At 38.6% G+C, this 68,180-nt stretch overlaps 8 protein-coding genes and 1 pseudogene across 8 annotated transcripts in view; 8 read left to right on the top strand and 1 right to left on the bottom strand.

Annotated features, from left to right (window-relative positions):
- The first annotated feature begins 3,805 nt into the window (after window positions 1-3,805).
- Window positions 3,806-5,325, top strand: LOC146638056 (signal-regulatory protein beta-2-like). Its single transcript, XM_085359965.1, has 6 exons — window positions 3,806-3,848; window positions 3,982-4,302; window positions 4,380-4,730; window positions 4,827-4,955; window positions 5,046-5,089; window positions 5,194-5,325. Exons 1-6 carry the CDS (start codon window positions 3,806-3,808, stop codon window positions 5,323-5,325), a joined length of 1,020 nt encoding a protein of 339 aa, XP_085216091.1.
- A 7,059-nt stretch (window positions 5,326-12,384) lies between these two features.
- On the top strand, window positions 12,385-15,254 carry LOC146638055 (uncharacterized; annotated as a pseudogene).
- A 1,688-nt stretch (window positions 15,255-16,942) lies between these two features.
- LOC146638054 (uncharacterized) lies at window positions 16,943-19,571 on the bottom strand (the record flags this gene model as incomplete). Its single annotated transcript, XM_085374397.1, has 3 exons — window positions 16,943-17,010; window positions 18,606-18,791; window positions 19,205-19,571. Coding segments are annotated over 3 exons (621 nt in total), but the record flags the coding sequence as incomplete, so codon positions are not given.
- A 7,750-nt stretch (window positions 19,572-27,321) lies between these two features.
- On the top strand, window positions 27,322-29,292 carry LOC146638053 (uncharacterized). Its single transcript, XM_085374386.1, has 6 exons — window positions 27,322-27,364; window positions 27,550-27,867; window positions 27,946-28,302; window positions 28,398-28,511; window positions 28,748-28,801; window positions 29,180-29,292. Exons 1-6 carry the CDS (start codon window positions 27,322-27,324, stop codon window positions 29,290-29,292), a joined length of 999 nt encoding a protein of 332 aa, XP_085230512.1.
- A 4,446-nt stretch (window positions 29,293-33,738) lies between these two features.
- Window positions 33,739-35,497, top strand: LOC146638052 (immunoglobulin superfamily member 3-like). Its single transcript, XM_085374374.1, has 6 exons — window positions 33,739-33,781; window positions 33,948-34,277; window positions 34,358-34,714; window positions 34,804-34,920; window positions 35,240-35,289; window positions 35,381-35,497. The coding sequence occupies exons 1-6, from the start codon at window positions 33,739-33,741 to the stop codon at window positions 35,495-35,497; spliced, it is 1,014 nt and encodes a 337-aa protein (XP_085230500.1).
- Window positions 35,498-40,604: 5,107 nt separating this feature from the next.
- Window positions 40,605-46,906, top strand: LOC146638051 (uncharacterized). The gene is made up of 5 exons (XM_085374362.1): window positions 40,605-40,647; window positions 40,788-41,117; window positions 41,201-41,557; window positions 41,666-41,776; window positions 46,839-46,906. The coding sequence occupies exons 1-5, from the start codon at window positions 40,605-40,607 to the stop codon at window positions 46,904-46,906; spliced, it is 909 nt and encodes a 302-aa protein (XP_085230488.1).
- A 9,176-nt stretch (window positions 46,907-56,082) lies between these two features.
- On the top strand, window positions 56,083-57,825 carry LOC146638050 (uncharacterized). The gene is made up of 6 exons (XM_085359911.1): window positions 56,083-56,125; window positions 56,219-56,542; window positions 56,729-57,067; window positions 57,168-57,287; window positions 57,560-57,603; window positions 57,712-57,825. The coding sequence occupies exons 1-6, from the start codon at window positions 56,083-56,085 to the stop codon at window positions 57,823-57,825; spliced, it is 984 nt and encodes a 327-aa protein (XP_085216037.1).
- A 4,904-nt stretch (window positions 57,826-62,729) lies between these two features.
- Window positions 62,730-64,314, top strand: LOC146638049 (uncharacterized). The gene is made up of 6 exons (XM_085359859.1): window positions 62,730-62,772; window positions 62,932-63,255; window positions 63,330-63,686; window positions 63,789-63,902; window positions 64,061-64,110; window positions 64,198-64,314. Exons 1-6 carry the CDS (start codon window positions 62,730-62,732, stop codon window positions 64,312-64,314), a joined length of 1,005 nt encoding a protein of 334 aa, XP_085215985.1.
- A 3,799-nt stretch (window positions 64,315-68,113) lies between these two features.
- LOC146638048 (signal-regulatory protein beta-2-like) overlaps window positions 68,114-68,180 on the top strand; it is a 1,683-nt gene continuing 1,616 nt past the window's right edge. Inside the window, exon 1 of the mRNA XM_085359898.1 lies at window positions 68,114-68,156. Coding sequence (XP_085216024.1) covers window positions 68,114-68,156 — 43 coding nt within the window. The remainder of the gene's footprint in view (window positions 68,157-68,180) is intronic.

The following is a 68,180-nucleotide window of genomic DNA, read 5'->3' as shown; positions in this document are numbered from 1 at the left end:
GAAAATAAATAAAGTCAAAGACTCAGCGGTCCTGTTGCTCTATTTTCACCTGTAAAGCAGGACTGCGGTAGGCGGAGGTTTACCCTGGTGCAGGTGTGCCGCGGTCAGTGGAAGAATCCGCGAGTTTCTCTGTGAGTTTCCCATTACGTCGTAGCTACTCGGTGCTTGTTTGGAAGTTTAGGGTTTTTTTCGCTGTAAAAAGAAGTTTTCTTCCCACGCACAGCGGACACTAATGTTTTTGTCACTTTTTATGGAATCAAACTCAAAGTAAGGTCAGTACTTCCACGCTTTAAACGCTGCACGCTCATACTCTCTCCCACAATCGATATGTGATCCATTGTTGATCTGCACACAGCTGTTGTCACTAACGGCGCACTCGCTTACGTCACTGTCGTGAGACATTCTCGCAAAAAATCATGGTTTTAGTAAAACAGTAACGCAGCGTTCCTACGGGAAAGTAATCTAATTACCGTTTTTGCAATAGTAATCCCTTACTTTACTCGTTACTTGAAAAAAGTAATCAGATTACAGTAACGCGTTACTGCCCATCTCTGGTCACCACTCTCCACTGGACAGTTCTACCCCTTCCTGGGATGCAGGTACTTGTTGGTTCTGGGGCATGTGGTTATTTTGACTTCTGCTCAGCAATCTATACTCTATAGAGCAAAAAGCTAATTAACTATGTAATGCCTCCAGTAATGCCACCCATTACCCCACCTTTGCAAATACAATACTTACTGATAAACAATAAAATACTATTTTGATGAATGAATTTTAAATTGTGTCTTTAGACATTTTGTTACTAGCAGTCTGTCTCAAAAACACATAATTTGTTTCCATTTCTTTAGATTAATCAGCATCTATCCATCCATCCATCTGTCTTCTTTCGCTTATCCGGGGCCGGGTCGCAGGGGCAGCAGCATCTCCCCAGCCACCTTCCCCAGCTTGTCCGGGGGGACACCAAGGCATTTTCAGGCCAGCCGAGAGATATAATCTCTCCAGCGTGTCCTGGGTCTGCCCTGGGGCCTCTCCCGATGGGACATGCCTGGAACAACTCACCCAGGAGGTGCCCAGCAGGCATCCTTGTCAAATGCCAGAACCACCTCAACCTTGTGAATCTGGATGACTTCATAAAATTGTATTATTAATAGTAATATTAAGATTGATGTGAATAATATTTATTTTAATAATATTTAATTAATCTGATCACCTCCTTATCCCGACAAACTGCTCTGAGTTTTCATTGTACGGAGGAGAAGATCACCCAGTAGAGTTCACCTATTTGAAAACACAGCCTGACTACTTAGTTTATTTCAGAAGCACTTTAGAACTGAACCTTACTGGTTACTGACATGGTGGTTTTATAGTCCTGTCTGACCAGAATCCTGTGATTCCGGTCGGACAGGGGGTTCACCCACCGTGCGTGTGCAGTGATTCCTCCAGGATCCTGACTGAATGTTACTGGAAGCGGATTACGTAAGTGACTGCCGAATATTCCAGACAAGTGGTCTGGAATAGAGCAGAGAGGGGACACTTTTCATAGGTTTTAACACTCAGTTTCACCTCTGTATTTGTTATAATTTTGCGCTTCTCTGTGGCTTGCTGACTTACCAGCAAAACCACAGACAAGAGTAGCCCACAGACCAGTTGTACCATATGCTCTGTAGACTGGCTCCATCTGACAACAGAACTCACTGCAGGACAACAAATATCGTGCCTCTGCTTGGTCAAAAAGCCACGTTCATCTTACTAAAGCTACCTAACAGATTACAAATGAGAGGAAAGTTGAACCTCATGAATGAACTAACATTTATTTCCTCAATTATCATTTAAATATGGTGGCAACTTTGTTTATGGCATTTGCAGTTATTTATGAAGATCTTTGAAATGTCCACTGTTGTTTTGTGATAACATTCATATTTTATTATAAATGAAGAAGCTGCCGTACATTTAAGTGAAGCTACTCTGTGGCTCCACTTGCTCGGTGTACTGTTCTCTCTTAAACTCTTCTTAAAGACTTCGACTCTGGTCCTACATACATTTAATAATTTGCAAACCTGAGATTGGTCATGTTTGCATCTGGAAATAAATATTTGTCTGTTCTGTATTGTCATTTTAGTGTCATTTTTCTGATGTAAAGATGGCTGAGGCTTTTTTTGAGTCTTGAGTCATTTTAATTTTATTTATAAATGCTTCATAAGGCAAAAAATTCTTATCACTTTGGTGAGGTCACATAAAATACTAACAACTGAATTAAACATGAATTACAATATGAAACATGTATTTATAAACCCTCTATTAACACACTTACAAACATATATATATAAAACAATTACCCTCTCGCTCCTGTGGGCGGTCTTGCCCTTTGACTCCTCTAACAGAGGCCTGGGAGCTTGAGGGTCCTGCGCAGTATCTTTGCTGTTCCTACGACTGCGCTCTTCTAGACAGAGATTTCGGACGGTGTTCGTAGGATCTACTGGAGCCACTTGCCTAGCTTGGGGGATCACTGCACCAAGTGCTCAGATTACCACTGTTACCTTTACCCTCCACATCTTCTGGAGTTCTCCTCCCAACTCTCGGTACTACTCATGTTCCTTTTTCCTGATGTTGCTGTCATTCGGTGCAGCTACAGCTATCGCTACGGCCGTCTTCCTCTGCTTGTCCACCACTCCTGTTCCAGTTGGTTAGCCATCAACAGCTTGTCTGTCTTTAATTGGAAGTCCCACAGAATCCTAGCTTGGTCATTATCAGGGGCATGTCCCATTTTGACCTCTGGACTTCCAGACTGTATTGTTCTTGCATATTATGCCAGCCATTTTATTATGGCTTGGTTTTTGTTAAACAACCAACGCCTGGTCTGTGTAAAAGACCAGGGCTTTCATTACAAGAAATAAATAAATTCCAGCCTAGTTTCAGTTAGGATTTGGACTTGGCTGCTATTTGTCAATTATTCTGTTTATAAACTGTAAGGACAAAATTTCACGTTACAGCTAAATGATAGAAGGTTTCAAGGTTAGTGGCCTTTAAATCTTTACACACCTAGGATTGAAGCCAAGGGTAATTGGGTATGAATGAAAATTACGAGTGGTGGTGGTTCTACACTGAAAGATGCCCATTCTCTGTTTTAGGATAAGTTGCTTCTTGTGGCTTCCTTTTAAATTGGGGAGGAGTGGAGCAGCACACATACAAATGGATTACTACAGTGTCAGGAGTGATGCTGAGAGCAGAACTGTATATTCTGTGCTTTATGAATGTGTGGTTAAAAGTGTGTTGGTCAGTAAGCTGAGAAAAGTGGTATATCATTTCAAATACATTAATAACAAACAACAACAACAAAAAATTGACGTTGTGAATACAGAGTAAAAATATGTGAATAATCCTGGATTGTTTCTCATGAAATTTGCTACAAAAATGGCCAAATATTCTGTTTTTTGAAGACTATAAATCTCCATTGTTCAGCCTGCTCTTTAGCTCTACAGGTGGTAAAATGTCGTGTCCCCCTGGCCAATATTCAATCTACAAATTTTCCCTGAAATGTACAGTGTGACACATTATAGCTATTTCAAGATCGAAGAACACAAATAGTTACCATGTTGGCAGTGTTAAAAACCAGAGTCCAACACAATAGAAGATGAAAGAGAGGTGATATGTTTTACAAAGCACAGAGGTAGATGTAACAGGAAATGTACTTTTGAATCTATTCTGTGTTAGCCAATCAGGTGCATTTTACTGACCTAAAACGATCATTCCACCTCCTTCACTCATTGAAATACCAGTACGGTCCCCAACAAAAAGCAGAGCCAAGATGATCGTCTTTTGGGTTACATTGTTTTTTTTTCACCAAGGATGTAAGTGCATTTTTATTTTGTCTAAAAATGTTCTTAGTTAAGGATTTTCATGTCAAATAGACATATACAGAATAAAAGAGTTTTACATTGGAAAGTTACAACGTCAAACAAAATGTTATTTCTCTTATTTCAGATTCTCTGGTTCCAGTTAAAACTGTTCAGCTTGGTGAACCAGCAACCTTGACATGCACTATTCCCAAAGAGCTCAGCGTTAGGGGACTCAAATGGTACAAGCAGAGCGTCGGGGATACTCTTAAATTAATAGTTACTCTGATTCAGTCTAAAGCTGATTTTAGTCCTGGATTTTTGAGCTCAAGATTTCGGATAAATAATGATGCAAATTTTAGCAGCCTGACCATTTTGGAGACAGTTCAAGAGGATGAGGGTCACTATCATTGTACAAACACAGAATGGATTGGAACTACATGGGGTGGAATATATTTGTTAGTTACAGGTAATAAGCCAATCTACTTTTAAAAATGTTCACATTTTTCTGTGCATGTTTTGGAGAATGTGATTTGTATTACACAGGAAAAGCTCAGAGGACATCAAACTATGCAGTCAGTCAGTTACTGATAGAATCAAATCCAGGAGACACAATGACGCTCCAGTGTTCAGTCTTCTCTGACTCTGACAACAAGACATGTCCAGGAGATCTCAATATTCTCTGGGTCAGAGAGGGATCAGATAAATCTCTTCCAAACATCATCTACACTGACAAAAACAGAAGTAATATATGTGAGAAAAGATCTGACCATCAGAAGACATGTGTTTATCGCTTCTCTAAGAACGTCAGCTCCTCTGATGCTGGGACTTACTACTGTGCTGTGGCCACATGCAGGGAGATATTATTTGGAAGTGGAACTACTGTGTTTGTTCAAGGTAATGTTATCATTACTCTATTAATTAGAAAAAATGTCACAAATGGCACTTTGGCATTCATCTCATCTTTTCCTTTTCTTTTTAATATGATTGCAGAAAGCAGTGTGTGGTCACAGACAGCTAGTAGAGTTGTTTTCTTGCTCTGCGCTGTCGTGGTTATAAGTCTGATTGTTATTGCTGTCCTCATTTACACAATCAAGATAAACAACAGTGATCATCCCAAAGGTAATTGAAGTTAATCATAATTCTCTTTTTAATTAAAAGCATATAAATCTTGAGTTTTATCCATTGTTATCCGTATTTTCCACAATCAAGCTGCTGACCTGCAGAAAATCTTTAGTGATGAGAAAAAACAGCAGGTAAAGCAATTAAAGCTGAGAATATTCTTAAAAAATATAACATGTTTCTTATTTAAGTTTCTTTTTAATGTTTCTAATATTTTTTATGCACTGCATTTTCCCAGAATGAGGACACATGGATGTTTTCTGCTGTTGTCTTTACCACGATAGAAGTTGACAGAAGTATAACAAAGAGTGCAAACGCAGTGACGAGGCAGCAGATCTATATGGCTGCCAAGAATCTTGGGCTGGATTAGGTCTATATATGATGCCTTGGTATGAAATAATCTTCTTTATGTTTGCTTAGAGCTAATTGTTTCTTTTTATAATGTGGCTTTGTGTACATATTATTATCAGCATGTTTAAATGCACTTTGATTGATCGCAACTTAATAATTAAAATGTACATGTTTGTATGCATGTAAAGATCCGCCCTGAACAGCAGCGTTCCTGGTTTAGTCTGGAGTGTATGAGGTTCAGATAGTTAGGGTGCATACCAAATAAGCACATACCCATTAAAATAAAAACAAACAGACATCTGTGAAAGCAAGGGATTATCATTCTTGGTAATTATGTAGTAAATATGCAAATTAAATCTGTACCAACTGCATTTTTTAAATTTCATTTTTATGATGTATGATGATAAAATCTTGGAGAAATAAGTAAAGGGTGAATACGTATAAGAAAAGTACTGTAGCTGAAACTAAAGACTAACAGGAAGGTGCTGATGTATTCAAACAGGGAAACCACACATGAGAGAAGTTTACAGATTTCAAGCTAAGAAAAAAGGTGATTGTGATCAGTGCATAGTGTTGATTTGTGTCTCAGAAGAAAGAAATGTAGAACAATGAGGGTAAAAAGGAAAGCATCATAGTACATCATTGTCTTTATCATTTTGCAGTCTAGTTGTAATGAATTGTCCTAAAATCCTATTCTCAATGTTACTGTGTTTGTCAACATTATTAAATAAAACACCTTCTATCAAATCTTGTTATTGTTCAACTTCGCTTTGCAGCTTTGTAAACATTTTTCATCACTAAAATTCCTTTAGCATTTGAAAGTAAAAGATAGGAGTTAATGAGGTTTTATAATATTTTTCTTACAGTGATTTCTATCTGTCCATTCTCTTTCTCTTATCCATATTAAGGGTACTGGGGGGCTGAAGCCTATCGCAGCTATCACAGAGCAAGAGGTGTGGTACACTCTGGAGAGGTCGCCACACTGACTCAGGGCTAACTAACTGCTGTATTCATTATTTGTGTACATTTCATGAGTAATGCTCTCCTTAATATTAAAATGGACAGATGAAGGACAGATCATTACATTTTCCTGCTCACTATAAGAGTCTCATCCAACAGCAGCGTACATACAATCTTGTGGTCATTTTCTCGTTTTCCTTTTTTTTAAAACTCTCATTGCATAGCAATCCCCGGTGATTACATCATGACCTGTAATGACTTACATTTCACAATCTTTACATTTGCATTTCTTACATTCAGGGACAGTCCTAGCATGTTTGGTACCCTGGGCGAACACTCCCTCTCCCTCTGTCAATTTTCCATCAGTAATTTTGCACTCTAGTATCACCCAACCCCACAACATGGACTAATAGACTAATAGACATATACCTTGTATAAGGTTTTTTTCTGGGATTTCACACAACCCAGGAAAAATAATTAATACAAAATGGGCTTGGAGTGACAATATTATGAATGAAATGTGCACTACTTGGAAGCAGCCCGCCCCCTCCCCTTTCGACAGGTTGTGTGTGAGACTTCAGCACAGCAGCAGGCGCACCGAGGGCCCCTCACGCTCACTTTTTGCATAGATGTGTGTGATAGAATTTAGAAAACACATGTGTGCAAATTGTAAGTCTATATCATCATTTCTTAAGTTTTTGTGTTTGTTTTAGGGCAGTCAGTGTTAACGCGTTAACGGCGTCATCACGATTAATGCGATTAAAATTTTTAACAGAATCAACCTATCCGGAGCGCAGAACGGACAAACTTCAGACAAACTGCCCGAAATGCGTTGAGAGAGAGATTTCAGCGATTTTACGACATTCTGCTCTCCAGATGGAGTAATTGCTGCTTCAGCCAGAGAATCTCCCGCCGTCCCGCCCCTCTCCTCCCTGTGTGGCAAGCAGCAGGCGCACCTTGCAAATAAAGGGCACCTTTACTCCCTGCAAATAGGCAATAGAAAACCAATCAGTGCCCATGCAATACCCAAAATGCGCTGGCATGATGTCGGGGCTGTATGGATAACCACGCAAGCCTCTAACCCAGTATTCCCGCTCGCAGTGCATGACACAAACCTGAGTAGATGCGTGCTCTGACTTAAGGAGACTCTTAAAGCAGCAGTATGCCCCTCAAAATGCCTGCTCTAGTCATGACAATGACAACTCTAGAAACAGACCTTTTGTAGACAGGTCTGCAGTTTGTCTGGTCTGCTGAGGAAAAGCCAGTCAACCTCTCCCCCTGAAAAGAGAAATTGGAACTAGAATTCGCCATTTCAGTGTTTTAAAACTGTATGTCAAGAGCAAGGAAGCTGAGACACAGAGGGACCCTGCACTTCACAACACAGTGGCTTCAATTACAAGGTCACCACATACTACATTGCAACCTGCTTCTTAGTCAAAATGAACATCATGAAGAATTTTAGAAGGTTTGAAACCAGTGAATAACAATATGAACTCACCATTGAGGATTTAACAGAGGTCATAGGTCAGGTGACTAGAGTTATTTCCCCATTGGTCTTTATACAGCTAGATTTTTTTTAAATTAAAAGAGTAATTCTTCATTCTTAAGTAACCAGATAACCAGATCCCTCCTGGTTAGTAAAGAATGCAGGTTTTTGTCCACTGGTTTCAGTTTTAAGACCAATGAGCTACGTCCATATTGCCGTCCATGACATAAATTTTCAGAACATGATTTCAAGGAATAGCCTAGTAAGAACATTAAGAGTAAGAATATTATCATTAAAAGATTTTGGAGGAAATAAAGAAGACTTTGCAAACAATATGAGCTACATTGCAAAAGTGGAAAAAAAGTGGGAAAATCAGAGGAAAAAACAAATAACATGTTAACTTTAGATTTACTCAGAACAGACTTCACTCAGCCGCAGCTGTATTTTTTATATCACCTTCATATTTTTAGAAAAAATTGTTCTTTTGTCTACACTACACTACTTTTTACTCCAATTTACATTTTCTCTGTCATATTTGCATATTTGTCTCAGTTGAATCAGAAACCTTTAATTGCTTCTAGGTTCTTGTGATACTGTGCTATAAGCCAAGCGTAAAGCACCACAAACACCTCCCTGACTTTGAATACCATGCTAACCATTTGCAATTCTGAAAGCAATACCAACTAGATTTTTAAGTCTTGCTATAAAATGAGTAACAATTGGGTGGACATTGGGATTGGCTTTCCCAGCTAGTAGCTTGTAATGCAGCCTTCAGTAATAGTAATAAACCACACAGCAGTAGTGCATCGAAGACACTGAAGTGGCACATAACCAGGTAGCTACCACAACTAATACAAGGTAGTTGCAGTAGGTTAACGTTAGTTTTTAAAAAATAACTTACTTCCAGATGTTTCTTTAGGTTGGAGGTGGAGTCTTTTGATGCTGAGAGCAGCTTGGTTGTTGGCAAACAGAGTTTGCATTGTACAGTCAGACTTCACCCATCCCTTTCTTATTTAAAAGTGGTGTCGGAATGTCCAAGTAAGAAATACATTCCTGCCCGTGCACTGCTGGCTCTGTTGTGCTGGCTCCAGGTCCACTGTGTAACTGACACCACCAACATTAGAGCCTCTTAGGCTACGTTCACACTGCAGGTCTTAATACTCAATTCCGATTTTTTGATCAAATCCGAATTTGTCTGCTCGTTCACACTACAAATAAAATGCGACAGCAACGCGCTCTAGTGTGAACGCTCAAAGCGGCCCGCATGCGCAAAAGAAGATGTCACACACAACGCGCTCTGTTTAGACCCAGAGCAACAGTATTGTTTGACTGATGGCCTTAATATAAAGACTTCGGACTTTACGTTTCCCAATTTTTGCTTTAAATTATTTTGTTATTTAAATAATAATGTAAATAGCCTAATAATGATCCTTATTGCTGTGTAAGAGGAGCGGTGCTTCAAAGGATAGCTGCAGGTTTCTGTCAGAATCTGCAGATTATACAGTACAAATAAAATGTTCACGTTTCTCCAACGTTGTCTTCCCAACAGTTTCACTGGATGGCCAGGAAGCGTTCACGATGTCTTCTCGGACGCTTCTCCGGCGCTGATAATTGGCGTCTGTCTTGTGTCAGTGACGTAAAAGACGGATTTAATGCGACATGACCATCAAACAGCAGTCGCTTTCTAAAACATCGGATATGTATCGGATTCAGCACCACATACAAAGTGACCCAGATCGGATTTGAAAATATCGGATTTGTGCCGTTCACACTGTCACACCATGATCGGTTGTGGGTCGCACAGGGTCAAAACATAGGATTTGATGTTTGGGTTTCCAGCAAAGCGTGGAATTACCAAAATCAGAGAGGGGATAGAGATGGGATAGCCTAACATATGAAACAGGAAAAGACCGCAGTGTAATCCATTTATTTTAACAAAGTGACTGTATTCTAGTTATTAACTATTTAAGCAGTAACTGTAACAGAATACAGTTACTCATATTTTGTATTTTATACAGGTAATGCCAGTACATGTATTCCGCTACTCCCCAACACATTCACCAGTGTGTGAATGTGTGCGTGAATGGGTGGATGACTGGATATGTAAAGCGCTTTGGGGTCCTTAGGGACTAGTAAGGCGCTATATAAATACAGGCCATTTACCACTGTATTAGCAAAACTACTGTTTTTGATCAATGCACAGTACCTCTTTTAAGTTTAACAGATGATTCACATTCTGTCATTTCAAGTTGTTCTTCAGCTGTTAAAAATATTAAAATTTTAGATACCACAACCTATGATTAAATTCACTCAGTCAGAGCTGCATATACAGAAACTTTAGAGACACTTAAAGTATAAAGGAAAAGCGTTATTAAGTGACCAACGCGTTTCCACTGGAGTCTTCTCATCAGGTCCTTTTCTTCTCCATGCACCTTAAAAGTAGGTGAAGTTGTGCCAGAAAATATTGTTGCTATACAGAAACTTTAGACATCCTCATTACTTCGAACTAACCAAGTATGATTCAAGCTTAAGGGGAAATAATATAAGACGAATATTATAAGATGGTGATTATCAGTTTAATCAGGTCAGACTAGTTGATACAGAAGAACCAAGACATTGGCATAAAAACAAGACAGGAAGAGAAATTAATCCACTGTTGAAAATTATAATAAATCAAATAAAAAAAGAAACATAAAAGCTTCCCCAAATATATCCCCCAAATTTAAAATCCATAGAATAACAATGAAAATCTGAACCAAAAAACATAATTGCAAAACAAAAACATAATATTTGAAGTTAGAAAAAAACAATTCAACAATATTACAAGAAATCAAAGCCACTGTTGGAATTATAAAGAATTCAAAAAAGGAATCTAAAAGTTAAATCAAAACATAAACTCCTATGATATATTTGAAAACTATACTCGAAAACTCTTGGACCACGATAAGCAAAAACTGATTTCACAGACAGACTGAAGTAGCCTGCAGAAGCTGTTCTATGTAACTAATACAAAAAATATATTTTTTATGGCAGCAAAATAAAATCAATAACTATGATAACGGAGATATGGTGATGGCAAAAATAGTGACAAGCAATCTGCGGTGATTTCTTAACAAACTGAGTTTCCCACAAGAAAGTATGTTGCTAAGAAAAAACGAAGCAGCAAGGAAATAAATGCTGATAACTTTGAAATGAGTGTGTCGCTGCATCGGCCCTGCGCTGCCCTGCAGAGGGTGTTAGGTGTGATTATCTGCTTTGAGAACAGAGTACACACACTCTGTGTTTGCTCTTCTCATTTTTATTTTTCTGGAGAAACCCAGTTCTGCACAGCTGGTTGCAGTGTCTTTGTCATTCTGCAAAATATTCATATGTTAGTGTTGCTGAAATTTTGGAGGTCAGAGTTGATGTTCTTTTCATTTTTTATTATTTATTATTTATCGCTGCATGATATGACATTATTAAAATAAAAGGTTAATTGCTTTATTGTGCCACATATTTACCAGAAACGTATGTATGGAATTTGATTGATCCACTGTTGACTTGCCAATATGATGGGAGCCAGTCATTTTTCCTTTCAAAAAAAGAAATCCATTCTCAGTATGTGTACATATAATAACTGCAATTAATGTACTGAAATTGTGACAGTATGACAGAAAATATAAAGAAAAATTAAAGAGCTAATCAAAAAAGAAGTTAACTTATGTAAAGCATGTTCAAATGAAGGTGTTTGGTCCAGATGTCAGCTGTAGAGTATGGAAATACGTAGGAGAAAGGGGAGTGAACTGTAGATTGTTTTAACTTAATCTAGTTTATTAACTAACTTCAAAAGATGAAGTGAGAGGCCTAAAACACTTTCCATTGATATGCTTGGACACAGCACTCTGTGCACAGCCAGCCTCTTTAGCTATGAACTTTTGTAGCTTACCCATCCTATGGAGGGTATCAATGATGCTCCTCTGGACAGTTGTCAAGTCTGCAGTCTTCCCCATATATTGAACCTAACTGAGACAACTGAACCAAAGTGAAGCAATTTAATGACACCTGGGAAAACCTGTGCAGGTGCTTTGAGTTTAGTAAATGAGTTGTTTGTGACACTCAATTTAAAACATTCATGCGCTGCGCTGATGTTTTCTACAGTATTCTAATTTTTTGAATTCCTGTTTTTGTGGGTTTTATAAACTGGAAGCCCAGATTATGTACAAATACACAACTAAATACTTGAAATCATTTAAGTTGTGGGCCCTGAATCTATAATTTATGAAAGTTTAACATTTTGAATAGAAGTATGGAAATAAATAAACTTTTCCATGATATTCAAATTTTTTGGAAAGGGTCTGTATATGTGTACCTTGCACTTCATGCCACAAATAGCAGTAGTGACTGAGCTTAGTCCTGTTTGAGTGCCTAAGGGTTAAGGACAAGAATAACAATCCCATAGAGGCAACAGCGCTATTGTTACAAAAACGGACAGTTGTAACAAAAGATGAAAGAGAGGTGACAAATGTGACAGGAAATGTACTTTTGAATCTATTGTGTGTTAACCAATCAGATACTGTCTGACTTAAAACAATCATCTTACCTCCTCCACTCACTGAAATACGGGTAAGGTCCCCAAGAGAAAACACTGTCACGATGATCATCTTATGGATTACATTGTTTTTTCTTCACCAAGGATGTAAGTGCTTTTTAAAAAAAAAATGTCAAAAATGTTCTTAAGTATTTACCTGTCAAATAGGTATGTATAAATTGTTGTTAAAGTAGTTTTGCACTAATAGGTTACCACATCAAACAATATTTGTTTTTTTCTTTTTTTCTCTTCAAGTTACTTTTTTTCTGCTTTCTCTTAATTCAGATACTGTAGTTCCAGTGAAAACTGTTCAGCTTGGTGAACCAGCGACTATAACATGTGCTATACCCAAAGAGCTCAGCAGTAGAGGAGTCCACTGGTACAAGCAGAGCTTTGGGAAAACTGACGTTAATAGTGACAGTATTCAAATCTACAGAACCTACTTTTGGTCCTGAATTTACTAGTTTGAAATTTGACATAGGTGATGATTTTGCCAGCCTGACCATTTTGAAAGCAGATCAAGACGATGAAGGAATCTATCACTGTGCAAACACAGAAAGGATTGGAGTTAACCCTTTAAGACCTACCATAGAACCAAGTTCGCCAGAGCTTATATTATATTTTTACATGCTGTGGAGCCATTTTTGGGAGCATTTCAAGTTGCTATACATCAATACAACCATTATAGCCCAAACTTTAATAATATGTCTGCATTAGGTGCATAGTAATTACATAAATTGCAAAAAAGTGCAATAAACTACAAAAAAATTGAAAATCGTTTTTGTTTTTTTAACATATATTTCTAGTTAGAGAAATTTAAGAGGCTTATCCCTCAAAACTGTAAATACAAAAAAGTTACACAAACTAGTTTCCCACCACAGGAAATTTATTTTGAGTGTCTTCATAGTTTTATTTTTGAAATACACCAATTTTTATATACTGCAGGAAAAACGAAAATAAATATTATAGTGCAAATTTGCAAAATAACAGCATATGCATCAAAATAAACTATTTCCAGCAGTGCAATATGAGTCTTAAGCATCCCAGAAACGACACAGAAAGTCATAAAGTCAAACATAACTTTTTAAAACACATAACAAGTAAAACACAAGCTCATAAGGCCCCGATCGTAAAAAACTACATTTCCACAAAATGACGTCACTTCCGGTTTCGGGCAGGTCATGCGGTCATGTGATAGTTCGCGCTGATGGACGTAGGAAGTGTTACAAACAGCTGATGGATCGGCGAAGCGTGTTTCTGGAATATCATGTTTTTGTTGCTGCAAGTGATTTTTATGCAGTTTTTGCAAAGCTATATGTGGAAGGAAACTGTGACCGAGGACAAGCTGATGGCATAAGATGTAAGTACAACTCCTCCAGTTTCATATGCAAAAAAAATTATTGCGCTAGCTTACTTGGTTGCAGAGCTACCGGGATTTAAAAATAGTTACGCAAAACAGAGCGTGCCTGCTCCGATCGGCTGTAAAGGGTTAAATGGAGTTTGTTTATAGAAGGAAAAAAAAGACCTACTTTTACAAAGCTTGTAATTCTTTCTATCTTTCTATCTTTTCTCTTAATTCAGATTCTCTGGTTCCAGTTAAAACTGTTCAGCTTGGTGAACCAGCAACCTTAACATGTGCTATTCCCAAAGAGCTCAGCATTAGAGGAGTCAACTGGTACAAGCAGAGTGTCGGGGATACTCTTAAATTAATAGTTGCACTGTATAAATCTACAGCTGATTTTGGTCCTGGATTTTCGAGCTTAAGATTTGGAGTATACGATGGTAAGAATTTTACCAGCTTGACCATTTTAAAGACAGTTCAAGAGGATGAGGGACTCTATCACTGTGCAAACACAGAATGGATTGGAACTACATGGAGTGGGACGTATTTGTTAGTAAAAGGTAATAGGACAACCTATTTTGACAAACTTTGGCATTTTTTTCTAAGCATGTTTTGAAGAATGTCTTTGTAATTGCACAGGAAACACTCAGAGGACATCAAACTATGCAGTCAGTCAGTTGCTGATAGAATCAAATCCAGTCCATCCAGGAGACACAATGACTCTTCAGTGTTCAGTCTTCTCTGACTCTGAGAACAAGACATGTCCAGGAGGTCTCAATATTCTCTGGTTCAGAACTGGATTAAATAATATTTATCCAAACATCATCTACACTGACACAATCTGACTCACAGGAGAGGTGTCTTTATCACTTCTCTAAGAATGTCAGCTCCTCTGATGCTGGGACTTACTACTGTGCTGTGGCCACATGTGGGGAGATATTATTTGGAAATGGAATTACACTGGATACTCGAGGTAACGTTATCATTGGTCTATCAAATGTAAAATATATGTGAACTTGCACTTTTACAAGTAACCATGAGCCTTTTTATTACACACTAATCTCATATTTTCCTTTTATCTTTTATTTTAATGTGACTGCAGAAAGCAGTGTGTGGTCACAGAAAGCCAGTAGAGCTCTTTTTTTGATCTTTGCTGTCTTGGTTGTAAGTCTGATTGTTACTGCTGTCCTCATATACACAATCAAGATAAACAACAGTGATCATTCCAAAGGTAATTTAAATTGGTTGTAGTTCTTTGTGTAATAAAAGCATATAAATCTTACATTTTTATTAACTGTTTCCTCTGTGTTTCATAATTAAGTTGCAGTCCTGCAGAAAAACTTTAGTTGTCAGAAAGGGCAACAGGTACAGTACTTAAAGCTAAAATTATTTTCATAATTTTTTTCTGTTTATTTTTTAAGTTATGATATATCTAATATTTTAATGGCTGTATTTTCCCTAAATAAGGACACATGGATTTTCTCTGCTGTTGTCTTTACCATGATGGAAGCTGAAAGAAGTAAAAGAACAGATCCAAAGGCAGCAAAACAGCGGCAGATCTACATGGCTGTCAAGGCTTTTGGGCTCGATTAGGTCTATTTACCATCCTTTGGAATGAAATAAACTTTTTTTGCTGTTAATTTGGAGCTAATAGGTTTTTATGTATTGTCTTTCCATAGGCATTATTATTAATGTCTAGATGTATTTAAATTGAAAATGTACATACTTGCATACATGTCAAGATCAGTCCTGAATACCAACATTCCTAGTTTTGCCTGGAATGTATGATACTCAGGTAATTAGGGTGCATACTACACTGGCACATACCCATTGAAGTTAAAATGTCAAAAACAGAAAGCTATGAAATCAGGGGATTATTATTGTTTGTTATTATATAGTGAATATGCAATCTACCCCGACTGTATTTTTCTGTTTCTGTTTTATGATTTACATGATGATATCACCATGAATAAGTAAAAAAGAAAGAAAAGTATTGTAACCACAATCAAAGAGTAACTGGAAATTACTGATGTATTCAAACAGGGGAAACATCAGAGAAGATTAAAGATTCCAACATCCGTAAAATAAGTGATTTTGATCATTGCACTGTCTGGTATAGACAGGATAAAGCAATAATCAACAGTGGATGTAATTTATCATTTGGCATCATTGTCTTTACTATATTTTTGGGACTTTGTTGTAACATAATGTCCTTATTCTTATGGTTATTGTATTTCTCAACATTAACACAATTAATAAATGTAATTTAAATGTAATTAATAAATAGAACACCTTCTAGTGCAAATACAGTATTGTCCAACTTCATTTGGCAGTTTTCTAAACATTTGTCATCACCAGGGCTGGATATTTTAGAATCTATGTCATTAACATTGAAATAGTCATAGTGAACAATGTAGTGGAGTTAGGACCCAAATACAGACTCAGAATGAATGAACAAAAGATGAAGGTCTGTTGCAGGAGTGCAGCAAAAACCAGACTGAGGCAACATGAATCAAACTTGGGCACAGAAATTGTTTGATCTGTGAATTAAGATAATTGTATTAACATCTCTTTTTTAATTAATTAAAAAAAGATGTTCAAAAAAGATAAATATTAACTTTCACAGTCAAGAATGTGTCATTGCTAAATACATGTGAATACCCAACCCCCATTTGACAGAAATATTCTGCTTTATTCTCTTTACTGATTTTTATGATAGTAAAAAATATTGAGATGCTTCTTTTCTCATTCTGAAATGTGAATGAATTCATCAGATACAATAATTTTGCCAAGTCAAAAAGATCGTCTAAGGAACCTCTGCAGTGTGAATCAGTGCTTCAGAGGAAAGACAAATAAGAGGACCAATAAGAGACAAATAATACAAGGATTAATACATAGCAGTACATCTTAGCACAGTACAAAGAACATCATGATTTTTCTACTAGAAAACAAATCCACTTACATGGTATACAAAGGACCCGATTTCAGCTTGACATTTAGTTTCTATGGACAAAAGTCCACTGAAATGTTTTGAATCAGAAAGACCAGCAACGGTATTCAAGATGTATTTCAAAATATTTTAAAATAAATGGATACAAGAAGAAAACATCAGAGGACCCACCGATCACTAGAGAATGCAACAATCTGCCATAAAGTGGAAGCATGAGCCAGTCTTTAAATATTGCAAACTGATGAGTGAATGCTGAATATGTGTGATGTCTAAAAGTCAAGAAGCTTAAGAAAGCATGAACTCCACCCAAAGGTGGGATAGTAAGGAAAAGCTAGGCCAGCTCTCCACCTGAGAAGAGAGGTGGAATGATGGTCTTCACTTCTGGTTTCCACAGGTAGACTAAAGGGCAGACCGAGAGGAGACGGTGAACCAGAAGCTAGACTTATCTGTGCACCTGGAGCTTGCACCTGGCCAGGGTTGAGCATGCCTGTAATTCCCTGACCTCCTTTGCCACTGGTTTGTACCCAGTTTGAGGCTTCCCTGGGGTATCAACCACTGCTCTTGAGTCAAGAGACCAAACTGTCTGCCCCACCAGTCCAGCACTATATTTGTCACTATTGTCGTTTATAGGGCGGCACCAATGCAGCCTTACTTTGAACTGAGGAACAGAATAAGCGGCTCTCATATTGTCATTTGACCTGGCTCCTGACTGCTCTCAGGAGCAGAAGATTGCTTACATTTATTAAATAAATCTAAGAAACTGTAAACCAACGTCATTGGAACAGTTTGAAATAGACTTCTTGCTTAATTCTGTCTTTGTACGCCTCAAACTCCCCAGGAACATGAGATTTCACTATATTTTTCACATCTTACCTAAAGACTTTTCAGTTCAGCATATCAAAACATTATACGATGCTAATTATAAGCAGCTGAAAAAGCTTGAAATGTGAAAAAATAAAGCTATAATGTTGTTGTATTACTCTTCTTTTAACTAAATTGTTACTATATTAAAATATTACTATATTTCTAAATGCATTTGCTATTTAGTGATTATTGCTCTTGTTTTTGGCCCTGTACAACACTTGGATTCATTAATGTTGTAAAGACAATAATTATTAACCCTTTGTTACTGAGCTCTGCTATCACCATGTTATTATCAAAAAGGGCCAGGATACAGGTAAGAAGAATTGCAGGTGAAAATAATGGGACAATCACACAGCAAAAAGCAAAACCCACCTTTAGAGAAAACAGACATTAACAGACTTGGGGATACAGTAGTACCAAGACATTAACACAGAGTCAAAACAGGAGGAGAAGTCAGTGAAACACTGTGGAAAGCTAGAAATCAAATCAATCCAGAAACATAAAACTCAATAGAAGTTCAACAAAAATGTAACTCACATACAGACACACTGAAGTAGCCTACAATCAGTTTTCCTATATGAGAAAGTAATACAAAAATACACATTTACAAATACAATACAAACACAAAATATAAATATTAATGACATGCATAAATGTTAAACTTGTACCAAGTAAGTTGGGGTGATTAATTACCAAACTGAAAGGCTAGCGCTCCCTCACAAGAAAACAAAAACAAAATTATTTTCTATTTCTGTGAGGCTGCAGCTATTATTAAATGCTAATAACTTATAAATATACTATGTCTGGTACTCAAGGACTGCTCATACATTAGAAAGGGCATTAGGTGTAATTATCTGCTTTGAGAACAGAGTACACACTGTGTACACTCTTCTGTTCTTTCTTTTTGTGGAGAAACGCAGTGCTGCAAAGTTGGTTGTCCTGTCTTTGTCATTCTGCAAAATGTTCACATACCTAAGTGTTATTTATATTTTATAGATTAGAGCTTTTGTTTTTGTCTAAATGTATCATTTGAGACCATCTCTAATATGGCATTTAAAAAAAAACTATAGTACACAGCTCGATTAATTTTAAAGTGGCACACATTTACCAAATTATTTGATTGATCCAACGTTGCCTTGTCAACAGGTTGAAACTCTGAACTCTGAACCAGTACACTCTGTGCTCATCTAAACATTGGACTGATTTTTCATTGTTGTTAGAGAAAAGAGAACAATTTAATGTTACTGAGTCTCCCAGATGAACTGATGCCTTCTGTTGACTTTGTTTCACATAGACAGATGAATGGTGAATGTGATCTGTGAATTAATAATAATAATAATGGATTGGATTTATATAGCGCTTTTCAAGGCACCCAAAGCACTTTACAATGCCACTATTCATTCACTCTCGCATTCACACACACTGGTGGAGGCAGCTACGGTTGTAGCCACAGCTGCAGACTGACAGAAGCGAGGCTGCCATATCGCGCCATCGGCCCCTCTGGCCAACACCAGTAGGTGGCAGGGTAAAGTGTCTTGCCCAAGGACACAACGACCAGGACAGAGAGCCCGGGGATCGAACCGGCGACCTTCCGATTACAGATACGCTTCCCAACCCCCTGAGCCATGGTCGCCCTCAATTAAGACACATTCACAATGTAAACTATTTTAAATTCATTAAAACTTTGAGTGTGATCTGTGAGATCGGCAGAAAAAGAAAAACATTTTACCATTCACAGCCAAGAATGTGCCACCACTGAATTTAGGAGCATAATCTGTTCCAGTGTCACAGAAATATGTTGCTTCATCCTCTTTACTGACATTTCTGATAGTTAAAAAATACTGAGATGCCCTTTTTATAACTGTGAAATGAGAATCCTTGAATTCCTCAGAAATAGTGCTTTGGCCACGGATGACTTTGGCAACATTTTGGACCATATGTCCAAGAGGCTGTTTATGCCAGTAGAAAAATTTAAATTCCATCCCAGAGACATTACACACTAAAGTGACATTGTCACCAGGTTCAACAGCAGTCAAAGAAATCGGTGGAAGAAGGTCAGCAGTCAGAATCAGGACTGAAGAAAGAAAAATTACAGTTAACAAAATGACAAATCAAAGCAATTATTGTTACAAACATTAATAAACAGCCTTAGTAAAGATGCGCAGTGCAGTACAAACAACAGTTTACTATCATGCTTTTCTCACTAGCAAAGAAATGTACTTACATGGTGTACAAAGAAGAATCAAAGCAGTCAGTTGTGCGGTCATTGTGGTGCAGCGCTCTTATCGCACACTATGAGCTCCTCTTGCCCAAATGGAAGTTTTAGTCGCAAGGTGATGAATATTTTCAGAGCAGAAGTCAGTGAAAATATAGGAAATGACCTTCCTCCTGTTTAGGAAACATGTTTTATCTTTTCATTTGGTAACAGATGTATTTCTTTCTTAGTAGCTTTTGGTAGATGTGTGAAAGCAATTATCAGTTTATTTATTCTGAATATTTAAAGTATGACTGAAATTCTTGTTGATAAGATACGATAAGATGACAGCAGTTGGAAGAAAGAACCTGCAGAATCCCTCCGTCCCACATCGTGGGTGCTGCAGCCACTGAAGGAGCTGCTCAGTGCTGTCAGAATCTCCTGCATGGGGTGGGAGATGTGGTCCAACAGCGATGACAGCTTAGCCAGCGATCTCCTGACATTCACCACCTCCACTGGATCCAGAGGGCATCCTAGAACAATCATAATCCCAGCACAAGCTCTGGGAATTTGTTTTAGCTTCATCGTGTTTGTAAATCAGACAGACCTCACTCTTATGATGCAAGCTATTTTATGTCATAAACTAAAATGTTCCAGTTTACCAGAGTTTAGAAAAGTAGGTTGATCAATTAAAATAGTAATGACCTAACTTTAAATATTATAAATATTTAGGAACATTTTTAATTTCAAATGATACAGAAAAGAGATATTTTGAGAGCTACACCACCTGTGGGTTTTAGGGAAGGCTTGTAGGCACAGTAGAAACAGAGCTTTATATGTGTCAACTGCCAATAATATACATCACTGTATTCTAACTGTACAAGTATTAGGTTGCCAAAGTGTATGACAGCTTTCTCATGTTTAACCGAATCATGTTAGAAATACAATCCGTGCTTATAGTCTGAATGTCTGATGTGAAAGTGTTTTCATCTAACATTTCAGTGATTCAAAGATACATTCAACTGCCACACTCACAAATGAAGGGTGTGGAAGGCCTCTGACCAACCTCTGAAGCGGTTTCCTCAGAACAGACCTAAGAAGCAAGAAACTTCTCAGCTTTTTCAAGTCATTATTTGTTTGTGACACCATGAAACAGTCCTCTGAGGTGACTAAGGAGAATGAAGGGTGTTATTTCAACCACCTCCCCAACTCTGTATGCTGGTTTTGTGTGTCTCTTCCTGCTTAGGTTACTTATATGCAGACTGGTGTGGGGTACTTTTCACAGTGACAGTTAAGCTCAATCCAGTCTTCTGATTTCACATCTTAATACATCTTCAAAACTAGCCTCTTTATCTTTGGCTGCATACCATGTCCTAATTCTGCTATCATTTGGATATGGTATCAAGCAAAGGTAAAGTGCTAGATGATAAAGACAGGAACTTAATGACAGACTGCAGTTCTGTTAAAGAACTGTATATATTACAATTGTACATGTGTCCGCCACGACCTTAGATGGATAAATGGGTTTTTATTACACTAAAACAGCCGATCTCTTGATTTTAAAAAGGATGAATAAAGGTTCTTGCTGGTCTCACAGCACTTTCTAAAGGCCCTCCGCATTTCTCTCAAGAGAACAATAAGCAAAGCCACATGCAACAGCAACACTGACAGACAAAGGTTGTGGTGGGCCATGTCTCCATCCTTTGACCAACCACTGAAGCTGTTTACTCACAACAGAACTCACTGTTAACTTGAACTGGATAGGAAGTGAGAGAAGAGTCAGACTTAAGCAAGCTACTTTTAGATGAATTATATAATAATCTGGACAAGCTGCCTGTCCATCGCTGTTCTAAGCCAGGCATGTTGGAAACAAACCACATCAGGGCTTCAAACCTGTAAACAATAATTTGGCAAACATTTTAAAAGTTGCCGTTGCCACAGAGGCCTGGAGGAACAATTGATTTGCACCTCCCCTCTTATACCGGCTACTATGAAAAAAAGAAAACACAAAAAAGTGTGATAACAATGGTCACATATGACTGAGAAGGTGGATCTCTACCCTTCCCTGTTTAACTCTTTAATTGCCTTTGTAAGCTTTTTTGTTATACTCATGACGATTACATATTGTCATCTCACTTTTCAAAATGTTTTAGAATAGTGGTGCAAGTCCATCTTCTTTAGATTGCATTAGAGAATGAGACAGAAAGAAAAGCCCCTCACATCTTTCTTTGAAGGCCCAACCACAGAAATGCTTAAGTTTCCATCCACAGTTGTTTGTCAGTGATGACTGTGACTTTGTGTTTGCCTCAGTGTGCAAACAATGCTCTGCAAAGAAATATAAGGAAGACATTGCAAAGGTAGATAAAAAGCTTCTCAAGAGACCTTTCGTCTTCCTTTGTTTCGTGCAAAACAAAGATCACTAGCGTTAGCTGAAACTGAAGAGCTGAAGCAGTTTAGTACCACTGTTTTGAGACAACAATTGCATCGTCAGACTAACATTTATCCTAATTAGACAATTACAGAAAGTGTTCTGGTCTGTGTTTGTTTATATACTTTTTCATCTGCTTTTTGTGTCAGAATGTAGTAAAAGCACACAGAACTGACATCTCAGTTTAAGAAAAATAAACAAATAAATCAACTTCTCAATGCTAATTGAGTTAATTGAGAATGAATTTTAACTGAGAATAAATTCTATGCCCAACTTTAAAAAAAGAATTTCATGACATACCAGTTGATATGATTGATACGATTTTTTGAAATATAAATATTTATAAATAAATAAAACATGCTAATTAGATGCAACCACATCCTACATAAGGAGCTTAAGAAGATGTCCACCACTTGCAAGGTAAGTAGCAAGGTGCTAGGTAGTGGACATCTTGCTTTGATTAAGTTTTATTGATTCCATGACTTTTTCAACCTGTTGCTGAAAACCTAAATACTGTAAATACTGTAAATACTGTAAAAACAACAACAACAACAACAACAAACTATTACAGTATAAGAAATACCTACTATTGATACTACAGTGAGGGAAAAAATCTTCTTGCATGCCGTATTCAACCCTGACATTCCTCTGCACCTCTGCAGTGGCAGTCATTGCATCCAGCAAGGGCATCTGCTCATAGGGATGGTGATCATAAAACTTCCACCTCCAAGCACTGAAGATCTCCTCTATAGGATTCAAAAATGGGGAATATGCTGGGAGGAGCTGCATCATCAAACAAGGTTATAGTGCAAACCACTCTATGACAAGGTGAGAGTGGTGGAAAGCCCCATTATCCCAGATAATGACAAAGAGCCTCAACAGCTTTCTTTCCTCAGGTGTGATTGGCCTCTCATGAAGTGCATTCAGGAATGTCATGAGGCGTTATGTGTTGTATGGGCCAATAGTGGGGATATGGAATCGGACAACCTCATTGGAGATGGCAGCACACATGGTTAGGTTGGCACCCCTCTGTCCTGGAACTGTGAAAGTAGCCCTGTACCCAATGAGGTCCCTTCCACGTCTCCTCACTTTGCAGAGATTGAAGACATGATGTGCCCCCGCAGCTTCAAGCAAAATTACAATGAAAGGGGCTCCAGTTGACTTTAACTGCATGATGTGACAAGGCATTATTACAGTATAGTGGAGTTTCCTTACCTCCACCTATTGGCATCTTGCCTTCTTCAAAACACCACAGTTCCTTTGAAATCGAACTCTGTAGAGCTGCTTCGTGGCCATAAGGTTGTGTCTTAGGATGTGGTCAGTGGTGGTCAGGAATTGTGTCAATTGAGAAAAGGTTAACAAATCTGCAAGAGGTGTCTTCTGCTCTGCTGAGATAGTGATGATGATCCCAGTTTCTTTATCCAGGTCAAAGCAATCAAGAAAAACTGTAACGATCATGAACCTGACCTCACAGCCCATTGTTCATTCAGTGGTGCTAGCTCCAGTCATTATACAAAGGTAATGTTTTTAAGACTGGTTAAAATTCTGCATTCAGCGGAGTCTGAAAAAGTCACTTGGATGTGTGACAAAGTGTTTCTATCACTGCAAACGCTACATCCAGATGAACAGAATAAACTTTCTGGGATTTTCTTACCTGAATGATTGAACATGCATCAAGACAGTAAAGTCAAATGCTGATACGTTAACATATTTTTATTCTTTTCATGGCTATTGTTTCTAATGATAATGTAGCTATAATAATCCTGCATAGACATGCCCGTATTTTGTGCAATTTGGGCAAGCAGTGACAAGGTAATGTATCACTTTTTTTCTTTCTGTACTTCACACATTATAACAAATTGGGAATTGTGATGGATTGTGAATCATTGCATCGCTGACATTCTGGTTATACAGTTCAATGAAAAGCTGTGCAAACACATATGCGCCGCTCTTAATGGGTGATGTACAGATAGAAACATCTGTGATCTGTAGATTTTGTCTTTCTTTTTTTTCTTTTTTTTTCAAATGTTTACAAAAAGCTGATTTCAGCAAAATGTTCTGAGTCAATACAAGATACACCATTTGTTAATAGTTTTCTACAACACTGGAAAAAACCAGGACATTAAACTATGCTGCTGTTCAGGAGAAGATTGTCACTCTTTGAGACTCAGTGACTCTTCAGTGTTCACTGGTCTTAACATATTATCTTTGTATGTTCTTGTTTTGCTTTTTCTGTGTGAGATTAAAATAACCAAATTGATAGTATTTTATTCTTTCATAATGATTATGGTAGTAGAAAGTTAATCCCTCACCCTCTGGATGATCTTTGTCCTTCAAGCTTGACCCTAGGAGCTTGAGGCCCCTATGCAGAATCTTAGCTGTTTGCAGGATTGTGCTCATCTGGAAAAAGAACTCAGATGTTGTTTCTGGAATCTACTGGAGCCACTCTCTCAGTTTGAGCATCACTGCATCGAGGGGTCCAGTTAACACGGAGACCACTGTTGCCTTCACTTCCACATTTCTCTAACTATTCTTGAAGCTCTTTCCTGAGGTTCATGTGGTCCTTTCTAATGTTGCCATCATTTGATATTGCTACATAGATCACTATAGCCCTTTCCTCTGCTTGCTTCCACTATTATGTCCCACTGGTTAGCTTTCACAAGTTTGTCTGTTTCTGGAAGTCCCACAGCTTGGTCATTCTGAACGCCTTTGGGGTGTATCTCATTTTCTAGGCCATGCTCTGCACAAATGGTCCTCTATACTATGCTGGCCCCTTGGTTATGGTGTTCCATGCCTGCAAGCATCTTGCACCCTGTTGTTATGTGCTGGATTATCTCATGGGAACAGCCTGCATCCGGTAAACCCGGGTCTCTAATGATCTTGATCTTGTGCTTAAAGTACTTAGATCTTTTGCCTAGAACTTGTTCCTGTGCTGCCGTGATTTGTATGAAGAGATTAGTTTCTTTGTCCAGCCATTGGTACGATCTTCTTTGTCATCTATTTTTTTCCACTTGCTGGTTGTCTTGCAGGATTCTGTCTTTCCACAACGGTTCCTTTTTCATGTGCCTCTTCTTTTGTTGGTTTCTGAAGCCTGAGGTATCACTTAGCACACGATCAGTTGTGACCAACTTTCTTATGTAGTCATGGATCTTTCTTGTATCATCTCAGATAGTGTTTCTTTCTGACAGTCATTAATCCTCAGTGTTAGGGTGCTGGATTAGGGGTGAAACCCTCCATGCATGTTAAGGAGCTTCCTTGTCTTGAGATCAGTTGCTTATTTTTTTTTTTGTCAGCTTATTGTCTCAACAAGGTTTTTGATGACTGGCAGGACTTAGGTATTGATTGGCTGGATTTTGTTCATCCCATTCAGCTGAATCTTCAGAACTCACCTTACTCTCTGCAGGAATTTGACAGTTGAGTCAGTCATAGTGGTCTCTTAGTCATTTCTGTTTAACTGTGGAATTCCAAGGTAATAATAGCTATTTTATCTGCAATGCCACCTTCTGTCTTCTAACTGCACAACTGAATTGGATTTCACTCAATGACCACAAAATTTGCTTTATTTTTCCTCCTTCCTGCAAGGGATCTCAAACACTGGATTAGAGATGGGAGACAAGAGCCACCTCAACAGGACAATGCTCTGCATCTAAGGGACAAAGGTCACTCTTTCAAGGATGCCATTGTTCACATTTTGGGCAGAGAAGATATGTCACAGTCTGGCGAGGGCAGACTGTATGAATTGATAAGGACCCAAAACGCAGACCCCAAGGAACAGGGAACAAAACTTGAATGTTAACAAAGAGTGAGCCGTTTAATGCGGCTGGTAAAAGGTACAAACAAAAGGCAAGGCAAACTGAAGCAAAATTAACACAAACCTAAACTGGGAAATCTAAACAACAATATGAAAAAACCTGGACATGAAACCTGGAGGAAAGAACATGGCGTGAACAACAGACAACCTGACAAGGAATGAACAGAAACACACAGACTAAATACACACAAGGGTGATGAGGGGAAGTGGAAACACATGGGGAAACAGCTGACACTAGTCTGACATAACGAGACAAAGGAAGTAAAGCTGACTACACTGACATAGGACACAGACCTTCAAAATATAACAGGAAACATGTGACGCAGACAAGACAATATAAACTTGACAACATAAGACACGCAGCATGAAACACATGAAGGGCCAAGGGAACGGGAAACTGAAATACAGCGGTAGAAAACACAAAGGGAAACTAGTAAACAACTTAGCTACCCTAAAGAACTCAAACATATCATCCAAATAAACTAAAACTCAAAACGCTGGGTCAGACCCAGGAACGTGACAGGATAGATAGTTGACTTCTAACAAATTCCTGCAGAATTGCTGCTTTGCGAAGTTTTTTTTTTTCATTTTTTATCATGTGTTTTCTGCAACACGGGTATCTCAACAACTGCAGTGTTGTTTGCTATATAATTTGACCCACGACTTACTCATTATCTCTTTTTGTCAAGAGGCTAAATCATCTCATGCGTGCAAGAGGCATTGGTTCAGCTTTGCTCTTCAGCTCTTCTTGAATTTTGAGGTAGCATTCTTTCTCCCCAGCGAATGATGAGTCTTAAAACTTTGTTTTCAAATGCAAAACATGATATATATCTGTACCTTGCACTACATGCCACAAATTGCAGTGCTGACTGAACTGAGTCCTATTTGAGTGTTCAAGGTTTAAGGACAAGAATAAAAATCAAATAGAGGCAACATTAAAAAAAAAAAAAATTTAAAAAAGGGGGGGGGGGGGCAGGATAGCTCAGTAGGTAGAGTGGTTGCCCCATGATCGGAAGGTCGGGGGTTCGACTGAACAGCTACCCTGAGGTACCCCTGAGCAAGGCACCGTCCCCACACGCTGCTCCCCGGGCGCTGCATTGGTGGCTGCCCACTGCTTCACTGGGTGAATGGGTTAAATGCAGAGGAGTAATTTCCCTATGGGGACTAACACACACACATTATACATTATACATTACTATACGGTGTTATTGTTTGGAAAATGGACAGTTGCAACAGAAGATGAAAGAGAGGTGATAGGTTTTGCAAAGCCCAGGATGAGGCAATTGCGACAGGAAATGTACTTTTGAATCTATTGTGTGTTAACCAATCAGATACCGTCTGACCTAAAACAACCATCTTGCCTCCTCCACTCACTGAAATACCAGTGTGGTCTCCAACAGAAGCACTGTCAAGATGATCATCTTATGGATTACATTGTTTTTAATTCACCAAGGATGTAAGTGCTTTTTTAAATTTGTCTAAAAATGTTCTTAAGAATTTACTTGTCAAACAGATGCATATAAATTGCTGTAAAAATAGTTTTGCACTTATAAGTTACCTTGCACTACATGTACCTTGCATGTAGTGCAAGTTAAATATATATCAAACAAGATTTTATTTTTCTGCTTTCTCTTAATTCAGATACTGTAGTTCCAGTGAAAACTGTTCAGCTTGGTGAACCAGCGACTATAACATGTGCTATACCCAAAGAGCTCAGCAGTAGAGGAGTCCACTGGTACAAGCAGAGCTTTGGGGAAACTCTGAAGTTAATAGTGACAGTATTCAAATCTACAGAACCTACTTTTGGTCCTGAATTTACTAGTTTGAAATTTGACATAGGTGATGATTTTGCCAGCCTGACCATTTTGAAAGCAGATCAAGACGATGAGGGAATCTATCACTGTGCAAACACAGAAAGGATTGGAGTTAAATGGAGTGGGACGTATTTGTTGGTAAAAGGTAATAAACTGACATGCTTTTACAAAGTTTGAAATTGTTTTAAAACGTGTTTTGAAAAAAAATCTTTTTTTATTACAGGAAACACTCAGAGGACATCAAACTATACAGTTAGTCAGCTGCAGATAGAATCAAACCCAGTTCGTTCAGGAGACACGATGACTCTTCAGTGTTCAGTCTTCTCTGACTCTGACAACCAGACATGTCCAGGAGGTCTCAATATTCTCTGGGTCAGAGAGGGATCAGATAATGCTCATCCAAACATCATCTACACTGACACAAATAGAAGTAATGACTGTGAGAAAAGTTCTGACCCTCAGGATAGATGTGTTTTTCAGTTCTCTAAGAACGTCAGCTCCTCTGATGCTGGGACCTACTACTGTGCTGTGGCCACATGTGGGGAGATATTATTTGGAAAGGGAATTACACTGGAACTTGGTATGATTTTCTATTTAAAAACTGGAAGTTCTGTTTACAAAATCAGCACGAGTGATAAAAATGTTTGAGAACTTTTTGTTTGTTTGTTTTTGTAGAATCAACTGAGACAGTATTCATTCAGAGCACGATATTAATAGTTTGTTTGGCTGTTTCTGTGATTGGAAACGCGTTCCTCATCTTCAACCAACAAGTATGTAAATCACATAGAGGTAAGCGTTATAAAAAGTAAAACATTTATACATTTTATATACAATATCATAAGTTCTACAGAAGAACGATGAATAGAATCTGCAATAATTGAGGTGTTTATAGTGGTTAGTAATTAATCAATCTAATATATTTTATTAGAACAATGTATTTCTATGCATGAGATTTTTAGGTTCTAAGTCAAATGACACAGTTAAGTTCATTTCACTATTTATTTATTTATTATTTTTATTCTTAGGAAATGAAGGTGCTTTATCAGATATACAAACTGAAACCTCGCACCAACTTGTAAGTAATAATAATTATTGGTGTTAAAAGATGTGACAATTGTTTTTCTATCTAACTGTCTGTGAAGGTTCTCAGTCATCCAGGTCATCGTAGTCTAAGGAGCTTGGAAAGAAAAGCGTCTGGACTTCTTTGAGTTGCTTGAAGACATTTCATCTCTCATCCCCAGTGGGGGAAAGTCCCACTGGGTTTAAATCTGGGACTCTCCACCATTTGACCCTTAGAACTGAAGAAGCTTCTCGGATGAGAGGTGAAACGTCTTCAAGCAACTCAAAGAAGTCCAGACGCTTTTCTTTCCAAGCTCCTTAGACTATCTACCTAACTCTATCTCAATTATATAATTTTATTTTTATATAACTGTTTTTAACTACGGCACAGACTGAAGAAGCTGATGATGAACTAAACTACGCTGCACTGAATTTCTCTGAAAGAAAAACAAGAGGAAAAAGGAAGAGAGAGGGTGCTGAACACAGTGTCTACTCTCAAGTTAAACGCTGATGCCAGTAACAATGTCGTGGAAGATTGCTTTTTTTTGTATTGATCACATGTTTTAACCATATAACTTTAGTAATTGTAGAATTACATTTTCACCAGTTGTATGCATGTGCACCACAAGTGGGCCTTATGCTCTATCACACATATATACACACACACAGAAAGGAGCCATTGTTAGTTCATGGGAGACGTTAAACAGATGGTGAGACTCCTGCTAATCTCTAGGTGACGGCTCGGCAAAAACATGTGTAATTCTTTACCTCTCTCTCTCCCTCTCTCTTTGAAGGGAAGGTATAGGCCTGTGAGATTGGGCAACATGTAGGAGTTGTGGAATGTCTTTGTCTGTTTGTATATAAGATGTAAGGGCGGCAGCCATCGTCAGAGACTGCTTAGGTATTTGACCAGAGTCTCTCCATATTGCAATATGTTATTAAACTCACTTTAAATCATGCTCACCAAGGTGTTTGCGGGTTTATTTAAAATGTCCACGACAATCTCCTGAAATTCTATATTTGTGACCCTTTAGTCATGTTTTTTTTTCCTCTTCATTAAATATTAACTGTTAACAGTTTATTTGCTTCATTACTGACTGGCTCTCAAAGCTAGAAATTTAGTTTTGTCGCATTTCTCAAATCCCTGATTTTAAACTGTATTCAATGATTGTCCTACTTTTTGTAATTAAAAATATATTTTTGAGGTGTCAGTTGTTGTTTTTTTCTTTGTAATTAATGCAATACAGTACAAGAATTTTTTTTTTTATATTTTTGCTTCCAAGATATTTTATTTCTAAAAGGAACAATCCAAAACACACATTTTAGTGCTTATTTTCCTATTTTTTCTGTATTTGGACAGATTCTATACAATATTTATTGTTAAATCTCATCTACATCTTTAAAATAACAATTTAGAAAGCCTTTAATGCAAAAAAAAGTCATTATGTCAGCAATAACTTTGCTTATAGAACTATGGTTGGTATTGATTTGAGAAACAATGTTACAATGCAGTTTTGTCACATCAGATGCCAGATGAGTGGACTCAAAAGGCGGATTTCACTAAACAAGTTTGAAGAGTTTATTTACTAGAAGAATACACATTTTTCCCAACACTTACATTTATTTAAATTTTCTTGAGTAGGGTTATGCAGTCACGTTCTATAGGATCTTGCTAATTACTTACTGTGTTGCAGCAGAGTCACATGTAAAAGAGTCAGGATACCTGGAGTTTGACACCCCTGCCATAGATCCAAAGAGGGGGGGAAGCTCATGGGCAAACAAACAGTAAACATGAAATGGTTACTCCATGCCTTGTTATTCAGAATGACACGATAAGGAACTGAAACAAACTGAGGTAACAAAAACACAAGAGGTGAGGGCAGAGTGGAGACACAATGGTAACTATACACAGGTGAAATAAATCTAAATAACAACGCATGGAGTAAACTAAGAACAAGGCAAAGGACAAATGGGTACCAGAATCAATACTAGCAGGGTGACAGAGACTTAACGAGTCACAGGGAACACAGGAGAGACAGTGTAAAGTAAAATTAGGATTACAAGCAAATTACAACTATAAACTACGGAGCACCGCAGGGGACATGGGAGGGAAAAAACATTAAGACGGACTTTTGCGAGATCTCGCAAAACAAACTCGGGATCTCGCAAAAGTTTTAGCCGCATTCTACGGAGGTCGGGAGGTCGAGGCACGATGTGCCGGGAAAGCGGTGTTCCTCCCGGCTGTAGTAGGTCTCGACCTCCCGTTAGCTTCGAGATGGTGGGTGTCAGATCTCCAAAAACGTCGGAGCACTTTTGCAAATATGTGATGTCTTGTAAACCGAGCAGATATCTGACGTTTACACAACTACATTCACGCCTCAAAATATCTTAAAAGTGTATTTTGTGACCCAGGAAGCCTAATATTACAACTAAGTAGCTGCCGCCATTGTTGGAATTCAACTTTTGCGAGATCTCGCAAAAGTTTTGCGAGATCCCAAGTTTGTTTTGCGAGATCTCTCAAAAGTTTTGTGAGATCCCGAGTTAGTTTTGCGAGATCTCTCAAAAGTTTTGTGAGATCCCGAGTTAGTTTTGCGAGATCTCGCAAAACAAACTTGGGATCTCGCAAAAGTTTTGCGAGATCCCAAGTTTGTTTTGCGAGATCTCTCAAAAGTTTTGTGAGATCCCGAGTTAGTTTTGCGAGATCTCGCAAAAGTCCATCTTAATTTTTTTTTCCCATGTCCCCTATGGGGCTCCGTAATAAACAGATTTTAGAAGCAAAACTAAATCTAAGAAGGCCGGAGAATATAATATAGGAACATGAACCAGGTGATATCTGCTAATTGGTCAAAGATCCAGAATCATGTCAGGGATAACACAACACAAACTTGGAAAAAATTTTCATTTATTGATATTTATTCCAGAGAATATGTGATTAATATAACTGACTTAGCTTTGTTTTGGCTAAAAAACAACTGCTTTGGGCTGGGAGGTCAATTCCTTAATCATAATCATGCAAATTCTCATGACCATTGAGGGTTTATACTTTAAGAGCTCTTTGGAGCACACAAGTTGCAAATAGTTGGTCCACTGACGGATTGGTTAGCACTGTTTCCTCTCAGCAAGATGGCTTATAGTTCAAGTCCTTGCTGAGGCCTTTCTGTGTGGTGTATCCATGATCTCTCTGTGCGTGCATGGGTTTCCTCCAAGTACTCCAACTTCCTCCCGCAATCAAAAGACATCCAAGTTAGTTGAATTGGTAATTCTAAATTGACTGTGAATATGAGGCAAACAAAGTACTTTAAGTGTATGGAATAAAATACTATATAATGTATGATTAAAATGACATCTTCTAAAGCCCTTTAAATAAAAAACATCGTAAAAATAAATGTATTGCAAAATTTAAAGTGGGTATTGAGAAGGCATCAAGTTAAAAATTGATTTTATTGACATGATCATCAAATATGTTCATAATTTTTCTCTTGCTACTTTGAGTTGAAATACTTTTGAAATGTGTTTCATTGATCTGTATTACCTGTTCTTGACTGGAATAGGGGGCATTTAGTTGATTCATATTGCCCAGAAGAAACTTTTAACCCTTTAAAGCCGGTTGGAGCGGGGACACTCCGTTTCAAAAAAACACTTCCTACGTCCATCAGCGCCATGACCTGCCCGAAACCGGAAGTGACGTCATTTTGCGGAAATGTAGTTTTTTTTTACCATCAGGGCCTTATGAGCCTATATTGGTGTTTTTAAAAGTTATCTTTGACTTTATGACTTTCTGTGTCGTTTCTGGGATGCTTAGGACTCATATTGCACAGCTGGAAATAGTTTATTTTGATGCACATGCTGTTATTTTGCAAATTTGCATTATAATATTTATTTTCATTTTTCCCGCAGTATAAAAAAATTGGTGTATTTCAAAAATAAAACTATGAAGACACTCAAAATAAATTTCCTGTGGTGGGAAACTAGTTTGTGCAACTTTTTTGTATTTACAGTTTTGAGGGATGAGTCTCTGACTTTCTCTAACTTTGTAGTTTATTGCACTTTTTTGCAATTTATGTAATTACTATGCACTTAATGCAGACATATTATTAAGATTTGGGCTATAATGGTTGTATTGATGTATATAAACTTGAAATGCTCCCAAAAATGGCTCCACAGCATGTAAAAATATAATATAAGCTCTGGCGGACTTGGTTCTATGGTGGGTCTTAAAGGGTTAATGATGCATAAAACAATGAGTTTTCAACGAGGCAGATAAAGATGCCTACATTTACAAATAAAGGCTTGATTTCATAATTATTATCTGAGGTTGTAGGTTTTCTCAATCCAGCTGATGCAAAGAAAAGCTTTCTATTTTGATTTAGTCAGTAAAATGCTGCAGTATAAGTTTAGCATCATTCTGGATTTACCTCTAGCTCCACCATGGGGTTAACACGTGTGATCGTTATTAAACTACTTCAGTAATGTTGGTTGATTCACAATGAATTTTGCTGCAAATATGGCAGTTCTGATTTTGAAGAGGTGAGGTTATCTTCTTTAGGAGGGGATATTGGTTTAGTCAGTTCTGCAGTGCTTCTCAGGAGTAAACTGTCATTGCCAGCAAAACAGCCAACCAGGAAATTTCCTCTAAAATGCAAACCATGATGAACTAATATATTTCTAAGACTATATGGCACACATGTTTAAGATTCACTAACAAAAATAATAAATATCCAGGGATAGACGAAATTGTACAAAACAATAGCTAAAAAAGGATTACTTCAACACTAGATAAAAGAGAGGTGGCCGTTTTTTACTATGCCCAGGAGGAGGTAAATGTAACAGGAAGTGTAGATTTGAATCTTTTCAGAGTTAACCAATCAGGTGCACATTACAGTCTGACTTATTGTAATCATCTCACCTCCTTTTCACTGAAATACCAAAAAAGTCCTTAACATAGATCAGTGTAAAGATGATTGTGATGTGGATTACAATGTTCTTTCTTCATCAAGGATGTAAGTACTTTTTTCTTCTTTTGTCCAAAATTATTCTTAGTGAAAAACTTGTCATGATGATTTATATTGTGACCTGCAGGAACAGAAACCAAATAAATATAATTTTGCATTAAAAATTTTCCACATCTTACAACATTTTATTTTTCTGTGTTTTCTTTTTCTTCAGATTCTCTGGTCCCAGTAAAAACCGTTCAGCTCGGTGAAGCAGCAACATTAACATGTGCTTTGCCCATTAAAGAATTCGGCAGTATAACAGTCCACTGGTACAAGCAGAGTGCTGGAGATGGTCTTAAATTAATTGTGACATTGTCAAAATCAGCACCACCTGAATATAGTCCTGAGTTTTCTAGAAAGAGATTTAATGTGGAAAATGCTAATAATGTTTGCAACCTGACCGTTCTGAAGACAGTCCAAGAGGATGAGGGAATCTATCACTGTGGAATAGCTGAGTGGATGTATCCCATTCAGTGGAGTGAGACGTATTTGTCAGTAAAAGGTAAGACTGAGCTACTTTTACAAACTTTAAAGTTTCTACTATAAGCTTTAAAGCATCTCCGTATCTTTTGTAATACACAGGAAATACTCAGATGACATCAAACTATACTGTTGTTCAGTGGCCTCCAGTATTAGACCCACTCCATCCAGGAGAATCAGTGACTCTGCAATGTTCGATCATCTCTGTCTTTGACAAAGCAACATGTTCAGAAGATCTTAGTGTCTTTTGGTTCAGAGCCGAATCAAATAAATCTCATCCAAACATCATCTATACTCATGGAAATACACATGATGAATGTGAGAATCGATCTGAGACTCAGAAGAGATGTGTTTATCGCTTCTCTAAGAACGTCAGCTCCTCTGATGCTGGGACTTACTACTGTGCTGTGGACATATGTGGGGAGATATTATTTGGAAATGGAACTGCATTGAAACTCGGTATGATTTTTCATTAACTGTTCTAAACAACAAACAAGATATTTTTATACCGATTTGAGTGCTAAAACATTTTCTTTGTGTTTTTGTAGTGCAACCGGCACAATCAGTATTCACTCAAATGCTAATATTAATAGTTTGTTTGGCTATTTCGGTCATTGGAAATGTGTTCCTCATATTCAACTCAAGAGTATGTAAACCATTTAAAGGTAAGTGTTATAAAACATTACAATTGTTTAAAAGTCATAAATGATCTCATTAGACTTTAATAATGGAAAGACCAATCATTCATGGATTTAACGTAAAAATTCATATAATAAGTTATTCTGTAAAATCATCAGGAGTCAATCACACCATTGTTAATAAACCTGCTTACAATGAGGTCCCCCCCACTGCTTAGTGTACCAACTTATTTTTTTGAATAACACATTCCTATCAGCAGGATTTTTATTAAGGATCATGCAATCTAAAATAAAAAAGTGCACTTCACTATTATATATTTGTTTTAAACATTTTATTTATCTTTAGGAAAAGAAAGTGCTGTATCAGAATCACAAACTGACAAGTTGAACCAACCAGTAAGTGATGAAAATAAATGTTATTTAATTCAAATATTGTCTACCTGGAAAGCTCAGCATCAATATTTTTCTTCTAATATTTAATTAACAGATTGAAGCCGATGACCAGCTAAACTACGCTGCACTGAATTTCTCTGAAAGGAAAACAAGAGGAAGAAGGAAGAGAGACATTACCGAGGACAGCGTCTACTCTCAAGTTAAAAGCTGAAGCTGATATCAGTGGTGAAGAGCCCGTTAAAAATTAAATTGAACCTGAAACATGATTGCAGATCCTATTATTTGTGACAGGTCTTCTTATTTTGCTGCCTTGATTAAATACTAACTGTGAGCAGTTTATTTGCCTCATCGCTGACAAGTTTGGGCTCTCAAACTAAAACAAAGTCTTGTCACATTTTTGAAATCCCTGAATTTTTTATCTGTATAAACCTGTTTCCTTGCTTTCGTTGATTAAAAACTATTTCATTTAGTATTTTGGATTCTTTTTTATGTTTAGGGCAAGATACTACAGGTAAAAGAACTGGTCAGTTTTTTAGAATTTGGGTGGTTTTGCTAATAGTATTTTAGTATTTAGTATTTATTTATTTATTGTCATTGTCAGAGAACAATGAAATTGCATTTGGGGCTTCCGTACAACCCGTAAATAAAATAATGAAGAAAATAATAAATACCCCTTAAAACCCAAGTGTAAATATTTAATAGTGTCTTCTTTTATGTTAAAGTAGAGAAATTATTTTATTATCCCGTATCTGTTTGATATGTAAGCAATCTGGGCACAGCCATTTTTTTCAGTGGTTGATTGTAAACTGTGGTAAATAATTTATACTATATATATGCAAACCTTTATGAGTTATACCTTATTAATGTTAGAGAAGCCGTTTGTGTGTTTGTGCTTCATTTACTTTATACAAATGGAACTGTAGCTAAAAAAAAACACAGATTAGAAGAATGATTAGTCTGTTGGTTTTCATCTCAGAGAACATATTAATAGACTAGAATAGGTAAATTTGACAGTTGATGGAACATTAAAATCCAGAGTAATGATAAATGTGGACAGGCATTTTTTTTTTAAAAAAAAACACACACATAAATTTGTATTTTGAACTTCAGTTGATTTTTTCTTTATTTACCTTTGATTTAACCTTACATTAAGGCTCCTCTGAAAATCACTTCAAAAATTTGTTGCAGCAAGCTTGATGCAAGCGTTTCCATGAGGTGAGTGGGAACATTTCTCCAAGTGGTGAAGATGGCCGCACAAAGGGAATCTACTGTCTGGAACTGTTGTTCATCTTTTTTTTAAACTTTCCTTGCCATCCATCCCCAAAGGTTTTCAACTGGATCAGGGCAACATGCAGGACCGGCCAAAATAGTGATGTTATTCTTCTGGAAGAAGATCCTTATCCTGCAGGCATTGTGTAATGTAGCGTTGTCCTGTTGAAAAACCCAGTCGTTACCACACAGACGAGGGCCCTCAGTCATGAGGGATGCTCTCAGCAACATCTGGACATAGCCATCGGCCGTTTGATGCCCCTGCACCTCCTGAAGCTCCATTGTTCCACAGAAGGAAAAAGCACCTGAGACCATTATTACACCCCCTCCACCGTGGGTTGTAGAAAACATCTCAGGTGGGATCTGCTTGTCATACCAGTAACATTGGAAACTATTAGAAACATCTAGTTTTTTTTCTCATTAGAGAATAAAACCTTCTTTCACCTTTCAATGTCCCATGTTTGGTGCTCTCTTGCAACTTCCAAAAGGTGAGCTTTGTGCTGTTCAAAGAGACGAGGCCTTTGAATACGTTTTTTGTTTTTGAGGCCCTTCAGTCTCAGATGCCATCTGATGGTTATGGGGCTGCAGTTAGTACCGGTAACATCCTTAATTTGGGTTCAGGATCGTCCAGTGTCTTGATGACAGCCAATGGGATCCTCCGACCCCAAAAAATCTGACCAGCACTGTCTTACTACATCCCACTTCAGCATTGATTGTGTGCTGCAAGAGACCCTGCTTATGCAGTTTAATAACCTGAACATGTTCAAAAATGAAACATTTTTTTTGCCTTTGCCATCAGAAACTCATGACAATGTGACTACCTGACAGAAAATGACAATGAATCCACATTTCTGCACAGATTTGGTCCTAAACTTTAGGTCAGCTGTAGAAGAGCCTGTTTCATTTTAAGCATTGTTCTCAATATATTGCATGCTCTAAACAAATATTTTGTCTCACTCCCATTTCTTCTTGTCGCATGTTGAAGCTCTACTTGGAACTTTGTTAAGATTTAACCTTGCAAAATACAATTTTTTGCTATTTTTCAAGTGGTCTTAAACTTTTGATAGGGATGTATAATGAGAACTGCATAGAAACTGTCAGGGTCCTGGGACTGGGCGACCCAGGATCCCTGAGCAGTTATGTATTATATTATTATTATCATTATTATATGTATTTTGGTGTTGCTGCTGCTCTTCTCCATGCTTGTAGATGTGTGTGTGTGTGTGTGTGTGTGTGCGTGTGTGTGTACGTCTGCGGGTATGCTTGGAGGATGGAGCTCAGCCACCTGCAGGCCTGAGGGGTGTGGCCCTGTGGAAGGATTGGCCACACCCGAAGCCACACACCTGCCGCTGATCAGGGCTCGTCGGGGGAGCTACTTAGGAGAGTCTTGGAGCTCCCACCGACGCGGGATCATTGCTTGGGACTCCACGTTAGTTACCCAGTTTAGGTTTTGGTCGTGTAGTGTATGCCTGCCATTGTTCAGTGTCCTGACTGCTGCCGCTATTGTTTCCCGCAGGAGGAGCGTGGAGGGCTTAAGGAGCAGCGAGCACCGGGAGTGCAGACACGGGAGCAGAGAGCACTTGGAGGACACGACACGGGAGTCTGGGGAGAAACACGGGGATTTATTGTTGTTTGATATCACCCTCTGTAAATAAACACTGTCTATACGTAGAGCACCGCGCCTGGGTCCTCCTTCCCCACTCCTTCCACGGTGTGCCATGCCACACCGTGACAGAAACAGTTTATTTAGGTGATATACTGTTCTGGATGCATTTACACTCATCATAGGCACGAATGTCATGGCAATTTGGAGCTTTTAATGATTTCTTTCAAGGTAGAATGATTAAATAGCATAAATACAAAAATACCTAGAATGATAGGGTTTATAAGTTTTAATGTATTTTTTGCATTCTCTTCTATCTACACAAAGTCAAACGTTTATAAATAGGCTTTGATATATGCATACACCTCCAATGATATTTGGTTTTATGCCCCCAGATGCTTTTGGGTACTCTGAATGGATACTGGATCACTCCTCTTGGCAGAATTGGTAGCGCAGACTAAAATTGACTGGTTTCCTTGTGACTCCTCCTCATGACTTTTCACTGTCTACAAATTTTCAATAGATTTAAGAATGGGATTAAATTAAACAAAACAACAACAACAAAGAAACACCTTTCAATCAGCGTATGTCATCAAATCAATTATAACTGATAGCACAATTTTTCAATTACTACTGGACACTACAGGTATTACACAGGTAGTCCAACTCCTCAAGAATAGCACATCACATATGATTGCTGTATCTCCCAGCACAGTCTCAAGAATATTGATGCTGGCTCGTTATTAAACTCTGGCTCTCTTCCACAGCATGTCTTTATCCTGTCTTCCTCTCTCAACCTAACCGGTTGCAGCAGATGCCCCCGCCCCTCCCTGAGCCTGGTTCTGCAGGGGGTTTCTTCCTTTTAAAAGGGAGTTTTTCCTTCCCACTGTTGCCAAAGTGCTTGCTCATAGGGGGCCATATGATTGTTGGGTTTTTCTCTGTATGTATTATTGTAGGGTCTTTACCTTACAACATAAAGTGCCTTGGGACGACTGTTGTGATTTGGCGTTGTATAAATAAAACTGAATTGAACTGAATTGAATTAAATTGATTCTAGGAGACAGGCAGTTAATCTAGGAGAGCTGGGTTATAGAAGGTCCTTATCCATCAGCAGGACTGGTATATACTCTTTTGTGCAAGGACGAACAGGATCTACCACTGGTGACCTGTGCTTCTTACATGTGAGAGCAGGTTCACCCTGAGCACATGCAAGAGATGGAAAGCGTCTGTAGAATCCATGTAAAACATTCCTGTAATATCATTTAGCATGACCAGTTTGTTGTTGGGTCACTGGTGGTCTGAGGAAGGAAATCCGTGGAAAAATTCACAGACCTCAAAGTGATAGGCACCAGTACCCTTACTGCCATTAGATGTCCTTGGATCCACTGACAGACTATGAGAATACATGGCCTCATGTTGCAAGAGTATGCAGGCAAGTCCTGGAGGATAAAGGAATTGAATGGGCCCAGTGTTCAAGTCATCTATATTCATTAGAACAACTCTGGGACATTATGTTTCAGTCCATCTGACACCAGCAGGTTGCACCTCAGACTGCTCAGGAGCTCACTGATGCCCTGATCCTGATCTGGGAGGAGATGCCTCAGGACTTTTGAGGTCTGATATGTTTTCAAAGTGCCTCTCTGAAGTTTTTGAGCAGTGTACAATTGTTGATCTTGAAATCTGCAATCTCAAAGGACATGAAATCAGTCCATGCTGTGCAGAGTTTGCTCAGACTAATAAAGGAAAACTGTCTTAGAACATAATGATTTGATTTCATAACTTAGGTCTATACCATATCTTTGTATAGGTATTTTGATATTCTTTATACAGCCAGCTGATGCAAAGAAGACATGCCATTTTGATTGAGAAAGTAAAACAGTGTATACCAGCTAAGGTCTTGGAGGTAACATTATTCTGTCTTTACCTCTAGCTCCACCATGGGGTTAACATGGGTGACATTCAATGCAAGTGCTGATTGGTTTGTTATGAAAAATGCAAAAACATATAAATAAATAAAGTTGCACATTAGTTGGGCAAAAGCCTTCGCTTCATCCTGTGCGCCAGCTTTTCTCCAAGTCAAGATGTCAAATTTCATCAGAAACTCAATATGTAATGTTTTTGTGTTATTTCTTGCACTACACACCACAAACAGAAGTGGTGACTGTTCCACTGTTTATGTCCTTCAGATGAAAAGAAAAGGAAGGAATAGAGAACGAATAACCACCAAGAGAGAAGTAAAAATTAACCAAATGGATAATTACAACAGAATATCAAAGAGAGGTGAAATGTTTTACAGAGCCCAGGAGGGAACCAGTGTGACGTGAAGGGTCCTTTTGAATCTATATGTGTTAACCAATCAGAATCATTTTACAGCCTTACCTAACATGATCATCTTGCCTCCTTCACTCACTGAAAGACCGTGTTCTCAACAACGAGCAGTGTCATGATGATGGTGCTGTGGATTACTTTGCTCTTTCTTCATCAAGGATGTAAGTGCTCTTTAATTTTCTCCACAACTATTCTATGAAGATAAATTATGTCAAATAGAAAAAAATGTGTTGAAAATAAAATGAATTATTTTGCATTTGAACATTTTCACATAATTTTTTTCTGTATTCTCTTAATTCAGATTCTTTGGTTCCAATGAAAATCGTTCAGCTTGGTGAACCAGCAACGTTAACATGTGCTTTACCCAGCAATAAAGAGCTCAGCACTTTGGAAGTCCACTGGTACAAGCAGAGTATCGGGGATGAGCTCAAACTGATTTCAACACTGTATGGAACTACACCACCTCAGTATGGTCAAGAAATATTTAGATCAAGATATGACGCATGTAATAAAAAAACATTTAGCAATCTGACCATTTTGAAGACAGTCCAAGAGGATGAAGGAATCTATCACTGTGGAATCATTGAATGGCTTAATCCTGAATGGAGTGGGACATATTTGTTAGTAAAAGGTAATAAACTGGCATACTTTCAAAAAATGTATTAGTGTGTTGGAGCATGTTTTGACGATTGTCTTTATATTTTTAATAAACAGGAAACACTCAGAGGGCATCAAACTATACTGTCGTTCAGTGGCCAGCTGTATCAGATCCAGTCAATCCAGCAGACACAACAGCTCTCCAGTGTTCAGTTTTCTCTGACTCTGACAACAACACATATGCACGGGATCGTGATATGTTCTGGTTCAGAGCTGGTTCAGACAAGTCTCATCCTAGCATCATCTACACTGGCAGAAAGAGAAGCAATGAATGTGAAAAACCATCTGACCTTCAGAATAGCTGTGTTTATCGCTTCTCTAAGAACATCAGCTCCTCTGATGAAGGGACTTACTATTGTGCTGTGGCCACATGTGGGGAGATATTATTTGGAAATGGAACCGATCTGAAAGCTGGTATGATTTTTTGTTTACTACTGGAAGTTATAGTCAAGGTATGTTGGCAGCATATGAGTGATTTTTTTTGGAAACTTTGATATATCTTTCTGGTTGTTTGTTTTGTAGTGGAAAAAACACAGTCGGCATTTATTCAACTGGCCTTAATAATAGTGTGTTTGGTCATTTCTGTCACTGGAAATGTTTTCCTCATCTGCAACCAAAGAATACAAAATAAAGGTAAGTGTTGTATGATGATTTCCAAAGCTAAGATTGCCCCGTTATTCAAGTAGCATTTCCATTGTTTAAATATGAATATGAATACATATTAAATGTTTTGTGTTATATATTTATATGTTAGGAAATACATTTTGAAATAGTTGCCACATCAAATGCATGTTACTATTTTGTATTTGTCATAATAATTGAATTCATCTTTATGAATAGAAAATGCTATATCGGAAGACCAAATTGACACCTCACACCAACCAGTAAGTAATGAAAATGCTTGTTATTCAATTAAAACTGAAAAGCTCATTATTATTATTTCACCTGGTTGTTATTATTGCATATCTTTATTACACAGGCTGAAACTGATGGCCATGTAAACTATGTTGCACTGAACTTCAGTGAAAGAAAATCGAGAAGCACAAGGAAGAGAGACTTTGCTGAGGACAGTGTCTACTCTCAAGTTAAATCCTGATTTCAAGTGTTGTGTGTTTTCTTGAAAAAACAAAAACACAGAAAATAAAAGAAAATTAGGAAAAAATATCAAAGAAAAGAAAAATCAACACATCAACTTAAAATTTTGCAAAAGAAAAAGAAAAACAAAAAAAAATCCTCAAACTACTATGTGATTTAATCAGTGGATTCACACTCCTGTTGGAGAGGAGACGTGAGTCCCGCTCATTCCATAGGTAGCTTTCTGCCTTTGTAAGAGAAATTAAGTTGAGTGCTGCTGAATTAGAAGCTTTTCTTGTAAAAACAAATTGTTTTTGTTGGAGATACTGTAGTGTGAGAAAACACTTGTGCAGACTGACAGTATAAATTCAGGAATGTGAGAGTCAGGATCAACTGTGTTGGTGAGTTTATCTGAACTGAGCCTTGCAGCCATGTTGTTTGTTACTGCAGTAGCATTGTATTGCCTGTTTGTCTTTCCTGTTAGGTGAGCTTGACTTTATATTTGCTGCTTTTTGTTTTTTTTTTTTAAGATTAGATAATGTAGTTTGTTTCTACCTTAAATAGTTGAATGGAAATTTGAATGTGAATTATAGCTTTCGTTGTTTTTATGCTAGGTCACCTAGTCCCATTTTAGTTTGCATGTTAGTGTTATATCATGCACAGCTGCACGGACCGCCTTGCAATGCATCATCTCTGCTAATAATCACAACAACAGCAATAATAACAACAATAATAATGACATGTATTATGATGAATATGACTTGCTTTGAGGGTCCGGAGTCTAGTGACTCCCAGTTTATGTTTATTAATATTCATTGATTTTGTTAGTTTATTCGTTATTTGTAATTATTTCCAGTGTTTAGGTGTTCTCTGTGCCTCCCTTGTGTTACTTGTGTTGTGTCTAGTGTTCTTGGTTCTATGTTCCCCTTTCCTGTTTTACTTCGGAGAGTCTTGTGCATCAGTGTATTCTGTTTTGCTTCCACCTGGTCTCATCTCGTCTGATTATTGTGAGCTGTGTTCCCTGCCTGCCTGCCATTTCCTCACTTCTCTGTGTGTAATATATAGTGTGCGCTTGCCTCTGTCAGATTGTCTGCGTTTTCTCCTGTTTGTCATCCCCCGTGTTTCATCCTGCATTTCCTCCTCAAGGTTTCCATGTCTTAGGTTTCCAGTTTCAGGTTTTTGGTAATGTTTTCTATGTTCCTCATGTTCTTTAATTGAGCTTTTCCCGGTTTAGCTTTTTGTTTGTTTTTTCTCAGTTCCTCCGCCACCTTTTGTTTTGTAGCTTTTTGTGCAGTCAAGAATAAAGGCTCGTTTTTGTTAAAGATCCACATTCATCTCCATTGTCTGCGTTTGGGTCCAGTTTATGTTTGCATCTGGGGATGAATATCTGTGTGTTTTATGTGTCTTTGTGCCCTGTCTGTGTCATTTCATTACATTTCAGTTTCTTTTTTAAATGCTTTATAAAACAAAAATAGTCTTTACTTTCGATGAAGTCACGCAAAATGTCTAAATAAACATAAAATATGGAATTAATATAAAAACGATAAAATCTCGACTACCACACTCTCAAACAATGAACTCATATCTTACATGTACAAATGTACTAAATATCTTGTTAATCACATAGACTTTCTAAATGGCACTATGAACATGCTAGTTGCTGGTAGGTCTTGGGCTACACAAATGGTGCTTTTTGTTAATTGTTCTGTTTATAATTATATCCATAACTTTTAAGGATATAATTTTTAGCCATAGTCAAATTGTCAGAGGTTTCCAGTTCAGAGATCATGGGAATATTTTTCTTTTTAATTTATATTTTATGTGGGCTTTCTGGCTTCAACAAGTGCTCACTGATTCCTGCTGGGAAGGTTTGTTGTTAACTGGGCTCTAGTACCTCCAAGTCTGAGAGTGTGTTTAAGAGATAGGTGACCAATCAATTCAATTCATTTGTATTTATTTAGCACCAAATTACAATAACATTCAACCTGAGGCACTTTGTTTTGTAACATGAAGACCCTACAATAATAGAGAGATAACCCCAAAAATCAATCTTCCCTTTTTGAGCAAGCACTTGGTGACAGTAGGAAGGGAAAACTCCCTTTAACAGAAGAAACCTTCAGCAGAACTAGATATACTTTCATCTAAAGACAGAATAAAGCAGATATTGTGGAAGAGAGCGATAGTTTAATAATAACTAATGATTAAATGCAAAATGTCGTTTAAATACTTACATAGTGAGTAAATAGGATAAGTGAAGTCTGTCTCTTGAATCAGGAGGCTTGTTTAACAAAAACAGGGCATGAAAGCTAAAGGCTGATTCCCATTCGACTTTTAGGTAAGTGAGCCAGCAGTCAGAGATCAAGCAAACCATAAAAGTAAAGTTTGTCAGTTTACTGTCAATCTACATCCAAGCAAAGACTCACAGCATTGACCAGCAGCTCGAAGCAATATAGCAGCTTTACTTCATGGAATCATCAAAGGTGTACTCTCAGTGGCCGGGGAACAATATATGAACAGCACCACCAAGGCCGTGTCCTTCCAGAGCAATACGAGAAGAACACAACCCACAAAGGCTAGTGGATCTAAGAGCAGACCACAACAACGAACCTGAACCAGTAACCACAGTGCCAGACTTTTAAGAAGGAAGCTTTTCCAGTATAAAGAGCTGGACTGTACCAGGCCCTGACATGATTCACACCTACTGGCTGAAGAAGCTGACTGCACTGCATGAGCGTCTGGCAGCACAAATGAACCAGCTGATGGTCAATGAGACACACCCAGAATGGCTAGCTCAGGGGTCGGCAACCTTCACACCCAAAGAGCCATTTCCATGTAAAAAAAGACAAACACTGGGAGCCGCAAATACTTTGTGACATCTGAAATGCAGATAACACTGTATATATTGTTTTGTTGTTTTTTTACCTTTATGCTTTGTATAATCAATTATAATGTGTTGGTTATGAAACCCATGAAGTGCTACAGAGAAAATTAGATTTTATTTATGTAATGAACACATTTTGATCATCTTGAACACTTAAAAAAATAATAACAAAAGAGAAACACGCTGAGTCCAAGGCGTCTTTCAAATGAATTAAAAAGCTGAACTTAAATTATCCATGTAACAGGCAAAACAATATTGTGAGGGGTCATCCGTATATCGCCTTTGGGCTTTTGGAGCCTTGACCTGAATTTAAAAAATAAATTGGAAAAAAACAATATGTCACTAAACAATGGAAAACAAATATTTGCATAAATATTTATTTTAACTGGTTAATGGGACTTCTGTTCCTGAACCTCTGCGCACAGCGTCTGCAAATTTGGGCTGTACAAAGCAACTTTCATCTTTACGCAGAACTGTAAACTGTCACCTGTGAGGCATGAGCAGTTTTTGTTTTTAACATAGTTCATGGTGGAATAGCTAGTCACATACGTATGCGGATCAATAGGACTCCAAATGTATATTTCTTCATGTTTATGTAGGTGCTGGGGATGGCATTTCATGTTTCAAACACGAGTTTGTGATTCTGAACTTATTGGCCTGCTATGGGCAACATCCCCTGTCAAGTGTTTGAATTGGGACACCCACATATCTTTGTCAGCTATGTCAGCCAGCTCGATCTCCAGATCAGGTTGACTTACACCTGCAGCCACATTTAATAGGGATGGATCGATGGTCAGAGGAGGGACAGGGAAGCATAATGTGGGTTTTTCTCTCTGAACTCACTGAATCGTTTCCCAAACAATGCTTGCATTGTGGTGATTGCAGACTGCTAATACTCAGAATTGATCAACTCATGAGCTTGTTTGCACTCCCTTACAGAGGGAAGTGAGAAAGTGTGCCTCTCTGTAAATCTCTGGCTAAAACTTTCCGTTTGGACTCAAATACTAACACTGTCATGTCCACCATGAAGTGCAGCTTTTCCAGCCACTCTGGCTGTTCCAGCTCAGAAAAGGTGAGCCCTTTGCTGCTCGTGAAAGTTTTCACCTCTCGCTGACATGCAGCGAAGCGTTTCAGCACCTCTCCTCTGGACAGCCACCAGAATCTGTTACAAAGCAGGAGATCAGAGTACATGTGCTCCACCTTAAACAGCAACGCCATTTCTGTGGTTCTGTCTTTGACAGTCTTCGCAGAGAGAGGCATCTCTCTTGTTTTTAAAGTCTGCGATTAGGTGTTCTGAAATCTTAATGAATGAATCCTTCATATATTCTCCGTCCATGGACAGCTTCCCATGCCTGACTATTTCCTGAGCTGCCACAAAATTTGCATATATAGTTGAATTTGCAGACTTCATCCACGTCTTGAATTGATTTTTACTCAGATCAGCCTTCTCCATCTGCCCAGGCATCATTAAATGTTGTATTTTCTTAAGATATTTTTCTTTTCTTACATTTCCTCATACTTGGCCTACCCGGGGTTGAAAGTCTCGATAAATGCATGGACTTTTGGCGGATATACAGGCTTCTGTGAGTGTGACACTTATTTTGAGCAATGAAAATAATAAAATATAATTTTATTTTAATATTTCAAGATCACAATAATCTTCCAAGTTAGAATTACACTTTCTAAAAAGAACTAACACTTCAGTTAAATACTTATAATGTATTTTTTCCATTCACACAGAGCTGCAGTATAAGGATGAAAGAGCCACGTGTGGCTCTGGAGCCGAGGGTTGCAGACCCCTGGGCTAGCTGAAGGCAGGGCACTCCTGATCCCCAAGGACCCACAGAAGGGACTGGTCCCATCCAACTACTGGTCAGTAACCTGCCTCAGTACCACATGGAAGCTCCTGTCAGGCATCATACCCATATGGAAAAGAAATAGTAAAAACTTATATGTGATTCACTCATGAAAGTGGCCACTTTCTCATTACTTTCATACATTGTTTTAGTAAGTATCCAAAACATACAAGTTTCATTATATAATTTTTCAAGGGATCTTATATCTGTTTTCACTCTTGTATGCTTTTCATACAAGTTTCACACAAGACAGATACAAACTTTATAAGATTTATACATATCTTTTCCATATGGGTAGGGCCTTAGAGGAACAGGCACATGGATCAGTACATGAGTGGGGCACAGAAAGGAATTGGCAGGAATACCAGAGGAGTGAAACACCAGCTACTGGTAGACAGAGCTGTCGCCCGAGACTGCAAGACCAGACTGACCAACCTGTGGACTGCCTGGATTGACTACAAGAAGCCTATGACTCAATACCCCACACCTGAATGCCTAGAACTATACAAGTTCAACAGGACCCTGAGAGCCTTCATCAGGAGCTCAATTGGGATAAGTAAGTAAAAAAGTAAGTAAAATTTTATTTATATAGCACCTATAAAGATAAAAATCCCAAAGTGCTTCACAGAAGCTTGTTATGGAAATTTTAACAATAACCTGCAACACACCCAGTGAGCTTGATTTGAAGTGAGTTTAATAAACACATTGCAATGTGGAGAGAGCATCCCGGTGAAACACCAGGACCATCTCTGAATTGTGGTCACACACACATTCACCACTGGTTACCAGTGTGTGAATGTGTGTGTGACTGGGTGGATGACTGACTGTAGTGTAAAGCGCTGTACAAATACAGACCATTTACCATTCAAGCTGCTGTCCTGCAGAACAACTTCAGCTATCAAAAAATACAACAGGTAAAGTTCTTAATGCTATAAATTTGATTGTAATTTTGAATTTTCTTTTAGTGATTTTATGTGTTTTGATATTTATAATATTTTTATTTACTCTATTATCCTAGAATATGGATACGTGGATGTTTTCTGGTGTTGTCTTTACCATGATGAAAGCTGACAGATGTACAAAAAACAACACAAAGCCAGCAAAGAGGCAGCAAATCTACATGGCTGCCAAGGCTTTTGGGCTGAATTAGGTCTACGTATCACTCCTTGGTATGTTGTTCTGTTCATGCTTTTGTCAGTGTTTAATAAAGCAGCAGTTTGGTCATGAATGGCTGTTGTTTTACTCTGTCTTTTATCTCATTTACATTATTGCACAAGCACATCAAAAACTATGTACGGGATTGAAAATGGACATTACTAAAATCACATAAGAAGTCAGGATGTCTACCAAATGGGAATTTAAATATGTTCATATATATACCAGTGGAGTGTGTTAATATGTGTAACTCTGCAACAGTGAACTGTAAATAATACTTTTATTACATCATATGTAACCATGTAGGACATTTCACCATTTTGCTGCAGTCTTGTAATAAATTGTCTTAATAAATATTTTGTTGTCTTATTGTGTATCAGCATGTCCCACTGAAGTTTTGATAGAGCCCCAGCTCTCCCACAAAATCAGGTGAGCACCAATTTTTAGAAAACAGAAAACATTTACACAGGAAAATGGATTTCTAACATTAACCCAAACTATCTTACTGTAAATTAACACACCTTAAAAAGTAGCTCACAAGGTAGAGGTCATCATAACGGAACGATTCTTAGTTCAATCCCCTGCTGCCAGTGTATTTTGGGGCAAAACGGTGAGCCCTAAGTTGTTCTCTGATGCATTTATTGGAGTGTTAATATGTTTAAATATCAACTAGAAAGAACTTAGCCATAGAAAACATGAATGTATATCTTGCATTCTACATCACAATAAAAAATCTAGAGTTGGGTGCACAAATTTCCATTGATTTTTGATTTTCTTTTCTAATACACACAAGTTAAACATCTACATAGAGGCTCAAATATATATACAACCACAACTACATATTTATTATGAACTTTAAATAAAGAATTTCCAAATTTAAACATAATAACAATAATAATAATAACAGTAATAATCCCAGCATTCCCAAGAATATAGGAAGGTTTCAAGGATGAGCTGAACTGGGAGGTATAGACCTGCGTGATGTGCTGTGGAGTTTCTTTGTCTCTGTGCTTTTTTTGTTCATACATAAGACACTATAGTGTCTTATATATATGTCTTATATATATATGTTATACATGTCTTATAGGGTGGCGGCCCATCTTCAGAGATGACTTTGGCATTTGACCAGCGCGCTCTCTCCATGTTGCGACATGTGAATAAACCATTTCGAACAAGCTCATCGGGTGTTTGCAGTGTCTTTTGAGTTTCCATGACAAATCTCAAACTTTAACAGCACAAAATGCTAAAAATTGAGAAATATTTTGTAACAATAGAGTTTTCCACGTCAGAATCATTAAAGCAGACAGCAATCTGCTTTAGTCATGGAGTTTTTCTGCAAAGGGTCATCTGCAGCTTTATTTTACCCACATACGCATTTCTCTGAACAGAGAATAAGGCCACGCTGTTAAATTTACCGAGATCATCAGGACATTTTTGGAGTCAAAGTTGATCAATACCTAGGTCTGTAATCTGTTTTACAGCGTCATGGGCAACAAATCATAGCTTGTGAATAACAGTTGTGGTTAATCTTTTTGCACAGGTGTGGTTGCTCCTCTCTGTAAGCCAGTCATAGGTGCATTATTACTAGCAAAGCCAAAAAGCATACATGTAATTTCTCCAGAGATGCCCTTCATAACTGCAGAATGTCAAAGCAGCCTTGGTCTGCAGCTGCATTTTATCAAGCTGAAAAGAGAGGCCGGACCTCTCACCTTTGTAGGGAATTCTAATGTCAACAACCAGGCAGGTGGAAAACGTACATTTCTAGCTGACTGTTTTCACACTGAAATAGTTGTGCTTAATGAAATGTTGGAAATAGGATGCATCCAGATCATCCCGCTATAAAATATCATCTTTAACAGAATCGTGATTGTTGAAAGAGAAAGTCCATTTCTGATTTCAATGTTGATTGTGCTGTAAACTCATGATTAAGCACTTAAAATCAGAGGGCGAAGTAGGGGAGACCGGGGATAGTTGTAACGTGGGTTAGTTGTAACACTTCCAATTTCTCCAATCAGGGCTACGTTTCAAATGATGTGACTCATCCTGTGCATGCCCAACTCAGTTCTGCTATCACATGTGAAAAATCAGCACATTTTGTCAAACACAGACAATTTAACATGAAAAAAAGTAATTTGTATGCCAAAAAGTAAGTTTTTCTACTTTATTTCAATGTTTAATAGCATTATCTGCTTTGCAGTTAAACTCATCAAATTTAAATTATGTTATTTGTATGTCTATGGGGATATATTCTGTGTAGGTCTTTAGTGCTAATGTTTTAGCCGTTGGCTGTAATGTTAGCTAGTTCATGGCTATAGGAGTCTGGGTCAGTTGTAACAGCAACAGTCTGGGTTAGTTGTAACAATAATGCAGATGTTACAACTTACCACACTATTACTTTAACTTATATTAAACAAGTTGGGGCAACGACATCAGCAGAGAGAGGTTCACTGGTCGCTTTTGTATATGCGGTTAATGCCATTGGCAACACAATTCCTCCACTGTTTGTGTTCCAACACATACATTATGCAGACCTCTGTGTCAGAGATGGACCAGTAGGAAGTACTGGTAGTGGAAATAAATCAGGATGGGTGCAAGAAACAGATTTCCTCATCTTTCTGAAGCACTTTGCAAACCACACCAAGGTAAGCCAGGATAAAAAGTAATGGAATTGCGATGCTGGTGAACAACTACATTTTTTCAGCTTCATTGTTATGTTCAAAATTGGTGCAAGAGTTGTAGGTTATAATGCCCACTGAGCCAATGAGGCCAAACTCAAGGAAGACCAACCAAAATTAATGAAATATTCAGTTGCAGAAAATTCCATAATTTGTCTTTTTTTGGGGGGTTGGAATATGTTCAAAAGCTAGATTTCTGCATTCTGTCACACACACACACAGCTACATAAATGGCTCTAAGTGCATTCATGTGTTGAATAAACAAAGATTACATGTTAATGTTTCGTTAGTACCCTTATTTCATTGTGTTACATTTCACCCCAGGATATGTTACAACTAACCCAGACTATGGGGTTAATTGTAACATTTCACTCTTTGTGTTTGAGACCATACCATGTAATGGGTAATTGTGCTGCAGAGAAAATAGCTGCACTATTTAATAGCAGAGACATGTAAATACTTTGCATTACATTTTGAATCCACTACCTTAAACGAGCTCCAATTTACAGACAGAAATGTCAAAAATGTTACAACTATCCCCGGTCTCCCCTACATTTTTATCTCCACCAGGTATAAAAAGAATTTAGCAGAGGCAGGCAATATCCAACAGATCAGATAATGGAATTAGAAAATTTGTTAGTCTATTGATTACGTTTGCTCTTAGTTTAATAAGGACAGTCTGTAATCACTCATCTGCCTGTTTCCTCAGTATTCAGTTGGTAGTCTCTTCTTTACATCTCTACTTCCCCACAGTGTCAAAATCAATAGTGGCATCATTACACTAATCAGAATCAGAATCAGAATCAGAATACTTTATTGATCCCTGGGGGAAATTATTTTTTGTTACAGTGCTCCATTTTAAACCAACATTAAGACAAGACAGACAATACGCTAACTAAGAATAGTACAATATATACATATATATACATACATACATACATAAGTCACTTATAAATAAATATTTGGAAAAGAAACATGTGTAGTTGTAGCAGCAAACAGTGTGTTAAGTGGATGCGTTGTACAGGGAGATGGCCACAGGCAGGAATGATTTCCTGTGTCGTTCAGTGGTGCTTTTCGGTAATCTCAGTCTCTCACTGAACGAGCTCCTGTGACTGACCAACATGTCATGGAGTGGGTGGGAGGTGTTATCCAACATTGTCTTTATCTTGGACAGCATCCGCCTCTCCGACACCACCTTGAGGGAGTCCAGCTCCATCCCCACAACATTGCTGGCCTTACGGATCAGTTTATTAAGTCTGTTGGCATCTGCGACCCTCAGCCTGCTCCCCCAGCATGCAACAGCATAGAGGATCGCACTGGCCACCACAGACTCATAGAAAATCCTCAGCATTTTCTGGCAGATGTTGAAGGACCTCAGTCGCCTCAAAAAATAGAGACGACTCTGGCCCTTCCTGTAAAGTGCTGTGGTGTTTTTAGCCCAGTCCAGTTTATTGTCAATGTGTACTCCAAGGTATTTATAGTCCTCCACAATGTCAACACTGACCCCCTGGATTGAAACAGGGGTCAAGTGTTTCCTGGTCTTCCTGAAGTCCACGATCAGTTCCTTGGTCTTTGCCACGTTGAGCTGCAGATGATTCTGCTCACACCACGTGACAAAGGAGTCGACCACAGCCCGGTACTCTGTCTCATCATCCCTGCTGATGCATCCAACCACCGCAGAGTCATCAGAAAACTTCTGAAGATGGCAGGTCTCTGTGCAGTGGCTGAAGTCTGTGGTGTAGAGGGTGAAGAGGAAGGGGGAGAGGACAGTCCCCTGTGGTGCCCCTGTGTTGCTAATCACCTTGTCAGACACACACTGTGGGAGACGTACATATTGTGGTCTTCCTGTCAGGTAATCAACAATCCAGGACACCAGAGAAGCATCCACCTGCATCGCTGCTAACTTATCACCCAGGAGGGTCGGCCTGATGGTGTTGAAAGCACTGGAAAAGTCAAAAAACATGACCCTCACAGTGCTCGCCGGCTGGTCCAGATGGGTGTAGACACGATTGAGCAGGTAGATGATGGCGTCCTCTGTTCCGAGACGAGGCTGATAAGCGAACTGAAGGGGATCCAGATGTGGTCTTACTATGGGTCGCAGCTGGTCCAGGATGAGCCTTTCCAGGGTCTTCATGATGTGGGAGGTCAGTGCCACGGGCCTGTAATCCTGGGGGCCACTGGGACGAGGCGTCTTTGGTACAGGGACGAGGCACGATGTCTTCCACATCACCGGGACCCTCTGCAGACTCAGACTCAGCATAAACAGTTTATGAAAGACTCCACACAGCTGGGGGGCACAGGTCTTGAGGACAAGGGGACTCACTCCGTCTGGTCCAGCAGACTTGCCTGAGTGAAGTCTCCTCATTTGCATCTCAACCTGGTATTGAGTGAAGGTGATGGGTGGGGGAGGGGTGTCAGGAATCTCACAGGAGGCAACATGTGAAGAGAGAGGCTGGCACAGTGGTGTGGCTCTGGATTCCAGGCTGACTGCAGGTGAGGTTGTGGGGGTGGGAGCAGACACTGTGGTGTCGAATCTATTGAAAAACAGATTCAACTCGTCGGCTCTATTCTCACCTCCCTCAGCTCCCCTGCTGTTGGTTGGCCTGAATCCAGTGATGGTCTTCATGCCCCTCCACACCTCTCTCATGCTGTTCTGCTGGAGTTTCCACTCCAGCTTCCTCCTGTAATTGTCCTTAGCCTCTCTGATCTTGTCCTTTAGTAACACCTGGATCTTCCTCACCTCCTCTTTGTTGCCCCCTCTGAAAGCCCTCTTCTTGTTGTTGAGGAGGGCTTTGATGTCCTTAGTCACCCACGGCTTGTTATTTGGGTAACAATGAACAGTCTGAGCTGGAACAATGGAGTCGGTGCAGAAAGTTATGTAGCCTGTGATACACTCAGTAAGCCCATTGATGTCCTCGGCGTGAGGCTCACAGAGTGTTTCCCAGTCGGTCACCTCGAAACAGCCCTGTAGTTCCGCTATTGCCTCCTCTGACCACCTCCTAACAGTCCTGGTGGTCACAGGTTCCCTCCTCACAATTGGCACATAGCGGGGGGTGAGGTGAATCAGGTTATGATCTGACCTACCAAGTGGGGGGAGGGAGGAGGAGCTGTATGCATCCTTGACGTTAGCATACAGTAAGTCTAAAGTTTTCTCTCCCCTGGTGGGACAGTCCACATATTGTTTGAATGTTGGTAGTGTATTGTCCAGTGATACATGGTTGAAGTCACCCGAGATCACAATAAAGGCACTCGGGTGCTGAGTCTGTAGCCGAGCTATGGCAGAGTGGATAGTGTCACATGCAGCTGTGGGGTTAGCAGAGGACACTAGTCCAATCATCTCCTTGTTGGCCTTCTTTGAGCCAATCAGCCACTTTGCATCCTTTAAACTGTGGTCATTAGTGATGTGTGATACCACTGATTTCCTTTCCGATCCGATACCAAGTAAAATTCAGGGTAAATCGACAATACTGATCCGATACCGATACTTTGTACAAAAACGTAATGTTTATAATACAATATGTAATTGTATTATGAAATTGTAATAATAATATAATAATAAAGCTTCATAATGATTACAGGACATCAGACTACTTGTTCTTATCGCTTCATAATGCAGAATTATTATTTAGAAATAAAAAACCTGAAGCTGTGCGCTATTTGAACACGTTGCCTACCTGCAGCACTAAAGGACTCAGAGACGTCTGTCTCGCCCTAGCAGCACCTGCCCCTCTCCTCCTCTTCAGTTCACCTCAACATAACCTCGTCATATTCTGTGATATGATTCACTGTGAGGTGTTTGACGAAGTTAGTGGTGTTACCACAACACCTCACTGTCTTGCCACATGTATCGCAAACCGCGTCTTGGCTGTTTGTGGAGGTAAAATACGTGCGCACATCCCTCCGTTTATACGCTCAGCCATTGTTGTGAATGCGCACGCCAGGGGCTGCGACACATTTATACAGCCGTATTTCGCACATGACTGTGAAAGGCAGAAGCGGAAGTAGTTCCTTCCAATTTAGACGATCTGAATGATAGTTTCTTTCCACTGTGTTCCTGTTAATGAAAAACTACAAATTTACCCCAAAGTACTAAAATATCGATATTTTAATATGAGAATCGATTCTAGAACATAAATTACTGGTATCGGAAGAATCGATATTTCAATATCGATCCGCACACCACTAGTGGTCATTCTCCCTTTAAGACTCTTTTATGCTTGAGTTATGAGCCAGCTTAACTTCTGTGCTTCTTGTTGTTTACGCTTTGCATAGATAACAAGGAGGAAAGGCTCTGTGGGAGGTTTGCTGGTAAGCCTTTGCTGATAGCAACTTTGTCAAACCTCAAACACACTTTGATCATTTTTTTTAAAAAGTTCAGAATCAAAGGAAACAGCTGAAGATGTGGGTATCTGACACTGATGCACCTTTGACACCTTTTCGGTGAGGTGTTTTGGGAACATTGTATATAAGATAGATTCCTGACACGATTTATAAGCAGTAGAAAATAGATGTATGAATTTAATTTAATTTTTTTTTAACTTTAACTTTAATTTGAGATCTCAAAGCAGTTTGCAAGTTAAAAATAAATTATGGGCATTTAGAGTGTATTAAATACATTTAAAAACTAAAGATTAAAAGATTCAGAAATCCTTTCTGTTTTTGTTTTTTTTCCTATTTCCCATTTCTCTCTGTGACCTCTGACCTCTATCCGTGTATTTCAGTTCAGAGGAAGTTTATATGGTGCACATTTGAATTTGAAAGAGGGTTTGGTCAGTGCCATATTAAGAAAAACTGTCTTGACAAATAATGATTTGATTTCATGGCTACTATCATGACACATGATACAACAGTGCCATTGGCTTTTAGTTTTTCTGGATCCAGCTGATATGAAAGAAGTCTTTCTAATTTAATTGAGGAAGGATAATGACAGCTAAAATCTTGCAGTTGCCATTATCCTGTCTTTACCTCTAGCTCCACCATGGGGTAAACCTGGGTGATATTTAATGCGACTGCTGAATCGTTTGCCACAAACTTTGCCACATTAATTGGAAAAAGGACATTGGCTCTGCTTGTTCTTTTGTCCCCTTTTGCAATGCATTTCTGTACATCTGAACAGTTGAAAGCGAGGTGATATGCTTCACAAAGCCCAGGATGAGACCAATGTGACAGGAAGTGTATTTTTCAGTCTTTTCAGTGTTAACCAATCAGATACATTTTAGCGTCTGACCTAATACAATCATGCCACCTCTTTCACTCACTAAAACACCAGTGAAGTCCTGAACGAGGTGCAGTGTCAAGATGATCGTCTTATGGATGACATTGTTTGTTCTTCGGCAAGGATGTAAGGGTTTTTTTGTTATGTGGAAAAATTTGCGTGCATTGATTGTTGCAAGAAAAAGCTTTTTCCATTTTTATATATTTTTTCTTCTTTCAGATTCTCTGGTTCCAGTGAAAACAGTTCAACTTGGTCAACCAGTGACCTTAACATGTGCTTTGCCCAAAGGGCTCCAGAGTGGAGAAGTCCACTGGTACAAGCAGAATCACGGGGATACCCTAAAGTTAATTATGACATCGTTTAAATCTACACCAGCGCAATATGGTCCTGCATTTTCTAGATCAAGATTTGAGGAACATAATGATAACAATTTCAGCAATGTGACTATTTTGAAGACCGTCCAAGAGGACGAGGGAATCTATCACTGTGGGCTCACAGAGTGGATTAGGACTAACTGGAGTGGCACATATTTGTTTGTAAAAGGTAAGTGTACATCCTTAATATAAGCTTTAAAAAAGCTCTTTTGCCTCTCTGTCTCCTTTTTTCGACCTGGACACATTTTGTTACATCCCCCTCATCCCCTGAACCTTTTTAGGGGAACGTAACACTCATTTACAATATTTTTCAGCTACTATGACAGTGCAATGTCTTTGCATTTTTATTACACAGGAAACAATCAGAAAGCATCAGTAGTTGTTCAACAGCTGACAGGATCAAATCCAATCCATCCAGGAGACACAGTGACTTTCCAGTGTTCAGTCTCTCACTCTGTCAACAAGACGTGTCCAGGAGGTCTCAGAGTTCTTTGGTTCAGAGACAGATCTCATGAATCTCATCCAGTCATTTACGCTAATACACATAATGAATGTGAGAAAAGATCTGATACTCAGAGGGCATGTGTTTATCACTTCTCTAAGAACGTCAGCTCCTCTGATGGAGGGACTTACTACTGCGCTGTGGCCACATGTGGGGAGATATTATTTGGAAATGGGACGACACTCGAACTTGGTATGATTTTGTGTTCAGTACTGGTGTTTATACTTCAAATATGTTAAAATATGAGTGATGAGACATTCTGAGAACATATTATTTTGTTTGTTTTTTATAGAGCAAGCCAAAAAAATTGAGTTTCTTCAAATAGCCTTAATAATCTGTTTGGCCATTTCTGTCTCTGGGAATATTTTCCTTGTTTGCAAACGAAGAATATGTACGCCAATTAAAGGTAAGAGCTACAGGTATCTAAAATTATGAGAACAAAATTATTCCATTACACTTAAATAATTTAAAGACTAATCATTTATATAAAATAAATTCATGGGGGAGATAGTCATTGTATACACTGCAAATACACTCCATGGTGGTTATTATTCCTATGTTAATTATTGGAAGAATTTATTTATATCACTGAATTTTATGGTTATAAAAAATTCAGAAGTAAACTGCATATTAAGTGCATTTTAGTAATATGTATTTGTTACTATGATCTCATGTTTATAGCAGAAAGTGTAATAACTGAAGCACAAAATGACGCCTTATGCCAACTGGTAAGTAATAAAAAATATTGGTGTTTAGTTAAAATGTCTGAAAAGTTAGTATAACCATCTAAACCAGATTAAGAAACATTTGTTTTGTCTGTTGTACTTACAATGCAGACCGAAGCTGATGAAGAACTAAACTATGCTGCACTAAATTTCTCTGAAAGAAAAACACGAGGAAGAAAGAAGCGAGAGCCGCCTGAGGAGAGCGTCTACTCTCAAGTTAAATGATAGAACTGAAATTTCAAGTGAGCCTGACATCCTGTTACAGACCCGGTGTTTGAAACTCTTTGATTTTACTCTTTTTAACTTAAATGTCTGTGTTTTACTTATTATATTTGGACTCTCAAAGCCAACATAGTTTTGTTGCATTTTTTGTCATCCCTGATTGAACTGTATGAACTTGTCATCCTTTCTGCAATAAATCAAAATTAATTCTCCTGATGCTTTTTATGTTTATTTAATGACATCTAGTTATCAAAGGTATAATGCAGTATAATCTGGTTTCAGGTCATTTGTGAATTTAATCCAGCAGGGAGAACGAAAAATCAAAGGAAAATCTGTGTACAGATCAAAGGTTGTGATGCTATGCAAAAATTGAGACTATTTCGATGTAATGAATTGCTTTCTTCAGTGACTAAGTAAGTCATGTGTAATACATTCACTTTTTTTTGCATGACAATCCCAACACTGACACAAGCATTGTGTGCTATGAACTCATAAAATCCTTACTAAGTCACTTGCAAGCCTTGGCTTGTAATTTTGTGCTCTGTGTTCCAAATATGATTGCTTTTAGCTCGAGAAGACTATGGCAGAGGCCAAAATGCTAAGATTGAGGTTTTAAAGCACCACAAACCAATTATGGATGACTACATGCATTATTTATATAGTTTAATGTACTTTCACGTACTCTTTCATGATCACTGGTGATGGCAGGGATGTAGTTTGAACAAGTTGACATCTTTGCGCTCAGACTCCTGATCACAACAGACCAGCTAGGAACCATGGCCTCAAACTTGGAGGTGCCAATTCTCCATGGTTATTTGGACATTTAACATAATGATTGGGCAAGTTACTTTAAAAAAGTAATCGGTTATAGTTACTAGTTACTTCTTCAAAACACTAATTGTAAATTAATTAATTACTAGGAAAAGTAATTATTGCGTTACTTAAAAAAATGTTTAAATAACAGACAGGCTGATCACATGACTGTCAACATGTGAGTTAATCAACACATTGCGTGCTGGACTGCAGGGTGGCAACCAGAGGAGGACCTGCCACTGCAGCAGATTGTGTGATTAATGCAAGCACACAATATAGCAACAGAGAAACTAGAAAATCATAAATGTAAAAATTATGCACTAAACCCAAGTCCCCAAGTCAGCTCATTCCCCCAAAGCCAGCACAGGAGGACTGGAGGACCACGACACAGAACGTAAAAGTAATTTCCAGTTATTGCAAATGTTTGATTTTAGTTTAGACCTAAACATACCATTTTATAGGTTTAGAGGGCAGTTACTTTGGGCCTGGTAGGTTTGGACAGATTTTTTTCTTTAATAAATAAAATCATGATTACAAATTTTGTGTTTACTCTGGTTGTCTTTGTCCAGTTTCAAAATGTGCCCCTGTCTTTATTAAGGCTTTCATTGTTAATATACTAGAAATGTTCTAGAAAAGTTATTAAAAGTTTATTTAAATGGTAAATGGCCTGTATTTATATAGCGCTTTACTAGTCCCTAAGGACCCCAAAGCGCTTTACATATCCAGTCATCCACCCATTCACACACACATTCACACACTGGTGATGGCAGCTACATTGTAGCCACAGCTGCCCTGGGGTACACTGACAGAGGCGAGGCTGCCGAACACTGGCGCCACCGGGCCCTCTGACCACCACCAGTAGGCAACGGGTGAAGTGTCTTGCCCAAGGACACAACGACCAAGACTGTCCGAGCCGGGGCTCGAACCGGCAACCTTCCGATTACAAGACAAACTCCCAACTCTTGAGCCACGATCGATTTACACTGCACTCCTCTACATGTTAGCAAAGCTGATTAGTGAGGGAAAACTTACCTGCTCTATTTCCCTGCCTCTGTTTATGCAGACATCTGGAAATGTCTATAACAATTTAACAATATCATAATTGATATAAGAGGAGTGAAAACAGAGCCAGAGGCAGCTTGACTACCAGCCTAATCTCTCTTCAGTGTCCCCACAGGGAGCATGTTTATTCACAATGTATATCATCATCAGAATCAGAATACTAAAAGGAAATTATGTGGTTACAGTTGCTCCAAGACAATAGCTGTAACAGACTGGATTAAATTAAATAACACAATATATTACAAAGTTAAGAAATATAAGAAATAACTCTAATATATACGAATAGCTCAATCATAAATATCCAGTATATTATAGAGGTGAAATATATATGGTTGACAACTGTAAAACTTTGTTAATTTTACTACAGAGCATGTGCAAAAATGTGTAACTATTGCACTGTGAACTGTGCATTAGATGGAGGAATTGTACAGGGAGATTAGTGGTGCATTTGGTTAATCTCAGCCTCTCACTGAACGTGTTCCTGTGACCTGCCAGCACATAATGGAGTGGGTGGGAGGTATTGTCCAGCATTTTTTTGGACTACATCCGCCTCTCCTACACCACCTTAGGGGAGTCCAGCTCCATACTCACAACATTACTGGCCTTGTAGATCAGTTTATTGACTCTGTTGGTATCTGCCACCCACAACTCGCCACAACAGACTCATAAAAAATATTGGGCATTGTCATGTGTACTCCGAGGTATTTGTAGTCCACCACAGTGTCCACATCGACTCCCTGGATTGAAACAGGCGTCACAGGTTTGGTCCTCTTAAAGTCTAATTTCAAGTCTTTGGTCTTTGTCACGTTGAGTTGCAGATGATTTTGCTCACACCATTTACAAAGGCTTGAACCGCAGCCAGGTACTCCATCTCATCGCCCTCACTGATGCATAAAACCACCACAGAGTCATCAGAAAACTTCTGAGGATGGCAGGTCTCTGTGCAGTGGCTGAAGTCTGTGGTGTAGAGGTTGAAGAGGAAAGGGGAGAGGACAGTCCCTTGTGGTGTGCCTGTGTTGCTGCTAACCTTGTCAGACACATAATGTTGAAGACACACATGTTGTGATCTTCCTGTGAGGTAATCAACAACCCAGGACACCAGAGAGGCATCCACCTGCATTGCTGTGGGCTTATCACCCAGAAGGGTCGGCCTGATGTTATTGAAAACATGACCCTCACTGTGCTCGCTGGCTGGTCCAGATGGGCATAGAGCAGGCAGACAATGGCGTCCTCAGCTCTGGTAAGCTGGTAAGAGAACTAAAGGGGATGCTGATGTGGCCTGACAATAGGTTGGAAGCTTGTCAAGAATGACTCTTTCCAGGGTCTTCATGACGTGGAAAGTCAGTGCCACAGGCTCGAAACCCTGGAGCCACTGGGACGTGGCATCTTTGGTACAGGAACGAGGCATGATGTCGTCCACCGCAATGGGACCCTCTGCAGACTCAGACTCAACATGAACAGTTTATTAAAGAATCCATAAGGCTGGGCTGCACAGGCCTTGAGGACACGGGGACTCATCCTGCCTGGCCAGCAGACTTGCCTGAGTGGAGTCTTCTCATTTGTCTTTGCATCTGGTCGTGAGTAAAAGTAATCAGTGGGAGAGGGGTGTCACGGCACTCCACACCACTCTCATGCGCTTCTGCTGGAGTTTTCACTCCAGCTATCTCCTGTAATTTTCTTTAGCCTCTCTGATCTTTCCCTTTAATAACGCCATAGACCCATTCTCACCTCCTCTCTATTGCCTGCTCGGAAGGCCCTCCTCTTGTCTTTGAGGAGCGCTTTGGTGTCTGTTAGCATTGATTTGAGCTATTGCCCTGTAAAAGCTATCCTTGAGTCTGTTTGTCCGCCACCTCAGCAAACTGAATCTCGTGCCAGACGGCAGCAGCTTAACACCCGGTGTCCTGGGTGTGTGCAATCCTGCAGGATGCTGCGTGCCCTGTGAGTGCTGTACAGGTCATTGAGGGAGGGAAGAGGATGTCCGATGATATTTTGGGCCATATTAATGACCCTCTGAAGTGCCTTTTTGTGTGCCATGGTGCAGCTGGAGAACCATAGACAGATGCAGTATGTCAGCACACTTTCAATGAAGCAACAGTAGAAGACAATCAGCAGCCCCCACTTCAGGTCCACTTTTCTGAGGATTCTCAGTAAGTGGAGAAGCTGTTGGGTGTTCTTTACAACCGCCAAGGTATTTGAGCTCCATTGGAGGTCTATGTCTATGTGCACAGCCAGGGACTTGAAACTGGACAACCTTTCCACGCACTCCCCATTGATGCTGATGGGCTGTAGCACAGACTTCCTCCTTGCTGTCTCAGGTGGAGCAACTCTTGTTTGGAAGTGGAGAAGACAAACAAATGGACTGGGGTGAGTCTTAGTCAGTCTTAAAGATACACCACAGTACTCCCCCAGAAAAAAATTGGAGGTAAGGAACCTGATGGTAGTTTGAGCCGGGGATGAAAAAGAAAACCTTTTGACAAAAAAATTGATTTCATAACGACAATCATAATACCCATGATCTCTGAATAAGGGTGTACCTGGAGCTAACTAATAGAAAAAGAGCTTGCATATTGTGATTATCAAAAAAAAAATCACAAATAAAATCTTGCACTTATTATTCCATCAGTTCAGTCTGCTCTTCAACTCTTCCAAGGAAGAAATTTCATGACCTTCCCACCAAAGAAACATTGCAAATTTACTCGAAAGTGTTACAAAGTGTTACATATCTGGGGTATATCTTGTTGTATGTACCAATAATTATTATCCATGGATCCATGCTTTTTGCTTGAGAAGATGAATTACAATCACAAACTCGAATATAAATATGAAAACTGAACAATCTGAACAACTGCAATAGAAGATGAAACAGAAAAACCTCTGGTTGAGATCAATGTGACAGGAAGTGTACTTTTGAATCTATTATGTTTTAACCAATCAGAGCTATCATATGCATAGATGGTCTTACCCAGTCACTCATCTCACTTCCTTCTCTCACAGAAATAGCAATGAGGTTCCTAAAAAGGAGTAGTATCAAGATGGTGGGGTTATGGATGACATGGCTATTTCTTCATCAAGGACGTAAGGGCTACTTTTCTCTGTTCATAAATCTGATATACGTTGTTATTGTAAAATATATATGTGTAGAGTTATAGATAATAACAATAATGTTTTTGAAATGATAACAATTTAAAAATTTTCAAGCAAAATTTTGTTTTTCTGTGTTTTGTTTCAACTCAGACTCTCTGGTGCCAGTGAACATAGTTCAACTTGGTGAAGCGGCAACCTTAACATGTGCTTTACCGAAAGAGCTGAGCAGTAAAGCAATCTACTGGTACAAGCAGAACATTGGAGAAACTCTTAAATTGATATTGGCACTGTATAAAAATACACCACCGGAATATGGTCCTGAATTTTCAAATTCAAGATTTAATGTAAATAATGATAAAAATTTTAGCAACTTGATGATTCTGAAGACAATCCAAGAGGATGAGGGAATCTATCACTGTGGAATCACAGAGTGGATTAATGCTGAATGGAGTGGGACATACCTGTTAGTGAAAGGTAATTTTGCACCCTAATTTATCAAATATCTTCTGAGCATGCTTTGAAGAATGTTTGTGTTTTGTATTATAAAGGAAACATTCAGAGGACATCAAACTACTCTGTTGTCCAGCAGCCGACAGAATCAAAACCGGACCGTACAGGAGACACAGTGACTCTTGAATGTTCAGTCCTCTCTGAGTCTCAGAATGAGGCATGTCCAGGAGATTATAATGTCTTTTGGTTCAGAGCAGGATCACAAAAATCTCACCCAAACATCATCTACTCTGATGGAAATAGAAAAAACGAATGTGAGAAAAGATCAGAGACTCAGAAAAACTGTGTTTATCACTTCTCTAAAAATATCAGCGCTTTTGATGCTGGGACTTACTACTGCGCTGTGGCCACATGTGGAGAGATTATATTTGGAAATGGATCTTCAGTGGAACTTGGTACGATTATGAATTAAGTACTGGAATTAATACACAATAACATGTTATTCTAAAATGAGGCATAAGACTTTTTAAGAAGATTTATTTGTTTTTATTTTCCAGAACAAACAACACAATCAATATCTATCCAAATGACCTTATTAGTGTTCTTGTCCATTTCTGTCATTGGAAATGTTTTCCTCATCTTCTACCAAAGATTATGGAAACCATATAAAGGTAAGTGTTATAGAAGTTATAGTCTTTCTTAAAGGCAAAACTGACCTCATTGCACTTGGAAAATGGAAAATAAACATATATTCTATATGTACATGTCAGACAAATTCAGGAACGAATGCCACATTAAGTGCATCTTTGACCTACTGTCATATTTACAGGAACAGAAAGTGCTATATCAGGAGCACAAAATGACAAATTGCACCAAGCTGTAAGTAATAACAAATATTGTTAGTTAAAATATTGTTTTACCAGTTATTTATTACAGTTTTTGCTCATGGTTTTAATTATAAAGCAGGGTGAAGCTGATGAAGAGCTAAACTACGCCTCAATTAATTTCTCTGAAAGAAAAACAAAAGGAAGACGGAAGAGAGAGTTTGCTGAGGACAGCGTCTACTCTCAAGTTAAATGTTGAACTTCATGACAATGTTGAGCATTTCCTGAATTTTAAAAGGAACCTCATATTCTGTTATTGACCTTATATTTGAGACTTGGCAATTTGTTTGTTCCACCATTTGGGCTCTCAAAGCCTGTAACTTAGATTTATTGCATATCTGAGGGCAAAATTTGAAACTGTACGTAGTCCTTGTTTTTTTTTTAAATTTTGAATTAATAAATGTTTCTTTAATTCCTCCAATGCTTTGTATGTTTGGTCAATGGTATCTATTTGTTTCTGCTATTTTGTGACTTCAAACAACAGAACGCAAAACAGGTCTTAACAGCTAAATTAGCTCCTCAACATGTCTTGAAGTTCTCCAGAGGCCTGGTAACGAACTAATCATGTGATTCAGGTGTGGTGACCCAGGGTGAGATCTAAAACCTGCAGGGACACCAGCCCTCGGGGCCTGGAATTGCCCACCCCTGCTCTAATGCCTGGGTCTCAATCTCGCGGACGATGTCACCTCTACTTGCGGCCCACATAATGACGTGAAGAAATTTTTTTTTTTAATTATTATTGAAAAAATGATTTAATATGAAGGCAATAGACAGAGTGTTACAGGCATAGCCCTAAAGAATGTAGCCTCATGGGCAGTGTAGTCCGTGCTGCAGGGAGAATGGACTGCCATACCTGTTATGTGTCTGTGAGCGTGAGGGAGGGAGACAAAGAAGAGTCATAAAGTAAGAGTTGTTACTGACCAGAAATGGGAGAAGCATGTAAATATAATAATAACCACTGCAGCCAAAAAGAGTACCTGACGAGCCCAGTTGTAAGTAAGCTATTAAGCTATTACTAATTTGGAGCAGCCTTTTGACGCCTCTCTCTGTCTCTGTTGATCCTGACAGCAAAGTAAAAAACTATAGTTTTCAGCTACGAGCCCGACACGAACCCGACGTATTAGCCAGAGGTCCCTTTACTACAGTTCGGAGCCGCGGACTTGTTTTATATAGTTTTCTACACGAGGTCGCTGCAAAAAGTGCAGCCTTACCTAATGTCCACCTACTGTTACTCATTTTATATTAAGATTTAAAAATCTAATATGTATTGGTATGGTGAGTAACTTTCAGTAATAGTAATAAATCACGCAGCAATAGTACATCATGTAGTTTTAAAATGCATGATAATATATAATATAAGTAGTCCAAAGTATTCATAATACATTACTCTCATTGAGTAACGCAACGTAATACGATACAAAATACATTTTGGGCCATGTACTCTGTAATCTGTAATCTACATTTTAAAAGTGACCTTCCCAACACTGGACATAGCTTTAACAAGGTGCTGGAAACTTTCCTCTGTGATCTTGGTGCATATTAATGGTCCATATTAACATGATAACATCATGAAGTTGCTGAAAATCAGCTGCAACGCTTAAATGCAACTCTCCCATTCCACCACATCCCAAGGTGCTGTATTAGAATGAGATCTGGTTTAATTGCAGGTTGACTTCACTGAGTGCAGGGACATTGTGACATTGTGTGTGCTTCCTAATCAAAGTAGTCATCAGAAAATGGAAACGCTGTTGTCATAAAGGGACTGTGGCATTTTAAACTATATTTAATTGGTACTAAGCCCTAGAGTTTGCCAGGGAAATATCCCCACATCAATATGCTACCAACAGGTTGGATTGTTAAAACAAGGCAGAATAGAGCAATACTCTTGTGTTATTTACAGCAAATTAAGACTGCCAGCTGAATGTTGAAGTGGAAATTGAGATTACTCTGACTGGGCAATGTTTTGGAATCTGTTATCATCAGATTTTGATGATTCTGTGAAACTCTTTCTTGTTCGTACCTGACAGGAAGGGCACCTACCGTGGTATTCTGTTGATGTACCCCATCTATTTCAATGTGGCATCAGGAAGGCATTGTTTCCCACAGAACTGCTTCTCACTAGATATTAGGCATGGTTGTGCAGCCCATGTGGCATCAATAACCATCCCATATTCAAAGCAATTTAAATCATTTTTATGATACTTTGTCTGAATTTCAATACAGCTGAGATTACCTGCCATGTGATCGGCTGTGTCAAATGCTATAACCTTTGGGTGTGGGTGCGGGTTCTGACTATCATCTGTACTCTTTCATTAAACATGACTTCATAGTACTTGGCCTGGGTTGGGTGCATTGAGAATGTGTGATATCAAGACAGTTTTCAGGCCAGATCATTCACAGCTCCCCTTCTGTCAATGAGTGTTTTCATAATTTTAAGGACATAATTTCTAAAGGCAGACAAGAGGAAGAAGGTTTTTGTTTTTGCAGATGATGTGGCTTCTTATTCCTTCATCAAGCAGTGACCTCCAGCTCACACTGGGGCTGTTTGTAGCCAAGTGCAAAGAGGCAAAGAGAAAGTTGCTCAATCACTTTTTAATACATTTAAAAAAAACGATTGGACCAGATTAAAATATACAGTTTCATATCAAGTGGGTGTATTTTATAAAATAACTGGTTCAACTTAAAAAATCTGGTCAACCAAGTGATTTCTCATATCTACTAATGTGAAAATGTTGTCCCAAGACACTGATGACATTGATTTTGTTTTATTTTCAAACTCGACAGCGTAGGAGTCGACTGTCCCCTTTTGATGATCTGAATCCTTTTCATAAATGTTTTAATCAAAGTTTTATTCACAATAAAGTCTGAATCTTCTACACTGCCTAAGGTGATTAGTGAAGAAAACCTATGTGCTCAGATGATCAACTGCAGGATAATTTGCTCCTATACTGGCTTCTGCTGCCTGTGTTTCCACATAATATACAAATGCATATAATAATGATCCGCATAAGTAATTTCACAGTGGTGAGAGGAGAGTCAGAGTCAGCTTTATAAGCATCTCAGTCTCTTGTGAGTCTGCTCACAGATGCACACCGACCCCCAGTGCTCAGCCTTGATACATGCTGGGACGTATGCTTAGTATTTTTGTGCATCATTTCCTTATTACTACCCTGTCTTGAAATAATAAAGTCTGCTTATTTTGAATGAGACAATCCTCAGATTGGGGTGGCAGCGGCTCAGGAAAAAATTCATTCCCCAGCTAATCTATTTTGAATGTTGAAGTATTTTTCATGAAGATGCTGCCCCTCTGGTTTCTCCCAATGTGAATGTGTCCACAAATGTTCATCATGGTGTTTAGGTGTTGGGAAAAGAGCTTGTGTGAATGTTTGCATGACTGCATGGATTGGATTGGCTTGCAGTAAAAAAGCACTTTGATTGCACTTTGACTACTTTCAGTCCACTGACAGTCACAACTAAAATGTTGCTCTTATTCTGGACATGTGGTTAATGTGGGTGACTTTTGGTGGAATATCTGCTTCTAGGTAGTTTCCTATATGAATAAATAAAATACTCCTTTGTTCTGTTTTCTGAACCATGCAGCATCGTTTCATGTTGCTGTTCACGTCGTCTGAAAAACAAGATGTTATGACCTCCTCTGAAGTGCAGAGTTTGATGTATTTGAGGTATTTCTTGCAGTGCATATCGCAACCAAGACAACCAAGAGCAGAATTGCCATTTGCTGTTTCTGTGCTTAAGATTTAAAATTAAAATCAAACAGAGACAGTCAAACATAAAAAGTGAACAACGTGAAACCTTGCAACAGAAGATGAAAAGAGAAGATGTGTTTTTAAAAAGCTCAAAATGAGACCAGTGTGACAGGAAGTTTACTTTTGAGTCTCTTCCGTGTTAACCAATCAGATTTCTTTTATGGCCCAACCCAACATGCTCCTTTCACCAACTTAACTTACTGAAAAACCCCGAGAAGGAGCAGTGTCAAGATGGTGGTGTTATGGATGATATTACTTCTTCTTCATCATGGGAGTAAGTGCTAATTTCTTCTGTCAT

The sequence above is a fragment of the Diplotaxodon limnothrissa genome, linkage group LG2, assembly GCF_057381915.1.
Source record: "Diplotaxodon limnothrissa isolate DT_005_m linkage group LG2, D_limnothrissa_male_GT1.1, whole genome shotgun sequence".
Lineage (NCBI taxonomy): Eukaryota > Metazoa > Chordata > Actinopteri > Cichliformes > Cichlidae > Diplotaxodon > Diplotaxodon limnothrissa.
Note: the sequence above shows the minus strand (reverse complement) of the source record. Positions and strands in the feature narration are given on the sequence as shown.

Bases quoted from the DNA above. Each gene is read 5' to 3' on its own strand.
- LOC146638049 (XM_085359859.1), top strand. From the start codon at position 62,730: ATGGTGGGGTTATGGATGACATGGCTATTTCTTCATCAAGGAC. The intron at 62,773-62,931 runs GTAAGGGCTACT...GTTTCAACTCAG, and splicing joins GCTATTTCTTCATCAAGGAC to ACTCTCTGGTGCCAGTGAAC. The intron at 63,903-64,060 runs GTAAGTGTTATA...TCATATTTACAG, and splicing joins ATTATGGAAACCATATAAAG to GAACAGAAAGTGCTATATCA.
- LOC146638056 (XM_085359965.1), top strand. From the start codon at position 3,806: ATGATCGTCTTTTGGGTTACATTGTTTTTTTTTCACCAAGGAT. The intron at 3,849-3,981 runs GTAAGTGCATTT...CTCTTATTTCAG, and splicing joins GTTTTTTTTTCACCAAGGAT to ATTCTCTGGTTCCAGTTAAA. The intron at 4,731-4,826 runs GTAATGTTATCA...ATATGATTGCAG, and splicing joins AACTACTGTGTTTGTTCAAG to AAAGCAGTGTGTGGTCACAG.
- LOC146638052 (XM_085374374.1), top strand. From the start codon at position 33,739: ATGATTGTGATGTGGATTACAATGTTCTTTCTTCATCAAGGAT. The intron at 34,278-34,357 runs GTAAGACTGAGC...TGTAATACACAG, and splicing joins GACGTATTTGTCAGTAAAAG to GAAATACTCAGATGACATCA. The intron at 34,921-35,239 runs GTAAGTGTTATA...ATTTATCTTTAG, and splicing joins AGTATGTAAACCATTTAAAG to GAAAAGAAAGTGCTGTATCA.
- LOC146638050 (XM_085359911.1), top strand. From the start codon at position 56,083: ATGATCGTCTTATGGATGACATTGTTTGTTCTTCGGCAAGGAT. The intron at 56,126-56,218 runs GTAAGGGTTTTT...TTCTTCTTTCAG, and splicing joins GTTTGTTCTTCGGCAAGGAT to ATTCTCTGGTTCCAGTGAAA. The intron at 56,543-56,728 runs GTAAGTGTACAT...TTTATTACACAG, and splicing joins CACATATTTGTTTGTAAAAG to GAAACAATCAGAAAGCATCA.
- LOC146638051 (XM_085374362.1), top strand. From the start codon at position 40,605: ATGATGGTGCTGTGGATTACTTTGCTCTTTCTTCATCAAGGAT. The intron at 41,118-41,200 runs GTAATAAACTGG...TTTAATAAACAG, and splicing joins GACATATTTGTTAGTAAAAG to GAAACACTCAGAGGGCATCA. The intron at 41,777-46,838 runs GTAAGTGTTGTA...CCATTCACACAG, and splicing joins CCAAAGAATACAAAATAAAG to AGCTGCAGTATAAGGATGAA.
- LOC146638053 (XM_085374386.1), top strand. From the start codon at position 27,322: ATGATCATCTTATGGATTACATTGTTTTTAATTCACCAAGGAT. The intron at 27,868-27,945 runs GTAATAAACTGA...TTTTTATTACAG, and splicing joins GACGTATTTGTTGGTAAAAG to GAAACACTCAGAGGACATCA. The intron at 28,512-28,747 runs GTAAGCGTTATA...TTTTATTCTTAG, and splicing joins AGTATGTAAATCACATAGAG to GAAATGAAGGTGCTTTATCA.